This window comes from Spinacia oleracea, chromosome 5 (assembly GCF_020520425.1).
Source record: "Spinacia oleracea cultivar Varoflay chromosome 5, BTI_SOV_V1, whole genome shotgun sequence".
NCBI classification, from domain to species: Eukaryota; Viridiplantae; Streptophyta; class Magnoliopsida; order Caryophyllales; family Amaranthaceae; genus Spinacia; species Spinacia oleracea.
Window position 1 is genome coordinate 70,298,242 of NC_079491.1, and position 72,089 is coordinate 70,370,330.

At 35.4% G+C, this 72,089-nt stretch overlaps 1 protein-coding gene and 1 long non-coding RNA gene across 5 annotated transcripts; both read left to right on the forward strand.

The window, feature by feature from the left end:
* The first annotated feature begins 6,957 nt into the window (after nucleotides 1-6,957).
* On the forward strand, nucleotides 6,958-29,289 carry LOC110789379 (sister chromatid cohesion protein SCC4). 3 transcript variants are annotated; one of them, XM_021994037.2, is made up of 13 exons: nucleotides 6,958-7,292; nucleotides 7,390-7,541; nucleotides 8,124-8,265; nucleotides 13,613-13,729; nucleotides 16,094-16,595; nucleotides 17,002-17,040; nucleotides 17,689-17,810; nucleotides 23,649-23,795; nucleotides 24,157-24,246; nucleotides 24,370-24,494; nucleotides 27,761-27,966; nucleotides 28,664-28,788; nucleotides 28,867-29,289. In XM_021994037.2, the coding sequence occupies exons 1-13, from the start codon at nucleotides 7,080-7,082 to the stop codon at nucleotides 29,053-29,055; spliced, it is 2,169 nt and encodes a 722-aa protein (XP_021849729.2). In that variant the 5' UTR covers nucleotides 6,958-7,079; the 3' UTR covers nucleotides 29,056-29,289. The 3 variants fall into 3 exon arrangements, with proteins under 3 accessions (XP_021849729.2, XP_021849730.2, XP_021849731.2); XM_021994038.2 differs by lacking the exon at nucleotides 6,958-7,292 and having other exon boundaries at nucleotides 7,401-7,541; nucleotides 8,132-8,265; XM_021994039.2 differs by lacking the exons at nucleotides 6,958-7,292; nucleotides 7,390-7,541 and adding an exon at nucleotides 9,024-9,168 and having other exon boundaries at nucleotides 8,137-8,265.
* A 1,001-nt stretch (nucleotides 29,290-30,290) lies between these two features.
* LOC130460608 (uncharacterized) lies at nucleotides 30,291-37,694 on the forward strand. Of its 2 annotated transcripts, XR_008920465.1 has the most exons (5): nucleotides 30,291-30,621; nucleotides 31,117-31,230; nucleotides 33,477-33,579; nucleotides 34,791-36,146; nucleotides 37,406-37,694. It is a non-coding gene; the product is annotated as an uncharacterized lncRNA (long non-coding RNA). The 2 variants fall into 2 exon arrangements; XR_008920464.1 differs by having other exon boundaries at nucleotides 33,477-36,146.
* The last annotated feature ends 34,395 nt before the right edge of the window (nucleotides 37,695-72,089 follow it).

Genomic DNA, 72,089 nt, shown 5'->3' on the forward strand with positions numbered 1-72,089 from the left:
TCCTTCAAGAAGCCGCAGGCGAAGGGGTCACTCAGGCAGCCCTCAATTGGATTGATGCCAACAAGGATGTGAAATGTCTAATGCTTGCAACCATGAGTGCAGATCTACAGAAAACGTTCATCAACTCAGATGCTTTCACGATCATCATTGAGTTAAAGAACATGTTCCAAGATCTGGCTCGAGTCGAAAGATTCGAGACTCATAGGCAAATTCTTGAGACCAAGCTTAAGAAAGGCGTGCTCGTAAGTCCACATGTTCTCAAAATGATTGGACTCATTGAGAATATGAGTCGGCTGGATCAGCAATTCTCTTAGGAAATGGCTGTAGACACCATCCTCCATTCTCTTCATAGCGGGTATGATCAGTTCAAGCTGAATTACAGTATGAATAGTCTGGACAAAACGCTCACTAAGCTTCACGGTATGCTGAAGACCGCTGAAAAGACGCTCAAAAGTGATAAGAAAGATGTTCTTATGGTGCGTGGGGGCAAGTTCAAGAAATCTGGTAAGAAGAGGAATGCTAAGAAAGGTGGCAACAAGGCCAGCCAGACTAAGCAACCAGGCGGCACCAAATCTGAAAAGAAGAAGGTGAGCCAACCCACTTCTGAATCTGAATGCTTCTACTGCAAGAAGAAGGGGCATTGGAAGAGAGATTGCTTGAAGCTTAAGGAAGATCAGAAGAACGGAACAGTCGTTCCATCTTCAGGTATTTTCGTTATAGACTGTATACTTGCTAATTCGACTTCTTGGGTATTAGATACAGGTTGTGGCTCACACTTATGTTCCAATTCACAGGGACTAAGAAGAAGTAGAAGGTTAAGCAAGGGTGAAGTCGACCTACGAGTGGGAAATGGAGCACGGATTGCTGCATTAGCTGTAGGAACTTATTATTTGTCGTTGCCCTCTGGGCTAGTTTTGGAACTGGAAGACTGTTTCCATGTTCCAATTCTTACTAAAAACATCATTTCTGTTTCTTGCTTAGATGCTAATGGATTTTCCTTTTTAATAAAAGACAATAGTTGTTCGTTTTATTTTAAAGAGATGTTTTATGGATCTGCTAGATTAGTCAATGGACTTTATTTATTAGATCACGACAAACAAGTTTATAACATAAATACCAAAAAGGCCAAAAAGGATGATTCAGATCTCACCTATCTGTGGCATTGTCGATTAGGCCATATTAACTTGAAACGCATAGAAAGACTTCAAAAGGAAGGAATTCTAGAACCATTTGACTTAGAGGATTATGGTAAGTGCGAATCATGTTTACTTGGCAAAATGACAAAGCAACCTTTCTCTAAAATTGGAGAAAGAGCAACTGAACTATTGGGTTTAATCCATATCGATGTATGTGGACCAATGAGTACAAATGCTAGGGGTGGTTTCAGCTACTTTATCACTTTCACTGATTACTTCAGTAGATATGGTTATGTCTACCTAATGAAGCATAAGTCAGAATCATTTGACAAATTCAAGGAATTTCAGAGTGAAGTAGAGAATCAATTAGGTAAGAAGATTAAGGCACTGTGGTCTGACAGAGGCGGCGAATATCTGTGTTATAAATTTGATGACCATCTGAAAGAATGTGGAATTCTATCAGAATTGACTGCTCTTGGAACACCACAATGGAACGGTGTGTCGGAACGGAGGAATAGAACCTTGCTAGACATGGTTAGATCAATGATGGGTCAGGCCGAACTTCCAATAGAATTTTGGGGACATGCACTGAATACACCTGCACTCACTATAAATAGAGCTCCGTCTAAAGCTGTTGAAAAGACTCCATATGAGTTATGGTTTGGAAAGCCTCCAAAAGTGTCTTTTCTTAAGATTTGGGGATGTGAAGTATACGTCAAACGATTAATTTCAGATAAACTTCATCCAAAATCTGACAAATGTATCCTTGTGGGCTATCCAAAGGAAACAAAGGGGTATTACTTCTACAATGCATCTTAGAACAAGGTGTTTGTTGCTCGAGATGGTATCTTTTTGGAAAGAGATCACATTTCCAAAATGACAAGTGGGAGAAAAGTAGACCTCGAAGAAATTCGAGTCGAACCACAAACTCTATAGAATGCTCAAGTTGACATTCAGGATGAAACTCAGAGATCTTTAGAAGTATCTGGTGAGAATCAAGGACCATCTAGAAATGTAACCTCGCGTAGATCGCAGAGATATAGATCTCAACCGGAAAGGTACTTAGGTATTTTGACGAACGAGAGCTATGAAGTTCTATTACTTGAAAGTGATGAACCTGCGACTTACAAACAAGTTATGACGAGCCCTAGCTCCAAGCAATGGCAAGAAGCCATGCAATCTGAATTAGACTACATGTCTGAAAACCAAGTTTGGGATTTGGTCGATTTGCCAGATGGCTACCAAGCCATAGGAAGCAAATGGGTTTTCAAACTGAAAAAGGACAAGGATGGGAAACTTGAAGTTTTCAAAGCTAGATTGGTTGCAAAAGGTTACAGGCAAGTCCACGGTGTGGATTACGATGAAACCTTTTCACCAGTTGCAATGCTAAAGTCTATTCGGATAATGTTAGCAATCGCTGCATATTACGATTATGAAATATGGCAGATGGATATCAAAACCGCTTTCTTAAACGGCGTTTTAACAGAAATTGTGTTTATGACACAGCCTGAGGGGTTTGAGGATCTAAAGAATGCTAAAAAGGTATGCAAGCTTAAGAAATCAATCTACGGATTGAAGCAAGCATCAAGGAGCTGGAATATACGTTTTGACGAATCTTGTGTATACAAGAAGGCCAGTGGGAGCAAAATTTCTTTTCTAGTATTATATGTCGACGACATATTACTTATCGGAAATGACATTCCTATGTTGAACTCTGTCAAGATTTGGCTTGGGAAATGTTTTTCGATGAAGGATCTAGGAGAAGCACAGTACATACTGAGCATCAAGATTTACAGAGATAGATCTAAGAAGATGATTGGACTCAGTCAAATCACTTATATCAATAAGGTGCTTGAAAGGTTCAATATGGCAGACTCCAAGCGAGGCTACCTACCCATGTCTCATGGAATGACTCTAAGCAAGACTCAGTGCCCAAAAACACTTGATGAGCGTAGACAAATGAGTGGGATTCCATATGCATCATTGATTGGTTTAATAATGTATGCTATGATATGTACACGCCCGGATATTGCGTACGCACTCAGTACTACGAGCAGATACCAGTCAGACTCAGGAGAGGCACATTGGACTGCTGCCAAGAACATTCTGAAGTACCTGAAAAGGCACAAAGATGATTTCCTGGTCTATGGTGGAAATGATGAATTAATTGTTAAAGGCTATACGGACGCAAGTTTCCAAACCGACAAAGATGATTTTAGATCACAGTCTGGGTTTGTTTTCTGCCTCAGCGGAGGTGCAGTAAGCTGGAAAAGTGCTAAGCAAAGCACCATTGCGGATTCTACAACTGAAGCGGAGTACATTGCTGCACATGAAGCAGCAAAGGAAGCTATATGGCTAAGGAAGTTCATAGGTGAACTTGGTGTAGTCCCCTCCATTAAAGGACCAATAACTCTGTATTGTGATAATAATGGAGCTATTGCACAGGCAAATGAGCCTAGACACCACCAAAGAGTCAAGCATGTACTTCGTAGATTTCACCTTCTACGAGAGTTCGTTGAAAGAAAAGAAGTCGAGATAAGCAAGATTGGAACTGATGACAACATCACAGATCCATTAACTAAACCTCTGCCGCAGGCGAAGCACAACTCGCACACTGCAGCTATGGGAATCAAGAATGTTGGAGAATGGCTTTGATGTCCTTATTTAATGTTTTAAAGTTTTAGAGTTTAATACTTTGTAAAACATTATTGGTTAATCATTCACATTAACGAATAGAATTCATTTTTCCATTTAATTTGTGGTTTATTAAATGATGAGTCCCTTCAATTTGACGATATATTCAAGATAGACTGTCAGGACCAGTCCTGTGACTAAGAAATTTCTATCAAGTGAACTTGAATGTCAAAAGTTGAAAATGGTCCCTGGTCGGAGTTTTCTATAAAGATGGACGCATAGAAAACGTTGGACGACTAGAATGCAAGATTACTAGTAGTTCTGTTTCTTGAACTATGTGGACATGGCAATGTCACAATCATTTGCATAGATACTTACTTTGGGAAGACTAGTATCGGACGGACCTATGAAACTTTATTGTAAGAGATGAAAATCTGTCATAAGTAAATTTCATCAAAATTATTAGACACTAATCCTCAATACCTGAGTGATTTGAGATTACTTGTTTGAAAACTGCTTACTTTGACGTTGTCGACCGTCGCACCGTAAAAGGAAGCTATAAAGGCAACGCTCGGGTAATCACCTATCAAACAAAGTCTAATCTCAAGATCGCAAGATTGGGATTGTCCTCCCATAAATCGGGATGAGATGCTGAAAGTTGTACAAAGGCCACTCGGAGAGCTAGAAACTGTAAAATGCATGGCCGTGCTCAGATGAATCATAGGCTATGATTATCTGTTTATTTGATCAGTTGAACTCTGAAACCGAGAAACACCCCTGGACATAATAAGGATGACAACTCTTACCTTATGTTCAAGAGCAAGCATCAAGCGACAAAGGAATTAGGAAATGCACACTTGTCCCTAAGGACAAGTGGGAGACTGAAAGGAAATAATTCCCTTGGTCCAAGTATGCATTTAATGGTAAGTCTAATAAATGCGGTTCAATATTAATTATACAAGTTAATAATTCAGTGAGATCAAGTGAACTGTATGCCTAGCTAGAGGCTGCTTCAGTTCAAGTGGATTAATGATATTAATCCACAACTTACTCTTGACTGAACCCGTAGGGTCACACAAATAGTACGTAAACGGATCAAGTATTTAATGGCATTAAATACTCTATCTATGTATATTCGGAATCGACGGATCTTGGTTTCAGTGGAAGCTAAGATCGTCAAAGGCAAATAAATGAATACTCCGGAAACGATGATATTGCCGGAAACGGAAATATGGATCGTATCGGAAATATAAATATTATCCAAGTCGTAGATGTTGCCGGAAACGGAAACATGGTACGTATCGGAAAATATTATTGGAAATGGAAATATTGCCGGAAACGGAAATATTGTCAGAATCGGAAATATTATCGGAATCGGAAAATAATTCCGGATACGGAAATATTAAATATTTGTTCGAGACGGAAATTAATTCCGGAATCGGAAATGTTAAATATTGTTCGTATCGGAAATGAATTCTGGAATCGGGAAATTAATCGGAAGCGCGTCGTACGAATTAGCATCGGACGAGTTTGCTAGACGAAGGCCCAGCACGAAGCCAGGCCCGCGTCCAACAAGCAATGGCACGCCACACAAAAACAGCCCAAGGCTGCGCCAGGCCCACCGCAAGGCAGGCCCAGCGCGCGCCCAAGGCTGCAGGCAACCTCGTGGCCGCGTGGGCTGCGTAGCTGCTCGGGCTCTGCGCGCGCGCGCATGGCACCCCTCGTGGGCTGCTGTGCGTGCGTGTGTGTTTGTGTTCACATACGAAACCTAAAGCGTATAGGATTTGTTTGATGATTAAATTCCTAATCCTAAAAGATAAATTAATTAAAATAAGAGTTCTGCTAGGATTCTAATTTAATTAATTCGTATCCTAGTAGGATTCGATTGCTTATTCCATAGCCTATAAATATGAGATCAAGGCTCATAATTTATAACGAGTTTTGAAGTATTCAAAGGTAAGAATTTTGAGCAAAAATTCAGTCATAGACTTTGCCCATAATAGCCGAAAATATTAGAACCTTAAGGGAGATTCTAGTTAGTTAATCTTAAGGCGGATCCGGACGTGCTGTGGACTTTCTACGGAGGGACGACACTTGGAGTCCTAAGTCTTGTTCTTGTTCGGTTCGGGCGCAGCAAGGGAGGGCACGCTACAAAGAGTATGCATCCTAATTATGCTAATTGTTATGTGGCAATTAATTTGGAATCCTGGCTTTTATGGTTTTTCCGCATGATTTATATTCGTTTATATGTATCATAACCTAACATACTAATGGTTTCGGCCAATGAAAAATAAGATTTCTAATTTATTTTTGAATTAAAAAAATCGATTGCCATGTAGATAATTAATTAGGTGCCACATAGATATTTTAATTAATTAATTACTAATATATACAACTCCATCTAAAATCAAACACTATAATAATTAAAAAAAAAAATCTAAAATAAAATCCATTCAAAATCAAACACTAATCTAAAATAAAATAAATAAAATTCATTATCCAATATTAGAGCGCCATGTAGGGAATCTAATGGTTTCGACCAATGAAAAATAAGATTTCAAAATTAATTTTGAGTTAAAAAAGCCGAGTGCCACGTAGATAAAGATTAAACGCCACGTAGATATTTTAATTAATTAATTAATAATATTACGCATATACAATTTCATCCAAAAACAAACACTCTCGTAATTTTTTTTAATCTAAAATGAAATTTAATGCAAAATCAAAAACTAATTTAATCTAATACGAAGTATTTAAAATTGGTATATACATAACAATTTAATATAATCCGTACATCGCACGGGCTAAAATCTAGTCTTTAATAAAATTCATCCAACATCAAACACTAATCTAAAATAATACAAAATCAAACACTAATCCAATATAGAGCGCCACGTAGGAAATCTAATGGTTTCGGCCAATGAAAAATAAGATTTCGAAATTATTTTTGAATTAAAAAAATCGAGTGCCACGTAGATAAATAATTAGGTGCCACATAACTATTTTGGTTAATTAATCATTAATATTACACATATACAATTTCATCCAAAATCAAACATAATTGTTAAAACAAAAAATCTAAAATGAAATTAAATGCAAAATCAATTAGAATTTTGGTTGATAATTATTTGGAATACTACATGGTTTGATTGTTTGCGTATGAGTGGCTAGTCTCACCAGTCACTGCCGGTCTGCAAGCGTCAAAAGATTTAACAGTCATAAACTCAGGAGTGAGGACTACAAGTGTACAACAACTACAAATAGTCAAAACTCAAGCGTTGCGGTTGCTGCAGTAGAAGAAAAACTTCCATGGATACATTAGCAGAAGGATTATGGGGATTATCAGATTTCCATGAGCAAAAAGGCGAATTTGCAAAGGCAATCAAATGTTTAGAAGCAATTTGCCAAAGCCCAGTTTCATTCCTCCCAATAATCGAGGTCAAAACACGCCTTCGAATCGCCACCCTTTTGTTGCGCCATTCTCATAATGTCAATCATGCCAAATCTCACCTTGAACGTTCTGTATGTATCCCTTGTTCTCTCTCCTCTGGGAATGGGTTGTCCATTTGTTGGCTTCGTTTTGTAATTTTTGTTTTGTGGTTTTGTTTTTTTGATGCAGCAATTGTTATTGAAGTCGATTCCTTCGTGTTTCGAATTGAAATGTAGAGCGTATAGTTTACTTAGTCAGTGTTACCATCTTGTTGGGGCGATACCGACCCAGAAGCAGATTTTGAACAAGGGTTTGGAGCTTACGAAGTCGCTCGGCAATGGGTATGCTTATTTTGTTGTTGTTGGTGATTGGAGTTGGTTTCTTGGGTTGTTTTGATGTTTATGTTGTTTTTGTTGAAATTCTAGGGTTTAATTGAATTTCCTTTGTTGCTAATAATTACTAATGGTTGTATGATATAGTGTTTTACGGGATGGGTGTGCTCATTTTGTTGTTTTTTGGTGGTTGGAGTTAAATGTTTAGGTTATATTGAATCCTCTTGTTGCTAAAAATCACTAGTTATTTTAGGATTATGAGGTCTCTGCGGATGGGTAATGCACATTTTGTTGTTTAATTGGAGATTAGAATCAAATTTGTTGGTTGTTATGATGTCGAAATGATGGGTTGAATTGAACTCCCTTCTTACTAAAAATCACTAGTTATTGTTAGTTATTGTATGCTTATGAGTTCATTCGTGAATTCGCGATTGATATGCTCATTTTGTTGTTCTTTTGCTGTTTAAAATGAAAATATATTTTGATGTCATAATCATGGGTTAAATTGAACTGTTTTGCTGCTAACGAGCAAACAACATTGATTTGTGTGATTTTGAGGGGTTTGAATTGATATATGTTGTTTGGTTTAAGTTTTGCAGCGAAGTTATGGTACTGCAATTTCAGTTCACAGCTTTCTACGGCTTTAATAATCGAAGGGGACTATCAGAATTCCCTTGCTACGCTTGAACAAGGCTACAAGTGTGCTGCTGAAATGTGTTATCCAGAATTGCAGGTCAGTGCTCAACTGGGTGATGGCTACACGACTTTCTCTGGTTTAATTCAAAAGTGCAGCGTCAATATTGTGATCCTTTAGCTGCTACAAAAGTGCATTTTGTCTAATCTATTTTTGTATATAGTGTCTTGGAACCTTGTTTTAGCCTTTAGGTATGCCGTCCTATATCGATAATTGTTTCTATATGTACTTGTTTTCCTAGTCCTATTTTGGCGCTGCTGCAAGTATGTATCTTCGTAATTCTTTTCCGAGTGCCACTGAAAGCCTAAAATACGAGTCCTTTAGTCATGGTGCTGGGAGCAATAAATGTTACAACAAGTCAACAAGTTGTTTGCAGTGATGTTGATGATATCAAGGGAAGTGATTGTGGATCTCTAAGTTGGAATGTAATCTTGCAAAGGACTTTGTAGTTCAAAGTTTTGGTATGTGCTAAAAATTTCTAGGATAAGAGTCGAAGGCACATCTTATCTTGACTTAACGAGATATGCAAACAACCTTGTCATTTTGTAGAAATAAATTAGGATCTCCCAAAGGCAGAGATATTCAAGACTAAATAGGATATCCAGAGGGTGGATAGAATTAGATACTTGACACTAATTAGGATATTTTATGCATGCCTATTCCTGGAACAATGAGTAATTAGTGATCCATTCATCATGTCTCGTGGTTATTTTTCATGTCTTTTATCTTGCATATGCTGTGCGAACTTCTGGAAAAGCCTTATTTTAATTCATGGTTAGCTGGATGTGTCTTATCAGGATCAAAACCTGTGGAGATACTGATTGGGCGTAATCATCACTATCTATAATGCAACTGTGCAAGGGAGTGAACTTTAATTGGGCATGTCATTATCAACCTATGTGCAATTATGGGTATCTGTCAAAACATTTACAATCTACGAGGGTAATAAATGTGCTGTGAACATTAAGACTATTTAAAATTGTTTTTTATTTTATACTTTCATTTGTGTAGTTTTGGATACCATTCTTTACAACATGGTGGTAGATTATGCTAGGTGAAGTTTGGTAAGGTTGACCTTGTTTTCCTTTCGGGGGATGATGGTACTCTAACATTTCTTTATATTCGTTTCTGTTTAACATATCAGAGGGTGGTGTTAGAAGCTTGGGGAGGTTTGTAAAGAAACTTGTTGTTTGTTCTTGGGCTAGCAAGAGTGTAGAAACCATCCAGTATTCCAGTGTGTTGTCATCTAGCACCCCAATCTAAAGGGAGGCTGGAGTTCTGGTGAATTTGAAGTTTAACAACATATTTAGTAAGGAAGTGGTTCTCTTGAACTAGGTTCACGGCGTCGATTGAATAAGACAGGGTTGGAGCTGAAAGTTATGGTTCGTATTATGGTTTCCAGCGTCCTATTCTAGTTTTTGGAAGTTCATATTCGAGGTATCATTTTTATTCGTTTCGGTGATCTTATATTAGGTCAAAAGGAACTTGGGAAATAGAGCACCCTCTGCCTTTGTAAGTTAATTTTTACAGGATTTTCTCTTGGAGAGTTGGACTGTACACATTAGGAATCTTGAAGAGTGGTGCAGGGGAGTATACACATTAGTTAGTTGGATATGTTTAAGAATTGGCCATTATCCTATTATTTGGAGCAGAGGATCTGGCCTTTTTTCTTGTAACTCTTTCTGTAATCAATTGTGAAAATCTTCATAAGTATCTCACTATCTCTATCTCCTATTTTGGCTACATATGTATATTGGAAATCTGAGGTCCCAGGGATGTAAAGGACTTTGCAGGGGACAATTTTTGCACTTTTTGTGGAGTTTTTACTGGATTTAGTAAAGGAGAGGTTATGGCCCTTGTGGGTTTTCACAAGGATAGTTACTGAAGTCATTGTACTGGCATAATGTAGATCTGGCTTGTGTACGACTATGATGTTCACAATATTATTGCTAGGGATGTAAAAAAGTTATTTGATGAGGTTATGAACTGTGTTTTTTCTATAAAAGAGTGCGGCCTTCTAGAAATAGATAGTAACAAATGAATTTAACATACCAATTCATTTCATAGATACAGATAGCATATTGAGTTTTTAAAATGAACCTTATTCTTTTAAAAAATTGATATTTTCATCTGACTTTGTAGTTTAGACACATACTTCTTCCGTTCCATATATTGCAACATGTAGGTGGTGCGTGGAGTTTAAGAATCCCATGCGATGAGGACAGAGTTACAAAATGAGAGGTCTATGTGACGAGGAGAGAGATAGAGAGAAACCATTTGCAAATAAGGAAACATTGCAATAGTTATGAAACTTCCATAAAAGCTAAACGCTGCAATATTTATGGAATGAGGAAATATATGTATTCTAGCGATATTGCTTTATTTGACCAAGACTTGAAAAAGATTGAAATATGTAGTTGAGAACTTGAGATGATTTTTTTCCCCTTTGAAAAAAGACTTCTTTGAAAGCAGATTTTTCTGGAGATCTTTTGATAGTGGTCCTTACTATTGTTTATGCAGAATTATCAGTTATGATGCTGATAGTTATAAAAAAAGTACACCTACCTAAAACTTTAAAGGAAAGATAGCAGCACATCGATAGGGACTAAGATCATGATGAGTTGTTTAGAACTAAATTTGGTAGCTGCTAGTCTGCCTGATGTCCTATTCGTAGTGGGTTTCTGAGTGAAGAATGATCTGCTTTCAAGTCCTTCATTTTAATTGTCCCTCCTAGGAACTCATTTGAATAGGAGAGGAGAAACAGGTTCGCATAGGGTCTCAGCTGTGTTGTTAATTCTTCTCTGTGTGGTAATTGCAAGTCTCACTAAGCTTTCCTTTGCCTTGTCTATGTGCTTCTGCTGTTGCCAACTATCTTCTAAGATGATGATGAAACAACACAGGTATCAATGGCTATTGGATAAATGAGCAATTGTTAGTATCTGCTAAACATTCACTTTGTGAGGTTAATAAAGTTTCTATGAACACTAAGACTGTCTTCACTTTTTATTTTTACTTTCATCGCTAACAATATAGGGTCAATGAAGTTAACATTTTATAGCCTAAGCTATCTCTCTATTGTGAATAAGATTTTGGCGGTGCTCCTGTTATATGGGATTGTGATTGTTCTTTTTCGACAATTTATAGGCTTAAGGTGCCTTTGTTGAGGATAAATGAGGTTTAGACACCATTGTGGACGAGGATGTGGTGGATGACACTAGTTGAAGAATTGTTAAGGTCGGCCTTATTTTTCTTCAGGGTTATAACGGTACTCTAATTCAATTCCGCCGTACAAAAGTTCCTTGTATTTACTCCTGTGTTAGATATCTAAGGTTAGTACTAGAACCTTAAAAGACTTATTTGGTCATGGTAAACGAAAGAGAGGAGCGACCATTTATTGTTTTGTTATCTAGTAACCCAACCCTATAGAGGAGGGTGGATTTCTGATGAATTTGGTGTCCAAAAACATATCTACTGAGGCAGTGGTTATGGTATTTTCTCTTAGATTCATGGCATAAATTGTAAGAATGGAACTGAAAATAATCGTTGGTTAGAACTTGAAGGGTTCCAGCTTTCCAACCGTCCTTTTCTAATTCATGGAAGTTGATATACCAGGTATGTTCTTAACTCTTTCCATTGATCTTATACGAAGTGAGGATTAGGTTAGAACAGACTTGGGCAACGGATAATCCTCTCTCTATATCTTTCCTTGCCCTTCACCGTTTCTCTACTATGCATGATGCCCTATTCCATTAGCTTTTTATTTGTTGGAGCCTTGGAGGTCACTTTTTTTTCTTGGAATGTCCACATTAGAAATCCTGAAGAGTGGAGTAGAGGACCATACTAATTTTTTGGATATGATCAAACTTCGTGCCTTCTCCAATTATTTGGCCTGTAGGATGTGGTTAGCAGATTCACCTGGCTGTTTACTTGTAACACACTAACACTTACTATAATCAAGTATCTCCTTTTCTAGTTACATGTATATTGGAAATCAGATGTTTCAGGAATGCAAAGGACTTCGTGTGGGCATCTTGTGTTTGAAAGGCTCAATAGTTTTGTAACTTCAGTGGAGTTTTGACTGGAATTAGCATTTTTTTGAGGGAATTAGCATAAGAGAGGTTATGATTAATTGTATTAGTGACTATAAGGACTTGATAAAAATTGGCGTGCCTATGACTATGGTTGTTCATAAGTTTGTTTGTTTGACGTAAATTATTTATTTATTTTGATCAAATAATGGATCCTGTTCTACGCTTAGAAAAGAACATGGCCTTCTTGATAACATAAAGAACTTTAATGAGCATTTCATTTCGTAGGCATAGTTAGCAACTTAGCATAATGAACTTTAATATACATTTCAATTCATAGGTATACCTAGCATTGTGAATATCAAAAGTGAATATCATTCTTTCAGAAATGGATATATTTTTTCATCTCACTGTAGTTTAAACATATCTATGTATTTTTGAACAGGACTAGTTCCCCCTTATTTGACCAAAACTTGAGGAGGATTGAATTGTGTAGCTGAGATGGGAGGTTCCTCTTCCCCTCTTCCTTAAAAGTAGATTTTCTGATGCAGTGATCCTTGCTACTTTGTGCAGAACTAACAGTGTATATTGCATTCATATGCTGTAGATAAGTTTATTAAAAGTACACCTACCTTGGGCATACTAAGACCATGATGAATTGTTTTGAAGCTAAATTGGTTGCTGTTAGTTGTCCCATTCCTAATGGTTTTTTGACTGTTTCTGTCAAGTTTTATCTTTCTATTTTGTCTCCCAGGGGGAACTTTATTGAATAGTTGAGAAACATTTTTTCACAGGGTCAGATAATTTGTAAGCTATTTAAGCATATCTCACTAAATTGTCCTGTTGAGTTTAGGCTCAAGAAAATATTGATTACGTATTCGGAGGTTGGAGTTAAGGCTTTTGATATTTTCTTAGTCATTGTGCTTCTTTGCACCTATTGTTAAATATGATCGCTCAAAAAAAAAAAAACTACTATTGAATATGGTTTTGGGTTGGTGTTAACTAGGGTGTGTTACTAATTTTAGTATTAAGGTGTGAAATCAGTCAACTAAAGATAGATAGCTATTTAAAAGAGCACTCATGGTTTAACAATCTCAAAGCCTCTTTTAAACAGATAACTCCTCTATGGTTTACCATCTACATGAATCTTTTCAGGGAGAAAATCATTATAATGTTCCTGTCAAGTGTCTTGTACCATGTTAATGGGCTTCATGCTCGTTCACAGCTAAAAAAAGATGTTCTGAGTCTTTTTTTTTCTTGACCTACATGGTAGGATCCTTTATGAAGATAGCTTATGTGTACCATATTCTTTATCCACTAACATGTTTAGTGTTTTTGCTTCTTGTTGTGGTGCTCAGATGTTTTTCGCGACTTCGAAACTCCATGTCCACCTTATGCAGTGGGATGATGTGGACATGGTGGAACGGGCTCTTGCGAGATGTGATGAGGTGTGGAACTCCTTCGAGTTGAATAAGGTAACTTAAAATTTCTTTGTCTTCAAAGTGCAGGGTGCTGGATGAATAACTACTGTTGCTTGTTTATTGTGATTCCGTAGAATTTCCTGGTACCTTTTACATCATCATAGTTACACTGTTTTATATTAATGTACTGTACCATTCCAATTAATGCTAAAGCTTTGATTACTTTCTCCATCAGCTAGAAAGGGGCTTAAAGGCTCATGATAAACATTGCTGCACAGTGTTAAGATAACCTGAATGTCTGTGTTTGTTGCCTCCTTCAATTTGTTATGGAAGTACATTCTCTCTTTACTGGTTCACTATATTAGTTTGCGCAGAATCACCTTCATAGCTCTATGTGGCATGCTACTCTCTGAATTCCAAAAGTGTGGCCTTTTTTCTCTTTCGAGTAATAGATGAAGGGAAAAAAATTACCAATAGATGCATGTTAATGGAGCTCCTCCCTCTTAATGACAAAAATACATTTAGGAAAGGACAAGAGGTAAGGCATGAGTAAAATAATAGACGTACAACAGCGTTTTTGGCTGAGACAAATTCTCTAAGGAAGCAGCTATTATTTGGAGAGGGGGGGGGGGGGGGGGGGGATTTCGGGTCCACTATTTCTCCCCCTCTCCTTTCCATCCAGTACCCAGTTCTCCCTTCCCAGGTATCATATTCCCGTTGTGGTTTGCTACTCCATATAATACAGTGCAAAAGGAAGTACTTCTGTGATTTCCCACTATTCATAAACACTGGTATCAGGCAACATTCTTGGTCTTGGATTAGTTGATCTGTCGATTGTCTTTCATTTATTGGTACCCACAAGCTGCAGTCTAATATGTAAACAAAAGCAGCTCTTATGTGAGATTCCAAGTTCCTAAGATGCAAACATTGGGGAATTGTTTGATTTGAATTTGATTTCCCCTTGTAAAAGGATTTAAATTTGGCTGTATTTGTTAACAAGACTAAAATTTTGAGTACTTTCCCAACATGTAAATGTTAACTTTGTTAATAACATTTCAAGATATGTCACTACCAGGGAATCAAATCTCTGTCATATCGCATCTGTATAGAAAATATTTTTGAGCTTACCACGATCACCATATTAGGGTTTGATAGCTGTAAACATACTGAATGCCCTCGAAAGTGGTCTACAAATGTTGTTACAGTCGTGAGCACATCCAAATATAAAATCTTGCTCACTAAGTTTCATGTATTCCCTCCCCAATTTTATCTTCCACTTGACCAATTAGTCCCATCTCAATTTAATCTTTCAGTTTACCTATATTGGGACAAACCACACCCGACTTGTGAAGTTGGGCCTCAGTTTCTCTTATTAGTTAGTAGTTACTACCGTTTTTCTCTCCATCATATCAATCTTTTCCCGCTCAAAGTTCCTACACTTTCCCAATAGAAAGAAATTTAAGGCAGAGAGTACGTGATAGTGCCACTGCCAACTGGCAGCTCCACCAAGTCCCATGAGTCTTATGATCTATATTGCTACAGAGAAATTGCTGCCCATGGAAGAAGGGGCTGTTGAACCTACTAATGTTTCCCTAAGTCACAACATGTCCCATGTTTCAATCTTAGTATTATTAGGTTATATAAACCTAATAGGAAATTTTGTATTTCAGTTAAATGGTGTTTTACACATCTGAAATACACTCTTTGAGATTTTGTGATTTGTGTCAATATCAAACTTCTGTGTGCACAAATAGGGAGTGGGAGAAAAGCCCTAAGCTTCAAATATGGGTCTTGGGGTCTCTTTGATCTAAACTGTAGATCTTAAATTAATTAGTGAGTATCAAATTCTCTTATAAATTATGATGGAGTTCTTGCAGCTTTTGCTACATCTAAAGACATGGTTAAATACTCCTGGTTGCTTCTAAGGCTCTGGAAATGTTGTAATGTTGTATGACAGTATGAGGTACACTACGAGGTGGGAGAATAGGTAATGAAGAACCTGGAATGGGTTTGAGAACTGGCAGGACTTTATAGATTTGTTGTGGTGTCTTCGTCCTGTAGTTGTGCTTAGCCCAAGTCCAATTAAGCTTTTTTCTGATTTACTTGGTCATCGAATTCTTGAATAATTTCCAAATAGGTTTGGCAAGGAAGCGAAAAAGAGGAGTAGGAGTGCAATGAATGATAAATTGCTTGTGTTTTGTTAGAATCAAGACGTGATTGTTGTTTTTATATCCTTAGGACCTATTGGCCACATCCTATTGTTCGGTCTCTCTTTGTTGGTCTCTATTCTTTGTGAAGTAAAAATATGATGAAGAAATTTTGTATAGAAGCCCAAATTGCATTTTGTCAAAGAAAATACTGCGAAACGGATGACTTCTGCATTTGTGTGCCTATCTTGTTCTTGCCGCTTTTTTGCAGACACAGCAATGTCTTGGCTTGCTTTTTTATAATGAGCTGCTGCACATTTTCTATCGGTTTCGTATATGTGACTACAAAAATATTGCTCAACACATCGACAAGCTTGATGCTGCTATGAAAGCCGACTTGCAGAAGACAGAGCATGTTCAGAAACTAACTAGTGAACTCAACACTATAAACCAGACTCTCTCTGATCCTGCTATGAAGCAAAGAGATTGCTCAATGCTGATTGAGAAACGTGCTCTTCTTAAGCAGCAGCTCGTGACTATAACCACATCTAATTCCGTTGCGCAAGGATATACTGATTCTACAAGTGTTGAATATGAGAGGAGGCTATCTGCTGACAAGCTTGAGCTGGCACCTTATCCCATTGATGGGGAATGGCTGCCCAAGAATGCAGTTTATGCTTTGGTGGATCTTACGGTTGTAATGTTTGGGCGCCCAAAAGGACATTTTAAGGAGTGTACAAAGCGGATTCAATCTGGAACTCAGGTTATCAAAGGTTGGTTTTCGTCCAAGTATACATTGAAACTCTGTGACTTTAGTGTTCTTATCATCATGCTAATTTCTAGTTCCTAATTTAAGTGGAACATTAGTCTTGTACTGTTGTCTCTCTGTTAACTGCATGAATTGAATTTTGTACCTATACTGCATCCCATTCCTCTGGTGCCAAAAATATTGAGGTCAGTTCTTTTTGTACAAGTCTAAGATGTCTCATGATACTTTCTCCAAGTATCTTTGCATATTAGACGTGAGACACTTAATTTCTTACAGGTGTTTCACTTTATTGTCCTTTTATCTACAGTTTTGACTTGTAATTATGAGCTGAAAGCATATTGTTTAATGAGAATGACTGTGTAGAAATAAATAGAGTATACTCTGATTGTTTCACATGTATTGTACTGCAGTGGAATTATCAAAGCTGGGAATCACTGATGGTGTCAGAGGTAATGTGGATTTTTTCATGGGAAAAATTGCTTAAATAACCTGAACAATTGGCCAAAAACAATCGATAACAGAGTTGGATGTTGTATAAAAGTAATCTAAATGATAAAGCTAAAATAATACGCATTTCACTTGTCAGAAGAGATTTCAATTGAAAATAATAATTTACATCTGACCTTGCAAACATTGAAAAAAGAAGGTAAATTGAAAGGAAAATTAAAAGGACTGTATATAAACGCACCCCTCGGCGCTGAGGCATAAGGCAACAGGGATCAAGCCCCTTTTTTGGCCTTGGCAAGGCTAAAGAGGCGTAAACCTTTTTTTCTCACCATTTTTTATTTTTTTCTATTAATAGTGGGTATTTCAATGAAATTTCTATTTCTTAGTTGAATGCTGATTTATTTTGGTTTAATCTCTATTCATATTCGGATTATCTTATTGTTTAGTTTATTAATATTATTTGGGTCAATAGTTCAGGTTACTTTGAGCAATTTCCCTTTGTTGCTTCAGGGACAACCCTCCTTCAAATACCTTAATATTATGTTTTGTTTCTGTACAAGCCAGTTCTTTCTATTACCTTTAGCATGAAAAAGAATATGAAATTATCAAAAATAAACATTAACATATTAAAGTAACTGTCCTTTCCACAGAAGTAGATCTCCAGCACTCGGCCATCTGGATGGCTGGTGTCTATTTGATGCTGTTGATGCAGTTCCTCGAAAATAAGGTGGCAGTGGATCTCACACGAGCTGATTTTATTGAAGCTCAAGAGGTGGGTTGCCAGCTTCATATTTGCATGAAAAGGAGTTTCCCTTTTATGCTTATTTGCTTATTGCTCCAGATTTCTTTTACATTGTCCATCTTTCTGTTATATTCTATGTGTTGGACTTATTCTGTCACACGATTGAATCTGATCGTGTAAGACTCTCTTTTGCATATGCAGCTCTTTCGAATGTAAACTTATTCAGATAACATATAGGTGCATTCCCAAATTTAAAAGAATTGCTGCTGATAACTTGGATTCAACTGTCAGTATTTTCTTCTACAGTACCCCTCAACGTAACACAAACTTTCTTATTTGTTGATTTCAAACCTTTCCATTCCAAAGTTAGGTAGCTGAGTGTAGACTGCAGATATGAGCATATTAGTTCTTCAAAATTCAAGGAGTCTGTTTAACATCATATGGTACTGATTTCTTAATCAAATCTATCAACTACCATCAGGATTTTACACAGGGAAGAGCGCTTATGTGGCATAGGAATATCATCTTCGTGGAAATGTAGTATGAGAAAGCAATCACTGAAAAATGAAACCTTGTCGTTGATACCACTCATTAAGAGGATACTGTCCTATGATTTATGGTTTTGAACTGGCCACTATTTCAGTATTTCTATTATCTTATGTTGGTAGGGGTTGGATAAAGATGGTTTTTTATACTGATGAACTCTTGAAGGTTCTGTTAATCTGTTCAATATGGAGGCCAATGAGTTCCATATGGTCTCATTATTTCCAGCTTTTGTGGGATGTTAAAAATATATGTTTTGTGGGGTAGAGCTCGGATTGTTTTTTTATTGCTTGGCACTGAAGAATGATGGATCAGTTAAAGTGAGGGATCAAAGGCTAGTTAGTTTGATCATTAGGGTTGGGTTTTTTAGAATTTGGATGTATTCATTTTTAATGGGTTCGAAGTAGTTCTTGCAAGCTCGTGAATACCAAAGTGTCTTTGTGGAGCATAGGTAAGTTTAGGAAGTTGCTTTAGTGGGAAACGAATGATTTTAGGAGTGTAATATTGGAATTTTTGAAGCTTATGCGAGGGGATGTTTTTTCTTTTTTTTCCTGGAACTTTCTTGGATGAGGTGATAAAGAGGAAGAATTCTGGTCTTATCTGGAGAAAGTAGAGTATGGGTTGTCTTTCCACTTTGTGCCATTTAAGGATAATTGTCACGGAAGGAGATGGTTATTGGTTTCTTATTGCTTGAGGCAAGGAGGTATTCTCCTTCTATCTATTATCAAGTCGGTGGATGTTTTGTGCAGGATTTTATTGGGGGGATAAACATGGGGTTAATCAGTAGCATCAGTTATCGATTTGAAGAAGTTCATGAATGATTTAACTTATCTCTATATTTTGTGTCGATCTTGGGATTCAAAATCGATTAAGCTATGTCTAGTGTGATTCGCATAATGTAGCCCCATTGCTCTGATGGGTTTTTTGTTTTAGTTTGTGGATCTAGACCCTTTACTTAAATAAGGCTTCTGTTTGGCGACGTTGGAGAAACCCAGTTATTGGCACAGTTGTTATGAGGTTGGATGTGTGGAAAATGGGCCATATGGATTATTCCGTTTTATCACTCCAGTGACTGCCTCTCCTTTGTTCACATTTAAGCTTCTTGTTAGGGGTTACTAAGCAGCCAAAGCAATGAAAGGCCTCCTTTGGTCAAGGTCGAGGGAATGAGAGGTAACCTGAATAACAAGCTGAGTGACATGAAGATTATCTGCTAACCTGAAGAGATTGGAAAGGGAAGCTTGGTTTTTCACCTTTTTGCCCAAAAATTAAGAACCCCTTCTTAAAGGGAACATTAATTTGGGATTTGGGAGTTCCCTAGAAAAACATGTTCCTTTTACTGTTTTAGGTAAAATTTTGTAGAAGCAGGTATAGTCTGTAAGATGTGTGGTTCACCCAAAATAGGATAAAGAATCTGATGAGTTTAGAACCAACAAAAACCTTATTAGCTGTCTGGTAACTAAAAATGTCATCCCGAAATACATACCTTAAACCCCTTCCAATTTCGATACCCATACCTAACATTCGAGGGGTTAGATGGGGTTGGGAAGAACCCCAGTTAAAGGAAAGAAAGAAAGAAAGAAGTCCATACCACAAATATTATTTATAGTATAAGTGAGTAGAAGAAAAATCAGTGATATTCCAAAATACTGTAGGGGAAGTTGCAATTTTGGCAGAGGGAGTAGCAACTCTATGAAGATGTGTCAACAACAACAACAACAATAAAGCCTTAGTCCCAAAATGATTTGGGGTCGGCTAACATGAATCGTCGTAGGAGATCGTCATTGACACCAATCAAACCAGAAAGGAGCAGGAAGTAAAAAGCAAGGAAGAGAAGGTGGAATTAATGGAAGTAAGATAGAGAAAAATGTATATATATTATAGAAGAAATATTGTAAGAGATAATAAACAATAAGTAAAGTTTAAAATAAATGAATAAGTAAAATAAGTACACTTCAAAATAGCATGTAAAAATATAAAAAAATTCAAAAGAATTTTAAAATAAAATAAAAAATAAAAATAAGAATAAGAAATAAATTAAAAATAAAAAGAAACAGAAACATGAAAGCTGTATAAGTCAAATGAAGTCATCAATATATATTCTCTCCCTCCGGTCCTCCACTCTGTCCTATCCAACGCCGTATTTTCCTCAATCCCAAGAAATGTCATATCGTGCTCAATCACCTTCCTCCAAGTTTTCTTAGGTATTCCCCTACCCCTTGCAATTCTATCATTTTGCCACCCTTCTATCCTCCTAAACGGGGCATCACTTGATCTTCTGCTTACATGTCCAAACCATCTTAAACGATTTTCCATCATCTTAAACTCAATCGGTGCAACCCCTACTTTCTTCCTAATAATCTCATTCCTCAAACGATCCTTTCTTGTATACCCACACATCCAACGTAACATGCGCATCTCCACCACATTCATCTTGTGCACGTGACAATGTTTCACTACCCAGCATTCCGTGCCGTATAACAAAGTCGGTCGAATTGTCGTGCGGTAAAATTTTCCCTTCAATCTTTGGGGCATGCCTGAATCACATAGGAACCCTGTGGCACCTTTCCACTTCAACCAACCTGCTTTGATTCTATGGGCCACATCGCCATCCAATTCTCCATCCTTTTGGATAATAGATCCTAAATAACGGAACATTTCAAAGCCTTGGACAATTTTCCCATCTAAGGTAATCCCCCCTTTCTCTCTATCTTGGACTCCACTAAACTTACACTCCATATATTCCGTCTTGTTTCTACTCAGCCTAAAACCCCGAGATACCAAAGTTTGTCTCAATAACTCCAACTTACTTTCCACTCCTTCTCTTGTTTCATCAATCAACACAATATCATCTGCAAACATCATGCACCAGGGTATACCATCTTTTAATTGGTGAAATGTGTCAAAGTGGACAAATATTTTAATTGGTGAAATTTCCCTATTTTTGAAGTACCTGTAAGAAGAAGAGGACGTTTTAGCTGATCCAAAACTAATGTATGTTATGTACAAAATGCTCTGAGATGGAGGCTTGGCGAGCTTCCCCAGTCTATTTGCTAAAAAAAGGTGACATTATCAATAGCGCCCATATACATGGCCTTTATTTCATCATATCAGGCATTCTTCTGGCAAATACATCTGGAATAATTTATTTTGTTGGCTTGCAACGCAACCTCTCACTAGTTATTAAGAAGTTAATCCTCCTAAAAATCCTTTAAGTTCGAAAGATATGAGATACAGAAGTTATTTGGATGTAGAGTCTTTAGAAGTGTTCTACAAAGAGTAATGACAAGAGGCACCAAACGTGTCATCCACCATAGTTGTTAAACAACTCGTTTCTTAACACACTCAATGGCCTTGCTAGACTCTCAGGCTTCCACAGTTGGACTTTTCCTATGAAATTCTAAGAAGCAGACTATCCATCTTTGAGTTATCACTTATCAGTTGAGACTGAAATATGATACAATCAGGGAGAAGAGATTATAAGGATTTTTTCCCTCTTTTAGATCCTCCCAAAACAGTCACCAATTTTATACTTCGACTCAAGACCAAGACACGATATGTTATGTGTGAAATAAATTTGCTAATTTAAGCTGCATAGTTACAGATGGAGTTAGGCTCAAGGGACTTGCTAAAGCTTCGTATTATCTAACGGGATGTTTTTACTTTTTTGACATTCGCAGCGCCCAACTCCAAACATGATTTCTTCTTTCCACCCCTTCTCAAAGTTCAAAATCTTCTGTTTGATTTTATCCCTTCCTATAGGATCTAGAATACTGAAAAGTAATTCACAGGAACACCAAAAGATCAAGATTTATTTCCCATAAGTTCTCAGACGTTAATATGCCCGTTTTCCAGCCTTAACAAACTTTTTAACCGACTTCTCAACAACAGATCTCAAAAGCAAAAACTTTAAAATAAGCATCTAAAGGAATTTTGTGCAAATGAAGTAGAGTTTAAGACCGTGAGCATGACAAGGAGTTTAAGGAGGGAGGAAACCCTATTTGGATGAGTTTACTACAGAGAGTGCTGTGTAGTGGAGAAGCAGTTCACTGACTCCTTGTGTCACCTCTGAATATGTGGGACTCACCTTAATTGAGAGTAGAAGATCTACGTTGTCATTGACCTTCTTGTTACTACGTTGGCAGCCTATGTAAAGCAGAGTCTTTCTCATATTGTTGGTATTTGGGTTGCTCCGCTTTCTGTTTCATGTCATGTTATAATGTCTATTGTATGAGCTTTGCGAGAAAGGGCGCAAAAAGTTTTGGCGAGCTGCAATTTTACTGTGAAGTGGGTTTTTTTGGCTTACAGTAGAATAATTGGTCTTCTGATTGAATGACTTTTCTGTGTTCTTATGGGATCGGTGGTGTGTTTGGCTTCTGCCCTGGGTCATGCTTGTAGAGTTGTAGGTCCCTTGGCCTGTCTCATTCCCCAAGAACTTGAGATTATAGTTCATATTTTTGTTTTCCATATTTCTTGATGATGTGAAACATCTAGTCTCCTTCTTGCAACTCATGTTTTGTTTTAGTAATTTTTTTATTAAAAGGTTTAACTTGTACTTCCTCCGATTTTTTATACTCGCAACGTTTGTGATTTCTACACTATTCACATATTATACTTTGATAATTGTTGGTGATTTATACGTAAGGTAAAACATAGTCATGTGGGATCTTATTAGATTCGTCTTAATGTGTGTTGTCAAAATATTAACTTTTTATAATTTTTGCTTAAAGATAATTAAAGATATTAATGATCAAAGTTGTGCATTGGCATGCGTGAAAGTGACAAACGTTGCGAGTAAAAATGAATGAACAGAGGAAGTATATTTTTGTCAACTCTAAACTAAAAGATGGTGTTAAGCTGAATTTGTTTTGTTTCCTTGATCCCTGAAGCTAACTCGAGTATTTTTCCAAATATGAAACTTTTGTGCGAATAGACATCTGCAAGTACTCGTATAGGAATAGATTGGCTTGGTTACCCTTGAAGCCTTCATTTGAGCTCAATGAGATACTGGCCTTCTTTGCAACCTCCAATATAATCTTAGCATGGTTCTAAGGCTATTTAGTTTAGCCTGACCAAGCTTTGCTTGTCAAGTAGTTTTTTCATATTTACACTGCAATGTATTTTATTGACATCTAAATAAGTAATTAGCCATGTAAACTTCTATTTGCTGACTGCTTTCTGTGGAGAGGTTAGCCATTTATTGGAGTTTCTTATTTGAACATGACTGTCCTACATGACAAGTCTAATTTAAGTCTGGATATGGGCTATTGAATGTTGCTTTTTTTAAAGACTTTAACTTTGTTTTTGTTATTTGTATGCCCCATACAGGCTTTGGTGCAGATGAGAGGTTGGTATATCCGTTTTCCAACAATCTTACATGCTTGTGAGAGCATTATTGAAATGCTAAGAGGACAATATTCTCACTCAGTTGGCTGCTTTGATGAGGCAGCTTTCCATTTTGTCGAAGCGGCAAAGGTATGTACTCTGCTTATATGATTATTTTAGCTTTGCTTGTTCTGTATCTAATTTTTCTCTCGAATAGGCATTTTGGAGGTAAAGCAATCTTGAAATTTGGGGAAGATAGCTTTTCCTGTTTAACAATTACTCCGTAGTAGACTACCCTGTGACCTTACAGATGTGATCTTAGTTCTATTCGAAAATGATGTAATCTTGTACTCTTCTCCTTAATTGTCGAATATCAACAACATGAAGGGGTCTTTAAGTTTTTGTCATGCACTGAAGTCATGATATGCATCCTCTTATTCTTGTCCTTTCTGGAACAGCATAAGTGTAATTAATTTTTTGTTAGTGCTCCTGACTCTGAAATCATGTGCAGCTAACAGAGAGCAAGTCAATCCAAGCTACGTGTCAGGTGTATGCTGCTGTCTCTTACATATGTATTGGTGATGCAGAATCTTCATCACAGGTAATATTTTCTGTCCTGGCATTAATGAATTTCTCCATATCTGATAGATGGAATATATTTCGTTGACTTATATGCATTATGCATATACCCAACTCCACCTTTATTAATTGTGTTTCTTGGCAGGCTCTTGATTTAATAGGGCCTGTGTACAGGGTGATGGATTCTTTCATTGGAGCGCGAGAGAAAACAAGTGTTCTTTTTGGGTACGGTCTTCTGTTGATGAAGCAGCAAAACCTTCAGGAAGCACGGTATGAGTTTAGAATCTTAATACACCCCTTGCTTGAATTGGATCAATATAGCCACGTCAAAATATTGTGGGTTCCATGCTAAATATCTTATGAATAACTGTACTTGTCAGTAGAATGCTCTCTTCACATTATCTAGTCTTGTTTGTTCGCCTCTCCCCTTATGCTTTATGGTGCACTCCATGGCTTTACAAAAAAGTTTACTGACCTCTAGGAATCATGGAAAAGATAATTGAGAAGAGATTACCACTGGTTCATGATGAGGCGTCGTCATTTGGACAGAGATTTTTGATAACTTTGTTTTGTAACTTCAATTACTATGGTAATTGAACCTTGGATGTAACCACTTTGTTAGAAGCAAGGTAGGCACTCACTATTATTACACAAAATACACACACGAAAAATGGAAGAGGAAAATAATGCACTTCGATAATATTATTACTCTCTGAGTTTGTGTATTTCAGAATAAATAACAAGCTATGCATTTATATAATGCTGCTTAACAAATAGATAGACATCATTTTTTTTCCCTTAATATTCTCTCATACTCACATACATGGAGTAAAAACTCGGCCGAGTTAACTCACTAAGAACATCCCTTATTTTTTTTTGTCACATATCAATAATAACATCCCTTATTTTTCTCTTCATCATGAAAGATGTTTTACTATTTAGATATATTAAGTTTATCTATTTTTAATGCTCCCCTTGAACTTGACTTTCTCTCTATACTGATAAACTTTGGCATTTTGAAAACTCTTCAAACTTCAGTGGTTTCATATGGAGATCAACAGCTTCATCCAATGACTTTACAAATTTCAATTCAACTTCTCTGCTTTCGATGAGTTTCCTTATACCCTCTCCGTATTTTTATGCACCCAAGTAGACTCTTGTTTCTAGGTGAAGTGAGTGGGTGTAAGAAAAAAAGGTGGAAAAAGTAAGAGAGAGGTACTAAGCTGGTGATGGGTGTAAGAATATGCGGAAAAAGTAGGATAGAGGTAGTAAAGTGTTGGATGGGTGTAATCAAAAGGTGGATAAGTTAGGAGAGAGATAGTGGAAAGGTGAAGAAAAGTGTATTATGGTAGGCACTCACTATTTATTATCTATTTATTTTAGTAATATTTAGTTCAGGTAAGTTAAGTTTAGTTTAGTTAAGTTAAGTTAAGTTTAGTTCAGTTCCATTCAGGAGCATTCAGTTAAGTTAAGTTAATTTCAGTTCAGTAACTCAGCTCTAAAGAACAGGGCTATCGGTGGTGAAAAAGCTTACAGTAGCAAGAGCTGATTTTTTTTGCCAATGCCACAAACTGAACCCACTAAGAACAAATCAGCTCTTGCTTTGGCGAAAAATCCGATTTTTCAGAATTGGAGCAAACACATTGACTCCATGTTCCATTGTATTGAAACTGAATTCAAAAGCAGAGAAATGGAATTGAAATTTGTAAAGTAATTGGATCGAATTGCTGATGTCCTTATGGAACAACTGAAGTTTGAATATTTTCTGAAAATGCAAAAGTTAATCGGTATAGTACTGTAGTGAGAAAGTCAAGCTTAAGGGGAGTGTTAAAAGCAGATAAACTTGATATCTCTAAATAGTAAAGCATCTCTAATGATTAGGAGAGAATGAAGGATGTTATTATTAATAATGAGAATTATAGAATATTGAGTAGAAAATAAATGCTGCCCAATTTGTTAAGTTTGTCATATTATATAAATCTATTGGTTGTTATTTGTTTTGATGTACTGAAATTCAGAAAGTAATAATATTATTGAAGTGTGTTATTTCCTCTTCGTTTGTGTAATAATAGTGAGTGCCTACCTTGCTTCTAACAAGAAGCTGTGTGAGGATATGAGGTGTGGATGTAAGTGTCTAACCTTGCGATAGCCAAATTCATGATTTTAGTGTTAATTAAATCAAACCATGGAGAGAAGCCAGGAAAGGAGGGGGGTGGGTGTTAATGATCTAGGTTCTATCTTTTCTCTCAATTTTATTGTGAATGACTAACTGACTAGGGTTTAGGTTTGAAGGACATTACTGGTGATTTGAATGGTAATCTGGCAAATCATACGTAAATGCCACCTCAGTATTTTTTGAGGGGATGGAGGATTATTATTTCAAATGCGATCCACATATATGTGATTTGGACCATATATTTAAGTATATTGGGTAAAGATAGGAGGCAAAGTGAGTATGAGACTATAATATTAATTGTGGGCTGAAATCGACAATTATGAAATCAGGGTTCATTGGTAATGATGCAACAGCTGATGTGTAACAGTAGAGGAGATCGGAGTAGAATGTGAAGATTTAAATGATAGATATCACTGAAATAGTAAGATGGAGACATGTCTGAGCTGTTAATACTTGTTAGCACTTAGGAACGTGGACCACGTGCAAACTGTCTTTATACAAGATGCTGGTCACGGTAGAAAAGCTAAACAGTTGACAAGGTTGTTATATTAGCTAAAAGTTACTCACTTGTACATTTCTGTTGTGCTTTTCATGCTTTTAGTTTTTCTTTTTTAATATTTTAAACCATATTTATTAATCTGTTTGTACGGTTTTCTTTTGGAAATCTTCCTTTAAGTTCTGATACATCTTTTTAATAGAGTATTTCTCACCATTCTGAATATTATTCTAGCCATCAACATCCTCCACATACTGTATGCTTTCATACATTTTCCTCAGCATCCATGACATAGGTTTCACGTTAACCCATGCCCCAACCTCTCGGTTCTCCAAGTAATAGCTGTTAACTCACCTAACCCAGAGTGTTATTTTTGTTGTTTATAGCCCATTACAGTTTCGTGACAGCCGCTCTGTTCCAAGCAATCATATCCGTAACATTCAACCCTCCTGCCGATTTTGGCATACACACCAAGCTCCAAACTACTAGGGCCTTCCTTAATGAATTTGTCCCTGTCTAAAGATAAAGCCTACATTTGTTTTCCACTTCTTTTATCAGTTTTTAGGCAAGGACAAAAAACCGACTTCAGAATGTTATATAAGCTGAATAAAATGGTTTTGACAAGTTGCAACCTCCCAGCATAAGTCAATTTTCTAGCATCCCATAATCTAATTCTTTCAAGAACTTTATCAACCAGAGTCTTACATTGATTATACCTCAGTTTCTTAGTGGAGAGAGGAACCTCCAAGTACCCAAAAGGAAAATCTGTTATCGGCATTTGCAAAATTTGCAGCATCCTCTGTTTCACCTCCTCACTTCATTTGTGTAAGGTTTTGATTTCACTACTTTGCTTCTATGTTGCAGGATACGTTTGGCTACTGGATTGCAATTAACACACAGTAATCTGGGCAATCTTCAACTGGTTTCTCAATATCTAACAGTTCTTGGGAGTTTGGCCCTTGCTCTTCATGACACTGTACAAGCTAGAGAAATTTTGAGGTCTGCTTTGACATTGGCGAAGAAACTTAATGATGTCCCAACACAGATCTGGGTACTATCAGTTCTGTCAGGTATATCTAGTGTTTAGTCTCTCACTTTATTAAACACGATATTTCTCTCACTTCATCACATTTAAATATTAGGATTGAGGTAAGGCTTACACGAATAAACCACACCTAAATATCAACTTACACAAAATAAAAACCTCCAGAACACCTTAAGACCTAAAAAAACCAAGCTATAAAATATTACAATTGATCAAGCTATTCTGTCATTTGCTGAAGTTTCGGGTAGATTCCATTTGTCCCCCCACTCTTGCAATAGCTTCTTGCTTCGTATTTCAAAGTCTTAAGATCACAAGGATAGCTGGAACTTGAGCATGCCACACAGCTTGGTTCCTGCACCACCATATCCAGTAAACAGAAGCTGCAAGCCCACAAAAATAGGACTGTTTCGTACTTGCATTGAGGTTTATGATGTGTTTTTAAGGAACTCATAGAGCAGAAAGGTAGCAAATTCATAGAGCAGAAAGGTAGGGAATTCTTATTATTTTATGGACCATACCACAAACATGTGCTGCCAATGAATTGTCAACCTCTTCTTATGTGTTGTCAACTTCTTTTTATGTGTCGATTGTGGGAAGGCTATCCGTGGACTTTCTGGATGGTAAATAAGTAATAGATAGTTAGAGAACTTTTGTTGGTCATTGAATGTGGCACTGGTTAACTCCAAATGTGGTTCTTAGTTTCTTAATTTGTGCAACTGCAGCACTGTATCAGGAGTTGGGAGAGAGGGGAAATGAAATGGAGAATGCCGAGTACCAAAGAAAGAAGATAGATGATCTGCATAAAAGATTTGCAGATGCTTATGCATCAATTCACCATACTGCGCTAGTAAGCTTTCCTTATGTTTGATTATTTTGGTCTCCACTAACAAGACAATAGTTAATTACTTGTTTAATTACTATGCAGATTAACAAAGATAAAATTGAAGTTCACCAGCTGCAAGAATCAGATAGTAAACGTGCTATGGCGAGTCAGTCTATGAAGGTTGATCTTGATATCCCGGAGTCTATTGGTTTGGCCTCATCAACGCCTGTAAAATCATCCTCGCGGCTTGTTGATTTAGATTCTGGAAGACGCGGGAAGAGGAAAATATAGCCCGAGAATGTAATATTTGTAAAAATATAATTATCTGTATATATTTATATAGCATGCATCCGTGCTTGCCTAGATTAGGTACAATTACCAGCAGAATAGGATGAATTATGCCTTTAAAGTAGTGCAGGAAATATATCCTTATGCTTTTATTGCCAAAACTCTCAAATAAATGTCTGAAAATATTTGAAAAAGAAGTGGGTAACAGCCACGAAGGGCTGTTTCACTGTGTGCAAACTTTGTATGCATCCACTACGAGGCTGTCATTATGGTACATGGATTGCTCAAAATAACATCAACTTAGTGAGACTGTTCATAGTGTTGTGCAATAGAAAGACATGCACATGCACTGTACATCTGATTCACTGTGGCTGCTGCAATGTCAATGGTGGCAGTTGTAGCCGGTGCGACATGCTTGCAGTCATTAATAAAAAAGAAGGAAACACATATATCGTTGCTTTCACAATATCTTGACATGTAACCCTTGCAGTTTTGAACTCATTTAGGTTCCCCAAAGGTTTATTATGAGTGCTCATATGTCCGCCAACATGATCAAATGTATCAACTCTGTTCCGATTTTTGAATCCCTCATTAACAAAAACAGTAACGCAGAGTAATTGCAACAATGGACGTCTGAGCGGTTGAAGTTGGCCGAAACTGTGCATTTTTCTAAGGTAACTAATAACTAGGTAAGTGTCTGTGTCCTTCTATGCAAGTTCAAGATTTTTTGTTAGAAATTTGTAATGAAATGAAATGCATTCATTACAAAAGTATAATTTATAAACAGATGAAGTGTATAATGATAGAAAAGGCTTATAATGTCGAATTTACTGTCCTGAAAAATGTAGGTGTCGGAACAGAATCTATGACCTATTTTTAGTCCCAACTTGTATGAAGCGTTCCGAGGATAAGTTGATTTAGGAATGTATTATTTAATAATTAATGTTTATATTTTGACAAATCGTAAATTAATTTTTCGAAACATCTTACCTTCCTTGCAATTGGAAACAACCTTTATGCAATTGCAGGGGTAAGGTTGCGTACACACGACCCCCCTTACCCCGCTTTTTGCAGGAGCCTCTTTGATGCAATGGGGTAATGATAATGATGATGATCTTACCTTCCATGCATTGCACATTTAAACAAGTTAAAATGCTAGATTCTTGTGACTTATATGTTCCAACCACTTCAGTAATCAAAAGCTACAAATTTGTGCAAACTTTGGTTGTTAGCAGGAATATTGATGCGCCACGCAAGCTGCCCCTGCAAAACTATCATTCCTAGAAGCAACATTTATCAGGCTGACGAACTCTTCTTAAGATGATATATCAGAGAGAGACGCCTGTCAAAAGAAAGATGTAACATTGTTAGAAATGTCAAAAGAATGATTGTGCTTCCTTTTGGCATTGACAGAGGACTTGAATTAATCATGCTGATGAATAGCAGGGCAATTCTCCTTTGGCATATCAGATGATATGCGTGTGCATTGTCCGTATGCCCAAGGAGAATCGCACTGTTATTCACCAAACACAAACTTTTTTCTTCAAGGAATCCATGTTATTGTTCAAGGTAACCCTGAAAATCTTTATATATGCAGAGAACTTAAATTAATCATGCTGATGAATAGCAGGGCAATTCTCCTTTGGCACATCAGATGATATGCATGTGCATTGTCCGTATGCCCAAGGAGAATCGCACTGTTATTCACCAAGCACCAATTTTTTTCTTCAAGGATTTCATGTTATTGGTAAAGGTAACCCTGAAAATCTTTATATATGCTAATCAATTAGACCCTTAAATTGGATATGCCCTAAAGGGGTGGCATATGCTTTGTAAATATCAGAAGTAGTTTTACTTTTACTTTTACTACTGGAATATTGGTCCTCAAACTGGCTTGGGAATCACCAAGGAACCATTTGAACTTCATAATTTTCTTGTTCTGTTAAGATTTAAGCACTTCAATTTATTTCTGCATGAAATTATGTTAACACAGTTCGATGAATTTACTGATGGGATGCTAAAACATGTCTAATGTTATTTCATTGTTGATCTTGTCTTCCACAGAAATTAATTTGTCTTTAGATGTATACTGAGGCAAGAGTTGCAAGACTGATAAAACAAGCTTCAGTTAAATGAAAGTGCTTCAGAATTGTTACCCTAATCCTACTGTTTTATAAGGTACGTACGTCTTTGTACTGATCAGTATCTGGTAAAAAAGGAAAAAATCACTGCTAAACGATAAGTACCCTAATGAAATCTGATGTTGGCTAATTAGAATTTTATTCGATGTGGCATGATACTCTTCTTACTTAACTCAGTTGGATAATTCTAGTTTCTTAAACTGGTGTTTTACTATAATAACTGCAGAGGTAAATTCCATGTTGTCCTAAAGGTCAACCGTCAACCTTGCCAAAAGCATATAATCAGGAACTGAGAGGAGATAAAAAGACTGCTTAAGTTTTTCTTCTACATTATAAAGCATGGCTAGGATAATTTTAGGCAGCAGAGAACATGCCATTGGATCATCACATATGCTTAAATCAAAAGTTTCTTTCAAATGGATGTGTAGGGCTGGGGTGGATGCCTCTTCAACTGGTCCTAGACAAAGTACTTATTGTGGCCTTTGAACTTTGAAGGGTAAGGGGGTGCATATGAAAGGGTCGTAAAATCAGATGGTTACTATCATTTTTTAAGATGAAGCCACTATATGGGAATTTGTATGAAATTTGTGTAATGCCACTCTTATTTTTTGTTTAACAAAGTACTTTGATAAAGCTGTGTTGATCATGTTGCATTAACACTTTGGGCGTGGTAATAAAAGTCACCAACTTGGTTCATTGATGTTAGGAACTTACTAAATTGGGTAATTATCAGAACATAAATGATAAAAGAATATTCAGAAAAGCATGACATGCCTTCCTGACTAGCGTAGACTTTTCAGTTACAAGTTCTAGTGGCCCTTGTTAGTAGTTATGATTTCTTTAGTCACCTGCCAAAAGGATCAATGACATTAAGGGAATATGAAACTGATGATGGATGTAATGAAAATACATTAGAGTTGACTTAGAATAGGTAAATTAATACTAAATTTTTTTGCCCCCGTACTAGGCATTCGAGCTCGAGTTGTCACAGACATTTGAAAATATGTTTACAGATTTGGACCTTTTTTTGGATATGCCAATATGCTTGGGACAATTTAGGTTGAGTAGCCCTTTTGATGCTGAAGTGGGTCTAAATTTCCCCCTTTTACGATTGGATATTCTTTTTGCAAAAATATATTAATTGATTTTTCTGTTAGTCTCTTCTTTCAGCTACTTGCAGCATTATTTCACGGCTTAAGTTTGTCTATACCGGGTATCAAATTTGAGGATCAACCAGTGAAATGTTTAGCCATTTTACAGCTTTTGGCGTTTCTCAATATTCATTTTAACCAGGAATACTTATTCTTTGATTTTTCAAGTGACGCTGATTTCATTACTGACTTGTAGTTTCTTGCATGACAATAAACCTACATGAGATTAGTTACTTGACTTCTACTGGGTGATGCTGCGAGATTTTCATAAACCACAATACTTCTATGAGTTCTACCTCTTGATAGGAAAGAGTCAGCTACCATTATTTTTCCAATGGACCCGAAAAAGAGAAAAGGGGAAAGAGAAAACTATTAAGAATAATATGGCATAATTACAATCAGTTTGGAACAAATGAACACCTACAGTTATTTATTACACTATTTCCCCGATTTGTCTTTCTGAAATAGTCTCTCTCGTACTCTGAAGTCTCAAGTCCGGATAAGTTTACGCATCTTGATCTCCCAGGACCATTGCAGCAGCAATTAGATGAAACTTATACTGTGTTGTAACTTTTTTTTGTTGTGATGAATACAATCAACTAAATAGTAGTGGTGAATGGCAGGGCAAGTCTCCTTTGGCATGGCGGAAACTATGCATATGCATTGTCCGCATGCCAAAGGAGAATCACACTGTAATTCACCAAGCCCACATTTTCCAACTTTCCTCTTGCTTGTTACAGGGGATTAAGTGAGAGTGCTATTTAAACTACTCAACCTAAACCCTTTAATGGGAATGTGCAAAATAAAGAGCATATGCTGAAAAAATACAAAGGATGTTCCTTTCTAAACTCCATTTGCTCCTTTTGTGCATCTAGGCATTATGGTGAGACCTAATGTTCTTTAACTTAGTAGTGGTGTGATGGTCCCTAGCTCCCTACCCTTTGACTCAGCGATAGATATCAGTATCCCAAAGTTGCCCTTGTACAGGTCTGAATTCCCTTTGTGTACCTGAAGCCGTAAATATAGATTATTGTTGCATCTTTTATGTTGATCTTGTGATGAAAAAGCTTAATTAGCCTGATACATTTTATTACCACATTGATTTTGTACATCAAGCCATATAATCATGCAGATAGCTGGCAGCTGGACAACTGGAGTTGTAAAACTGCTTATTGTGTAAGACTTCTCAAACAAGATAAGGAATTGTTCTACAAAATAGCATGCAGAAAAATGAGGTTTATTCCTTAACCCCACATCTGCTGTTTTATTCTGTTTTTACATGCTCGACTTGCCACAAAATTAAGAAGCTGGTTTATGCTGTATAATATGCCGCTTTGTTCTAATATATATACTAGGTATTGTGGGAAAAGGCATAGCATATGCTTGGAGACTATTCCATTTGAGGATCTCTTTTTACATTCCCTGGTCTTTACAATCTGAAACTGTTGTTGACGGGTTGATGTTTCCCTTTTCCTGTTGAACTTATCAGATTTGGATGTCTCTTTATGCTTAAAATTACTGTTATTAAAGATTGTGTTTGAAGATCAAACGAGTCAACCAAATATTATTTATATATACCATCTCTTTATCCCTTATACTAGACAATCAAGCTCGAGTTGTCACAAACATTGGAGAATATAATAACTGATTTAGATCTTTATTTGGATATGCCAAAGAAAGTACAATATATGCTTGGGACAATCTAGGCCAATATGTAGTTTATGTACCTGGCTACACAATGCTTACTGTGCACCACGTTTTTAAACAAACATATCGTTCAAATCCAAATAACATATATTTCAAACCCAAATAACATAGTTCAAACCCAAAAAATCATGAAATAAAAGAACATATAGTAAAATGTTCCACTTATGTACGTGTACATTAAAGTCCTTCTCCATGATAAGTGGGGAGAACAATGTATGATCAAAATTGCGCTTAAAGCTGGTTGTTATCTATTTTTAGGTTCATTATATTTTGTACTTTGTTTGTCAAAATTCTGCAAAGTTCTGAATACTATTGCACATTTCAGCCCCCAACTCTCTTCTTTTCTGTTTTATGAGTTGTGATTAGTTATACAAGTGTGCAACTAAAGCAGGTTATTAAAACACACTGAACAAGGAAAAAAATCTAAATAGGTAATTATGTTTTTGATGGTCTGAATAGGTATATAAGTAATTGGCAAAAACTGAGAGCAAATAATTGGCAAACCATCCATTTGACGGCGGAATACTGAGGAACGCTTCAATGGAAACTGATATAGCTAATTGATTCTATGATGTAATTGCATATTCTTGTCCAGAGAACATTTTAATGCAGTTGGCAATGTGCCTCAATGTGTTCAAAGACTCTAATTGGACTTCAGGTCGCCGAGTTTTGGATGTGCTTGGAATATTTCTTTTTCGAATAATCACCAAAATGTTCATGATGTTTTTTTTATTTGCAGAAAAATGCCCAGCCTTACAGTACTCTTTGCAGGAATATGCTTTTTCCATGACAAATGGTCACAACTGATCCTCTTATATATACTGTGTAATTTCAACCCTCAAAGTTAGTTTATTGAGTGGAGTAAGAAAATGCATGGACGTATTACTGGGCAAATTCGTTTTGGCAGATGGTTTCTGATCTGGTAATTTACATACAGTTCACATCATCAGCTCACTGCCAAAGGAGATTTGCCCGGCAATTCGGCCATGCAAATCATAGCTTGCAATGCTTTCTTCTCATTGCATGATACAAGGAAACACATACTTGTAAATTTTAGACTGTCAGAACAACAGGTCATTTAAAATCAGTATTTATTTGATCTGGTTTACTTCACTAACCTGGTTTAATTTACTGTATGGAGTAGACGCGTAATTTAATGTAATATTCGGAACCCTGTTGTATGTAGGTCAGTTGTGTAGTCCTTTTTCCCCCCCTCTTATTTCTGGTTGAGTTTAATAGCAGCATCTATATACTGTATTAGTTTCTGTTTGTTCATGTAGTTGTCAGCATTTTAATCATCGCTTTGAAATTTACCTTACCACATAAACTTATTATCTAGCCATTCATTTTCAGTCTTTACCACATAGATAATAATAGTATGTGATCCTGTCTTATTTTTATGTAGCATGCTTGGGTATTGAATTTTTTGATAAAGTATAATTAGAAAACAATCTCTCTGCTGTCACAGGGTTAAGGTTACAACCTGTTTAACTAAGTTTTGGGTTACGGAGAAATTTGGATGTTGGTGCTATCTTTTGTATACTTGTCAAACAGGTTGGTATAATGAGTAGTATACAGTTCCCTCCCTCAAGATTGTCCTCTCCTCCTAACACAAGTATCTTAAGTTCCCGATAAGAAAGAAAATCGTCTCCAGCTTCTGTTTAACAAAGTTTCTGTACTTGGGAGATTTTTGTTTACTTGGTTTACTTAAGGCATTTGTCGTAAGTTTCTTCCCTCTCTTTTTTCCTTATTAAGAAATGAAAATGGGTTTTCATAGTCATTTCATTATATTACAGTCCTAGATTTCAAGTAGTTGGTTTAATTAGTCATTGCTGCATAGTCAAAATGAGGATGGAAATGTCTCACAAGCTATAATTTCTGTCATAGAGTGGGCATTAGGTATTAATTATGTTAAGAATACATGAATGGAAAAAGTACTGTTTCAACTATAGCTCTTATTTCTTATTCAATAAGAAGTATATGTTTTTCAGATGACACATTGTAAAGTTCCCAAGCCCAAGGGTTGTGTTTGCTGAAGATGCCTGAAGCGAATCAGAGGAGAACCTTAGCAATAACGTCATATTATCAAAGACATGTATGTGTTTTTCTTGCTTCACTGTTTTGGATTTGAGCTTGTGTCTGTTGTTTTTGAAGCTTAATCATGCTAGAGCTTCACAATGTGTAACTAAAACTAAATGGATGTATTTCAAATGATCTTTTACTTTGGTGGCAAGGTAGATAAAATATGAATTTGAGATCCATGTAGAATTTAATACAGAATGTTTTTCAGGATGAACGTCTCAAGAATGATTACAATAGACTATCTGGATTAATAATTCACTGATTCGTATTTGATTAGAGTTACACCCAATGTCTTAATCTTAAGTTTCAGGGTTTAAACTGAAGTTGAATGACCCAATCGTTTGAGAAAACACAACCATTTACCTGCAAAGAACAGAGAAGTGGAGATCACTATGGCATGCAGGAAACACTTGACAGTTGAAACTAGGATAAGATTAATTGCAAGGGATAGACAAGTACAGATTAAATACACAATACCTCATAGTTTTACTATATAGTTATGAAATACTTGTACTGGTGAATTGCAGGGCGATTCTTCCTTGGCATGACTGGAACTATGCTTGTGTGTGCATGATTTGCAGATGACATGTCAAGGAAGAACTGCACTGTTATTCACCGTCACCACATCTTTTTCTAAGCTAAATCATCTGCTCGTCCCTTTAATTACATATGTTAATCATCAATATGATGAAACTTGGAGAATTTCTCTTTGCCTGAACAGAGAATTTGCACCACTTCTACGTACCTTTTTTCTATGGCCTCAACTGGGGTCTCATACCATATCATATTTGTTGTGGCCAAAGTTACCATGCCACTTGGGCCAATCAGAATGTGACACATGGCCTTTGCTTTGCCCAGTAAGCCATCCTACATGGAAAACGGTTGCCTCCGTGTTACCTTTTATCAACCTGACAAACAAGACACGTGGCATTGAATCACGACCATAACGTGGTCCTGCGTTCTGCTGAATTAGGTCAGCTTGATTGAGGGCATTCTACCAAACCTGTCATTATGCATAATGGCCCAAAAAGCCAATTTAGTCATCTATCAATATGGCGGCTCAAGGCAGAGGACACATGTCCTGTCCTCAAAGCACAACCAATCACATTGTAGGAATTCTAGGTCACTCCTTGATAACCTAGTATTATATAAAACTCCAAATCCCAAGGGACAGGGACCATTCAATTACTCATAATAACCACCTAAAATATTGTGCTCTGGCTTCTCTTTACTTTCTCTCTCTAAATACCCTTACTTATTCATCTTTTGCAGGTCGGACCGGAGATTGCTGTGCTAGACCAGTTACCTCCTTGTAATCAGCTCAATGGAGAAACCCCACAACAATATTTATACCACATTAGCACCTGACTTTTAACTTTGACATTGGATATGCATAAGGAAGGGCATATGCTAGAAAAGTTTCCATTTAATAACCTTATGCCATGCATGTACTACATAATTCTCCTAGGAATGATTTCCCTAGAAAACCGTATTCAGTCCAATGATCCACGTTGTTGAACTATAGAATTCTCCTAAGATTTGGATATGCCTATTATAATACTACAAGAATTTTTTATATATTAATATTAGTACCCTATTGCTGTCATGAAGCTGTTAACTTGCTACATATTTTTCTTATGTGACTGTTTCTAAAATGGCTATTATTTAAACTTGCTTAATTTAAACTTTATCCATAACCCATAAACATAAGGGGATTAAAAGATGTTTCTGCATAATGTCCAATATTAGCTTGGTATTTGCACTGACAGATGCTACTTAAACTCATTTAAGCTCGTTTCATATTTGTTTGTGAAGAAGATATCTTAAGCTAATTAGAGATTCGAACCTGTTACACGGCTTTGTAAACCAAGGTCTATACACTCATGCTCACTTAGAGCTTATCACAATAATGTTTGTTTATGTCTGATTAACTTTCTCCATGCACACAAGAACTGATCCTTTTACAACCAGTGTTTGTATATTAGAGCCTAAAGGTTTGCCAAAAACAGGACCACATAGGATGTGCCTGGAATATCCTGTTTGAATAGAAAGTGTTGTGCTTCCATCTAGATTTTCCATTTTTCCAGGATGGGCAGGATCAAACATCATTTCTTAGGTTTGCTTGCTTATGTAGTTGGAAGATTGAGTAAACCATGCTTGTCCTAGGAATATGCTGTTTACTGCAATGATATTGATTTTATGCACTCTTTATAAATACGGATTTTACCTCACATTTTCATATCGAGCTACCAAGTGCATGGATGTATTGCTGGGCAACTCTTCGTTGGCAGTTGTTTGCTAAATGCTTCAGAGTAATTCCACAACACCAACATCAGCTCACTGCCAAAGAAGATTTGCCCGGTAATTTGTCCATGCAATAATTTACAAGACATAGGTCCGGTGTTATAACATCTATATTTCCTGATACAAACTCTATGTTTCTTCATACAGATACACCTAATCTCACTTTCTATTTTACTGTATGCATAATATGTTCCATATCTAATCTTTTGCACGAGTACTATCCATCCACCTCGTGTTGCTTTGACTTGATATTCTTGATTCCTTATTAGTTATTCGTGCATGGAAAATGTTTTACTATCATGTGAATCAAAGTCTTCGTTTGCTATAAATTATTACATTGTAATCGTGCCATAAATACTGATAGGAAAATCTATAACAATATTTCTATAAATATAAATTCTATAGCAGTAGGAATTGATTTCTATGATAGCCCTCAATATCAGTTAGTATGTACGGAGTAGTATATTAAATTCTGTATATCCAAACTTGTGTAAATTCCCTAATTTTTTATTACCATGCATTATCACTTGTTGTGTAAATCAAAGAGTTTTAGGAAAAGGCATATTTGGAAAGAAATACCTCAGCTCAGTCGATCAGTTTGAACATCCACACGAGCCATTCTATACAATACTCTTTACAGTTTACACACAAATTCATTCCTTTACCTCAAGAATTGACCATATACCAAGCGGGACACAAGTACATTATACATTGGGTGAGACAGATTAAAACACTATGCGGCTGAGGTATATTATTTCCTTGAATCTGTAATCTGACGAGTTATCTGAATCAATCAGTGTCATGTCTATTACTCTTGATACTAAACTTGTGGACTAACCAGTAAAATGTCTAGCCATTTTTACAACCTTTGGTGTTTCCCAATATTAACTTAAACCAACAATACTTATTCTTTGTTTTTTCAAGTGAAGCTGATTTCATTAGTCACTTGTAGTTTCTTGTATGGCCTTAATTAGACCTACATGAGATGAGATTATATTTTTACATCTTTCTTTTTTTTCCAAGTACCGAAACCTGTTATGTGAAACAGAACTGTAGATGTAATATAGAAATTATGGGTGGAAGAGTTCTGCCTCTGCTGCAACCCCTTCCCCTCTGGCAGGAAATAGAATACGAATTTAAATTAGTTACGAGAGTTTAGATTAAGGTTCTTAACTATAGAGATCTATTTCCTCTAAAGGTCTATTAGACTGTTAACCTCCAAAGGTCAGGTACTTTGCTTCCGCCTCCTTTTCTGCAAATTTCTATTGCTATCTTTTTGGAAGTAAATATTGTTGGAAGAAATGCGATAGAATCTGCGTACATGTGATTGGTTTAGAATAAGCTAGTACTTAAGAAGATTGTCATGTTATTACCCTTACACCAACTGTAAAAACACTAAAACCATACTTTTCTAGAGTTCTTTCAGAAAATGAGGAGTACATCTTTTTTCTTTCATATTATTTCTGGAAGTTTTGAAGTAAATATTTTGATCCAAATACAAAATCTTAATTCTTGTATATAATGATCATAGCTAAATCTATTTTCCTAACTTATTCCCAGTAACAATTTATTGAGATACAAAGTTGTATTTCACCTAAATGCAGAGAAATCTTGGAATCAAACACATGCCTTGGTCAAGTTTTCATCCACTTGTACATTCAGCTTCTACAAGAATGTATGAGAAATCAGAGTCATTGCTGAAAACTAGACGAAGGTTTAAGGTTATAATTCATAATTATCCTGCTTTTGCTTGACAACGTTTACACTGTAGTGGTCTGCAACCTGTTGTTGAATGTTAAGTTTCAGACTTCAAAGAGAATCTGAACAAGAATGCTGAGTGAAAATTAGTCCAAATTGACCTGTTCAATGGAAAAGGGAAATCAGCAAAACAATGAAAGTAAATGATTTTCATGGAAACACAATTCCAAAATTAGTTTTTCGTTGTTTGGTTCCATGTAAGAAAAATGATGAAAATAAAGCAAATGAAAGGGAAATTAAGCAGTTAGTTAGAGGAGTGCACAAGAGAGATAAGGAAAAGGAAGGAAAACAATTTTCCTTTCAAGTGAAAATGGTTTTACATCATTGGTAGAGCAATTTTACTTCTAGGAACAATAGTTTTACACTCCTTTGCAAACCAAATAATGTAAAATTGAAAATAGAGGAAAATTGTTTTCTAGGAAAATATTTTACGCCTTACCAAACAGAGTCTTGTTGTTGGTTAACAAACAAATAATTGTAGTGATGAATGGCAGGGCAAGTCTCCTTTGGCATGGCAGAAATCATGCATGTGCATTCTCCGCATGCCAAAGGAGAATCGCACTGTAATTCAGCAAGCCCACATTTTTTAACTTTGAAGTTGGTTAAGGTATGAGATGGAAAAACAGAGCTATTTAAGCTACACAACTTGTTTCTGTACTGGGAATGTACTGAAAATGAAAAGCATATGCTGGAACAATGCCATGGATGTTCCTTTTTCCTCAACTCCATTTTTTCGTTCTTTTTCATTTTGTGCATCTAGGCTTTATGCTCAGACTTAATGTGCTTTAATTTAGTAGTGCTGTGGTGGTCCTGAAGCTTCCCCTAGATTCTGAGCTAGATTTCAGAATCCAAATATTTCACTTCAAACTTTTCTGAACACCCATTTATGGCAATTGAAGGCATGGTTAAAAAAGTTTGGTGTTGCATCCTTAATGTTTACCTTATGATCGATGAAACAAAGTGAGATATACTTTTTACCACAAGGACTGTGTATTCTTAAATGTCTGTAAGGTTGTTAAATAGATTTTAAACTTCTAAAATTCACTCATATTACATTTTCACATCACCAAAGATCATCAAACACCAAAGCATGTTTCTGCGATAATTGATTACTTAGAGAAGATCATGTTTTCTTCCTGCTTGATTACCAGCTTTAGTCTCCTCAGTAAAAGAGTTTGTGAAGAAAAGCAAGTTTGCAGATGGCAAACTATGGTCAGTGAAGTCATAAGACATAGAGATTTAGTCGTACATGAGCCATAAGTGAAGTATTTGAGCAGGAAGGAATTTGTTAGAGCAACCTGTGTCTAAGATTTCTCATTAAGTACAGTAGGATCATAGGATGTCAACATATTTTTGTTTATATAAGGTGAATTTTGTTCTCCCTTTGTTTTCGCGCTAGTAATCTATAAGCGTTAATTCTGCTTCTTGCCAAATGAAGAGTCTGCCAACTCAGTTCTTGTGTATCATAAAAATAAGTAATTCAGCATGACCCAACAAGAACACTTCTGTTTATCTGATTTTCATTTCTCTGTTCAACGCTTCACCTGATTTGAAAGTTGTAAAATTAATTTGTGCTGCACTTCTGCTTGTATTTATGTGAACATAAAGTCTAAGAGACGAGCCACGAAAAATATCCCCAGGGATCAGTACAAATTTCCGTTATATTCTGTGATACTCCGTATATAAGTAAACATAAAGGCTAATAGTAAATTAGTAATAGATATAGGCAGGTTTCAATGGTAAAATCTCCTCGAAATTTACTAAATTACTAGTGGAAGCTTGGTGACTTCCAAAAATTTTCTTCAATAAAAAAGAGAACAAGAAGTTTATATTTTGGTTTATAATATACTAATGTCAGCTTATCATTTGGTTTTTCTTTTCCAGTAAAAGCATGCAGGGTGCTGGGAAAGTATATCTAGTACAGAAGCTAATTTGGGTGCTGGGAAAGTATCTCTAGTACAGAAGCTAATTCGGTTTAGACAGTAATTTCTTAAGTCCACATCTGCTATCTAATTATCTCTTTACATGGTAAATTTGCGAATTTCTACATTGTTCAGAACTAAGTTTGTATCTTTTGGTAAATCACAAGAATTTTATATCATATAAAATTTAAAACCATGTACAACCTATCTATACCTTAGTGATTAACCTGCTATGCAGCACCCTAGGAGCTTCAGAGGCTAAGTTTACGAAGAATAATATGCCGCCTGGTTTAAATTTAATATATGCCGGAGAAGGGTATAGTACATGCTAATAGATAGTACCAATTGAGAGGCTTTTATCTCATTTCCTGGTCTGTAAAAGATGGAACTGTTGTTAACAGGTCAATTTTCTTTTCCCCTTTTCACTTTATCAGAGTTAGATTCCTCTTTATGATAGAAATGTACCTCTAATTATGTATATTAATCAAGTCAAACCTATGATTTAATCACCATATTCATCAATAGCTTAACTGAAGAATAAACATATGCTGAGTGTATAATTAGTTATTCTCAAGAACTAGCACAATTCTCTTTAATTTAGTGTCTGTTAAGAATTTAAGATGACTTGTACATTGTCAAGTCTTTCACGGTTCTGTTTTTTTTTCTGGTTTCTCAGCCATACAAGATCACTAAGTCATTAAGTTTTTGTCTTATTTTCTTTAAGATTGCCAAGTTCTAACTGGTCAATGTACTTTATAGTCATTGAATAAGTTCACACTTTGAGGAGGCGAATGACAGAAAGCTTTAGGTGACGAAAAATAATTGCAAATGATTTTTGCAGTAATCTTAAACATACAAAAGTTTCTCAAAGAAAAAGTTGAATATGTTGTAAATAGATCTGACCTTCATTTCACTGCCTGATGACTGACAAGGTTCATTAATTAGAATGAATATTTTCTAATGAAAATGATATGTTTCTAAGTTGTTCATCCCCGAAGTGTTTAATTTGGCATACACTTGGATCAATAGTGTTGTTTAATCATTTGAAGAGGAAGAATGATACGAGTAAAATGATGAATTGTGTATTAGATAACAATGATTAGGGAATATCATGAAATTTACAACAAATTAATCTACTATCACTTTCCCTGAAGTTGAAGTTTAAGGAGAGTGATTGTTGTCAAATAAGGTTAAAGTCCATCTCAACTGATTTAATGAGCTGATCTGTTATTACATTGTACAAGGTCGCAAGAGAAGCATATACGAAACTAAATTGCCTAACAGACAATGGTGGCTTCGCAAATCCCACAGTGCAAAGCTACCAATAGTATTACCACATCACAGTCTTCTGTTCTACCACTTGAATAGGAAAGTCATGCATCTGTAAGAGAAAAGGAAAAGAGCAAATTAGGAAGAATAATTAGCATAATTAGAATCACTATGGAACACTTGATACCTACATTTACTTGTTAAACTATTTCGCCTTCTGAAAAATCTCACATTGATGTCTTATTGAAATAGTCTCTCTAATCATCTAAATAGTAGTGGTGAATGGCAGGGCAAGTCTCCTTTGGCATGGAAGAAATTATGCATATGCATTGTCTCATTGTCTGCATGCCAAAGGAGAATCGCACTGTAATTCACCAAGCCCTTATTTCCTGTTTTTGCTCTTGCTAGGTAATTGGTATAGGAGATTAAATGGGAGTGCTATTTAAACTACTCATCTTAATCCCTTCAATGGGAATGTGCCAGAATGAAGAGCATATGCTGAAACAATACCAAGGATCTTCCTTCTTCAAGTCCCTTTGCTCCTTTTGTGCATCTAGGCTTTACGTGATACCTAATGTTCTAAAACTTAATTAGTAGTGGTGTGAATTGTGATGGTTCCTACCCTTTGACCTTGTGATGGAACACTTGGTGAGATGCACATTTTACTACCGCGTTGATCGTGTACTCATAAAATTCTTAAAGGAACTTCTGATAGACCTTAAAATGTGGAAAATGAATCATTATTGTTTCATAACTTAATTTACATCACTTATGATCTGCACTTCTCCACTGTTTCTGCAACAATTTTACATTTTAGCAAAGAAAAATTCTATTGTTAGAAGATATTTATTGGGAACAGCTATATTCTTTTATTTACATACAGAGATATCTCACTCGGACAATGGTTCACCCAAACTTGTTCTGAACAAACGGCACTAATTTAGCTAGGTGATGGGCAACAAAGTTCCCATTCCTCCTAAGATGAGAGTATGAGACCAGAAATGAAATCAAAAGCATTACAGTAAATATCTCTTTTCACATTCCCTGGTCTTTGAAAGCTGAAACTGTTGTTGACATGTTAATGTCTGCTATTTCCTATTCTTAACAGATTTAGATGCCTCTCTATGATAAAAATGTACTTTTATTAAAGATTCTAACAAAAGACATTGATGAATCATATGTGTTTATGGTATTTTATGCGCATTTAGGTTGCATTTTCAGGAACTAGTATTCTATGAACGCAATGCGTGCATATATTTTTAAAAATTTGATTTGATACGTATATTCTAACGTTTTATAATTTTTTTAACACTTTTTATAAGTGTATTATCGATATCTTATGTGGACACCTAAGTGCTACGTTATTAAACTAAAGTTTGATCATAATGAACTAAAATAATACTTCAGTGACTTTCTTCTCTAATTTGTTAATTAAACATAGTCTTATATACACGCTACTCATTCTTAAAAGTATATACATTTTCTTAAACATGTAAGAAAATTTATTTAAAACTAAAGAAAAAAATATACATATTAATATGTAATATAATCTATTTATGAATTAATGTAATGACAAATTAACTAAAATAAACGTAAAATATTGTGTTTTTTACTTGTTCATTTATTTTGCGTTTTTTGCCGCAAAGTGCTTGTATAACCATAAAATTAGGGTATGATTAAGTGTAAGATTAAGTTTGTAATAAAAAAAATGTAAGATTGAAGGGGTGAATTCCAATTTTTTTAACTGCCTTAATAATTGATTTTATGTTAGCTATCTATATAATTAAAGCAAAGTGATGGTTAATGAGAGGTGAGCAAACCTCCAATGCTCCATTCTCATCTATGCCACATCAATTGCCACATCACACCCACTCAAAAGGCAAATAATCAACTCACAACTTCAATCAAGCAAGAGAAAAAAAAGAATTCAAACTAGCAATAAAAGGAAATATAATAATTCACACAAAAGGAAATACCAAATTTTGTATTAAATGAATGGGGAATATAAATACAAATAAATAAGGAAAACTAAAAAAAAGTAGGTTGAATATCTTCAGAGTGGAAATTTAAATAACATAAATATAACGACTGACTATTTCGAGACAAATCTTCAAAATTTATGAAACAGATTGAAAAATAATTCGAATCAATCTAATAAATATAGAAAATGTCATTTTTAATTCCGTGTTTGATGTATATTTAATCAATTTAATAAAAAAAGTCAAATGGTTAAACCATACAATATATAACTTACGCTACATAATTAGAATATGACATTTTATCTTAGGCACTACCAACCTTTCAATTGTCTAACATCATTAAAAAAAAAATCTCATATAGATATATCCTTGATTTATTAACTTCATAACTACTCTCTATTTGTGTTATTACCATTATAATGTACAAAGTAAAAGTTTTTTTTTTTGGCAAGCAAGAGAAGGAATATATTAATCACTTGAGCAACAATTAAAAGCTACTGGAACTCTCTAAGTGCCAAGGCAACAACAAAGAGAGACCAAACAACTAGAAGGCTAGAAACAACTAGCCTAGCAGACCCCAACCACAACATTACAAGGAATGAATCCAATCCTTATCACTACTACAGACTTTAGTACTCAATAGTTGCTGAACTCTATGCCTGACTTCAAACTGAATCTGATGGATGACAGCACTAATTGTGGGCACTTTCAGTGACCAGACAGTCTCATTCCTAGCTTTCCACACATTGTAAACTAAGCTAGCAATGGCAGTAAAACAAACAGTCTTCTTGAATTTTCCTTTAGTGTATCTCTGAACCCAGTTTAGTAGTGGATACACAAAATTCCTGCTAGAGTGAAAACTCAACCAAGTCATGATTAGCTTACTGCACTCTGAACTGAAGGGGCTATCAAAAAAGAGGTGAGGAACAGTTTCAGGAGAAGAACCACGGACAGCACAAAGGTTATCTTCACCAATGCCAAGTTAATGAAGTCTGGTTTTTGTTTTTAGTCTGTCCATCATTGCAAGCCATAGAGTAATCCTATGCTTAGGAAATGTAAATTTGTTCCAAACAAACTGCTACCATGGAACCTTACCCCTTGTTCTCTAAGTAGGTTATACATCTCTTTGATGGAGTATTTTGGAGCATTGAGCCATTGATCTGATTGGATATGCTCAGAACAAATTTGTTTTTCTTTACACACAAACTTCACTATCCAACCGGCAGCTGTTGGTGCAGCAAAGAGAGTCCAGTTCTTATCCTTCACATAAACTGAGTGGACCCACTTAACCCACAAATTGTCCTGTTTCTTTGCTACAACCCATGCTTGTTTAGCTACAGCTGCTTGGTTCCATAATAGGAGATTTCTAAACCCTAAGCCACCCTGAGATTTAGGCAGATAGAGTTTCCCCATGCCATATCACCTGGTCTACTATCATCACATGTGCCAAACAAGAAGAAAGACCTACAATGGCATTAACCTTTTTCAGCACAACACTAGGAAAGATAAAGAGTTGAGACCAATAGACACCGATGCTCATGAGAACTGAATTAATCAGTTGAGCTCTGCCAGCAAATGAATGATGTTTGGAGCTCCAAGTTTTAATTCTGAGAGTTAACTTATCAATCATGATGTCACAATCCCTACCTTTCAATTTTCTAGAGCTTACAGGAACCCCTAGATACTTGAAAGGGAGGGAGCCAAGAGAGAAGCCTGGAAGTTGAGTGAACTCATGGACTTTAATTAGCATCAGTGAGACCACAACAGTACATAGAAGATTTAGAGGGGTTAACAGATAGGATTTAGAGGGGTTAACAGATAGGCCAGTTGTGTCAGAAAAGGTTTTCAACACATCAAGAATGAGCTGAACAGACTTGCTATCTCCTTTGCAAAAAATGAGAAGATCATTGTTAGGTTATGAATAATATAAACAATATAATTCATGCGAAAAAACCATAAAGCCAGGAATCCAAATTAATTGCCACATAGTCAATTAACATAATTTAGTATACATACAATGTGATGCGTGCCTTCCCTAGCTGCTCCCGAACCGAACAGGAACAAGTACAGGACTCCAAATGTCGCCCCTCCGTAGATAGTCCACAACACGTTCGGATCCGCCTTACGTTCAACCAACTAGAATATTCTCTAAGGTTTTATGTACACTTGGGAAACTCACAATGGTGATAGGCAAGTATTAAATTCTCCCTTGAATTTAATGTGTTGGAATAGGTTAATAAATTGTGATCATGAATCACATATTTATACGGTGGAAATAAGGAATTACAATCCTACTAGGAATCAATTAACTAAATCTATTAGGACTCTAGTTAATTAAAAATATTAGAATTCCAGGAACAATCAAATACAAGTATTTCAAATCTACCCTTAATGTCTAATTTTAGTAGAATTAGGAAAACTTTAACTTGTGGCCCAAACTACTTGCCGCGCAAGTAGCTTGGCGCACAAGCTTGCTTAGCGTGCAAGCAACCGGCCGACCAAGGCCCTTGTAGCGTGTGGCCTAAGCCCACGTTGCTCCGCTATGCTTCGCGTTAAGCCACAGCACGCAGCCCAAGAGCTGGGCGCTGCTGCACTTGCTCAGCCCAAGCGTGCTTGCTCTATGCGGGCTTGCTTGGCGTTGGGCCTGGCGCTTGCGTCTCGCAAGCTCGTTCGTCGAGCATTCGCATGTCGCACTTCCGATTCGTTTTTTCCGATTCTGAAATTTATTTCCGATTCGAACAATATTTACGTTTCCGTAAATATTTTCGGATCCGAAAATATTTTCCGATTCCGGTACTATTTCCGTTTCCGGCAATATTTCCAATTCCGATAATATTTCTAATTCCGGTAATATTCCGTTCCCGGCAATATTTCCGATTTCGGCAATATTTCCATTTTCGATAATATTTTCCGATACGAGCCATATTTCCGTTTCCAGCAACATCTACGACTTGGATAATATTTATATTTCCGTCATGAACCATATTTCCGTTTCCGGCAATATCATCATTTCCGGAGTATTCTTTATTCTTCCTTTTGACGATTTCAGCTCCCACTGGAACCGAGATCCGTCGTTTCCGAAAGTTCATAAATGGCGTACTTAATGAATAATATATTCACTTAAATACTTGATCCGTTCACGTACTATTTGTGTGACCCTACGGGTTCAGTCAAGAGTAAGTTGTGGATTAATATTATTAATTCCACTTGAACTGAAGCGGCCTCTAGCTAGGCATTCAGTTCACTTGATCTCACTGAATTTATTAACTTGTTAATTAATACTGAACCGCATTTATTAGACTTAGCATTGAATGCATACTTGGACCAAGGGCATTATTTCCTTCAGTCTCCCACTTGTGTTCAGGGACAAGTGTGCATTTCCTAATTCCTTTGTCGCTTGATGCCTGCTCATGAACATAAGGTAAGAGTAGTCATCCTTATTATGTCCAGAGGTATTTCTCGATTTTAGAGTTCAACTGATCCAATAAACAGATAATCATAGCATATGATTCATCTAAGCACGGCCATGCATTTTTCAGTTTCTAGCTCTCCGAGTGGCCTTGTACAACTTTCAGCATCTCATCCCGATTTATGGGAGGACAATCCCAATCTTGTGATCTTGAGGCCAGACTTTGTTTGTTAGGCAATTACCTGAGCGTTGCCGTTATAGTCTCCTTTTACGGTGCGACGCTTGACAACGTCAAAGTCACCAGTTCTTAAACAAGTAATCTCAAATCACTCAGGTATTGAGGATTAGTGTCTAATAATGTAATGAAATTTACTTGTGACAGACTTTCATCTCTTACAGTAAAGTTTCATAGGTCTGTTCGATACTAATATTTTCAAGTAAGTATCTATGAAAATGATTGCGACATTTCCATGTCCATATAGTTCAAGAAACAGAACTACTAGTCATCTTGCATTCTAGTCGTCTAGCGTTTTCTATGCGTCCATCTTTATAGAAAACTTCCGACTAGGGACCATTTTCAACTTTTGACATTCAAGTTCACTTGATAGACATTTCATAGTCACAGGACTGGTCCTGACAGTCTATCTTGAATATATTGTCAAATTGAAAGGACTAATCATTTAATAAACCACAAAATTAAATGGAAAAATAAATTCTATTCATTTATATTCATTTATATGAATGGTTAACCAAAATGTTTTACAAAGTATTAATCTCTAAAACTTTAAAACATTTATTAAGGACATCAAAGCCATTCTCCAACATGCTTGATTCCCATAGCTGCAGTGTGCGAGTTGTGCTTCGCTTGCTGCAGAGGTTTAGTTAATGGCTATGAGATATTGTCGTCAGTTCCAATCTTGCTTATCTCGACTTCTTTTCTTTCAACGAACTCTCGAAGAAGGTGAAATCTATGAAGTACATGCTTGACTCTCTGGTGGTGTCTAGGCTCCTTTGCCTGTGCAATAGCTCCGTTATTATCACAATATAGAACTATTGGTCTTATAAGGGAGGGGACTACACCAAGTTCACCTATGAACTTCCTTAGCCAAATAGCTTCCTTTGCTGCTTCATGTGCATCAATGTACTCCGCTTCAGTTGTAGAATCTGCAATGGTGCTCTGATTAGCACTTTTCCAGCTTACTGCACCTCCGTTGAGGCAGAAGACAAACCCATAATGTGATCTGAAATCATCTTTGTCGGTTTGGAAACTTCCGTCTGTATAGCCTTTAACAATTAATTCATCATCTACACCATAGACTTGGAAATCATGTTTGTGCCTTTTCAGGCACTTCAGAATGTTCTTGGCAGCAATCCAATGTGCCTCTCCTGGGTCTGACCGGTATCTGCTTGTAGCACTGAGTGCGTACGCAACATCCGGGTGTGTACATATCATATCATACATTATTGAACCAATCAATGATGCATATGGAATCCCACTCATTCGTCTACGCTCATCTAGTGTTTTTGGGCACTGAGTCTTGCTTAGAGTCATTCCATGAGACATGGGTAGGTAGCCTAGCTTGGAGTCTTCCATCTTGAACCTTTCAAGCACCTTATTGATATAAGTGCTTTGAATAAGTCCAATCATCCTTTTAGATCTATCTCTGTAGATCTTGATGCCCAGTATGTACTGTGCTTCTCCTAGATCTTTCATCGAAAAACATTTCCCAAGCCAAATCTTGACAGAGTTCAACATAGGAATGTCATTTCCGATAAGTAATATGTTGTCGACATATAATACTAGAAAAGCAGTTTTGATCCCACTGAACTTCATGTATACACAAGATTCGTCTGCGTTCTTGACGAAGCCAAAGTCACTGACTGCTTCATCAAAACGTATATTCTAGCTTCTTGATGCTTGCTTCAATCCATAAATGGATTTCTTAAGCTTGCATACCTTTTTAGCATTCTTTGGATCCTCAAAACCGTCAGGTTGTGTCATAAACACAGTTTCTGTTAAAACCTCGTTTAAGAAAGCGGTTTTGACATCTATCTGCCGTATTTCGTAATCGTAATATGCAGCGATTGCTAACATTATCCGAATAGACTTTAGAATTGCAACTGGTAAAAAGGTTTCATCATAATCCACACCGTGGACTTGCCTGTATCCTTTTGCAACCAATCTAGCTTTGAAAACTTCTAGTTGCCCATCCTTGTCCTTTTTCAGTTTGAAAACCCATTTTCTTCCTATGGCTTGGTAGCCATCTGGAAAATCACACCAAATCTCAAACTTGGTTTTCAGACATGTATTCTAATTCAGATTGCATGGCTTCTTGCCATTGCTTGGAGTTAGGGCTTGTCATAGCTTGTTTGTAAGTCGCAGATCGCTTTCCAGCAATATGATTTCATGGCTCTCGTTCGTCAAAATACCTATGTATCTTTCCGATTGAGACCTATATCTCTACGATCTACCCTGGGTTACATTTCTAGTCAGTTCTTGATTCTCACCAGATACTTCTAAAGATCTCTGAGTTCAACCTAAATGTGATCTTGAGCATTCTCTAGAGTTTGTTGTTTGACTCGAATTTTTTCGAGGTCTACTTTTCTCCCGCTTGTCATTTTTGGAAATGTGATCTCTTTCCAAAAAGATACCATCTCGAGCAACAAACACCTTGTTCTCAGATGTATTGTAGAAGTAATACCCCTTTGTTTCCTTTGGGTAGCCCACAAGGATACATTTGTCAGATTTTGGTTGAAGTTTGTCTGAAATTAATCGTTTGACGTATACTTCACAACCCCAAATCTTAAGAAAAGACACATTTGGAGGCTTTCCAAACCATAACTCATATGGATTCTTTTCGACAGCTTTAGACGGAGCTCTATTTAGTGTGAGTGCAGCTGTGTTTAGTGCATGTCCCCAAAATTTTATTGGAAGTTCGGCCTGACCCATCATTGATCGAACCATGTCTAGCAAGGTCCTGTTCCTCCGTTCTGACACACCGATCCATTGAGGTGTTCCGGGAAGAGTCAATTTTGACAAGATTCCACATTCTTTCAGATGGTCATCAAATTCATAGCTCAGATATTCACCGCCTCTATCAGACCGCAGTGCTTTAATCTTCTTGCCTAATTGATTCTCTACTTCACTCTGAAATTCCTTGAATTTGTCAAAGGATTCAGACTTATGCTTTATTAGGTAGACATAACCATATCTAGTGAAGTCATCAGTGAAAGTGATAAAATAGCTGAAACCACCTCTAGCATTTGAACTCATTGGTCCACATCTGTATGGATTAAACCCAATAGATCAATTGCTCTTTCTCCGACTTTAGAGAAAGGTTGCTTTTTCATTTTGCCAAGTAAGCATGATTCGCATAATCCTATAAGTCAAATGGTTCTATAATTCCTTCCTTTTGAAGTCTTTCTATGCGCTTCATGTTAATATGGCCTAATCGACAATGCCACAGATAGGTGAGATCAGAATCATCCTTTTTGGCCTTTTCGGTATTTATGTTATAAACTTGTTTGTCGTGATCTAATAAATGAAGTCCATTAACTAATCTAGCAGATCCATAAAACATCTCTTTAAAATAAAACGAACAACTATTGTCTTTTATTAAAAAGGAAAATCCCTTAGCATCTAAACAAGAAACATAAATGATGTTTTTAGTAAGACTTGGAACATGGAAACGCTTTTCCAGTCACAAATAATAAGTTCCTACAGCTAATGCAATCCTTTCTCCATTTCCCAATCGTAGGTCGACTTCACCCTTGCTTAACCTTCGATCTACTTCTTCTTAGTCCCTGTGAATTGGAACATAAGTGTGAGCCACAACCAGTATCTAATACCCAATAAGTTGAATTTACAAGTATGCAGTCTATAACAAAAATACCTGAAGATGGAACGACAGTTCCGTTCTTCTGATCTTCCTTAAGCTTCAAGCAATCTCTCTTCCACTGCCCCTTCTTCTTACAGTAGAAGCATTCAGATTTAGAAGTGGGTTGGCTCACCTTCTTCTTTTTAGACTTGGTGCCGCCATTTTCTTAGTTGGGCTAGCTTTCTTGCCACCTTTCTTAGCATTTATCTTCTTGCCAGAATAATATAAACAATAGAATTCATGCGGAAAAACCATAAAGCCAGGAATCCAAATTAATTGCCACATAGACAATTAGCATAATTTAGTATACATACAATGTGATGCGTGCCTTCCCTAGCTGCTCTCGAACCGAACAGGAACACGTACAAGACTCTAAATGTCGCCCCTCCGTAGGTAGTCCACAGCACGTTCGGATCCGCCTTAGATTCAACCAACTAGAATATTCTCTAAGGTTTTATGTGCACTCGGGAAACTCACAATGGTGATAGGCAAGTATTAAATTCTCCCTTGAATTTAATGTGTTGGAATAGGTTAATAAATTGTGATCATGAATCACATATTTATAGGGTGGAAATAAGGAATTACAATCCTACTAGGAATCAATTAATTAAATCTATTAAGACTCTAGTTAATTAATAATATTAGAATTCTAGGGACAATCAAATACTAAGTATTTCAAATCTACCCTTAATGTCTAATTTTAGTATAATTAGGAAAACTATAACTTGTGGCCCAAACTACTTGCTGCGCAAGTAGCTTGGCGCATAAGCTTGATTAGCGTGCAAGCAACTGGCCGGCCAAGGCCCTTATAGCGTGTGGCCTAAGCCCACGTTGCTGCGCTATGCTTCGCGTCAAGCCACAACACGCGGCCCAAGAGTTGGGGGCTGCTTCACTTGCTCGTCCCAAGCGTGCTTGCTCTACGCGGGCTTGCTTGGCGCTGGGCCTGGCGCTGGCGCTGGGCCTTGCGTCTCGCAAGCTCGTTCGTCGAGCATTCGCACGTCGCGCTTCCGATTCGTTTTCCGATTCCGGAATTTATATCCGATTCGAACAATATTTACGTTTCCTTTAATATTTCCGATTCCGAAAATATTTTCCGATTCCGGTAATATTTCCGTTTCCGGCAATATTTCCAATTCCGATAATATTTCCAATTAAAGTAATATTTCCTTTTCCGGCAATATTTCTGAATTCGTCAATATTTCCATTTCCGTTAATATTTTCCGATACGAGCCATGTTTCCGTTTCCGGCAACATCTACGACTTGGGTAATATTTATATTTCCGTCATGAACCATTTTTGCGTTTCCGGCAATATCATCATTTCCGGAGTATTCTTTATTCTGCCTTTTGACGATTTCAGCTCCCACTGGAACCGAGATCCGTCATTTCCGAATGTTCATAAATGGAGTACTTAATGAATAATATATTCACTTAAATACTTGATCCGTTCATGTACTATTTGTGTGACCCTACGGGTTCAGTCAAGAGTAAGTTGTAGACTAATATTATTAACTCCACTTAAACTGAAGCGACCTCTAGCTAGGCATTTAGTTTACTAGATCTCACTGAATTTATTAACTTGTTAATTAACTGAACCGCATTTATTAGACTTAGCATTGAATACATACTTGGACCAAGGGCATTATTTCCTTCAATCATCAGCACAACAGAGATGGTTGAGCTTCACCCCTCTAAATCTAGAGTGAAACAAGAAGTCAGGGATCTCACCGACTGTAGCCATTGCTCTGGAGAAATACTCCATGCATAGAGTGAACAACAAGGGTGAGAGGGGATCACCCTGTCTAAGTCCCCTTTTTGGGTGAATCAGTTGGGTAGGAAATCCATTCAGCAGGAGAGAGTATTTTGTAGTGGATAAACATGTCATGATTAACCTAATAAAGTGCTTAGGGAAGCCAAGGTCAGTCATGATTTCAGCAATAAAACCCCACTCCATAGTATCATATCCTTTCTTGAGATCCAATTTCATGAAGCAGTTTGGTTGTTTTTGACTACTTCTGTACATCTTAATAATATCCTGACACACCATCACATTGTGTAAAATGGATCTTCTAGAGACAAAGGTTCCCTGACTGGATATGCTTAGAGTAAATATTTTAATCAAATACACTATTTTATTTACTGCCTAATTTACAGAAATTCCGTGCATTAGCACGGGCCCATGCTAGTAGGAATTAAATTAAATTGTTGTTGAGTTTTGGTTGTCAGGTGCATTGAAATTTCATTTTATACAATATGACATTAATCCTCAGTTTTTAGAATTATTATAATTACATTAAGTTAAAAATTATTAAGGGTACTATAGTCTATTCCATAGGAAAACACTAAAAGGCCATTTATTAAAATGACCTCATGAATTTCTTATAAAATAGAGATATATCTCTATTATATAAGTGAAGAGGGGAGGGGTATTTTGGTAACACCACTTTTGGTGTCCCTCTAGGATAAGACTAAATTACCCTCTTAAATATGACAATTAAATTCAATTAAAAAGTTATTAATTTATTGAATTAAAAATCAGATTATTTATTGATTTTAAAAACTGAAAATTAATAAAAAATCAGGAAAGTTTTTTTGGTGCTAGGATTATGGGCTAATCCCCTTACGTGTAAAATTTAATGGTCTAATATTTGGAGATCTTTGACTTTCTATAAAATTAGGAAACTATTATGCCATTTATTTTCCATAAAAATGGTAAGATATGATTATGTAGAAAAGACTATAAGAGTATAATTGCACGTAGTATGTACAAGATCTTTTCTTACGCCCATACATCAATATTAAGTAAAAATACAATTTTAAGTTTCTAATAATTTCGCATAAGTTTGAATAAGGTCCTATAAGTTCCAATAAGTTCCTATAAGTTCCAATAAGGTTCTATAAGTTCCAATAAGGTCCAACAGGGTCCTATAAGTTCCAATAAGGTCATATAAGTTCCAATAAGGTCGTATAAGTTTATATAAGTTCTTAAATAAAATGTGTAATATTATGATTATTTGCGTGTTATATTAAATAAATCATATTTATGTTGTTATATTATAATTCTTTGTGATCACTAATTGAAGTTAATGATTATCGATTAATTACAAGTGTTAATTAATATATTATTATTAATTATTATCAATATATTTTTAAGGGAAAAAACGTACTTTTAAATATTACGTGTACATCACAAATCAATTGACAATGTTTTTGGTGAGACATACAACAAATAACATGTACATTGTAGTAATCACAACGTTGTGCAACACCGCTTGGAAATATTTAGAGGTAACATATTTTGTTTCTTAATAATAATGATACTTATATATCTTATCAATTGATTGCTTCAATCATCAGAGTATGAATTTTGGATAATTATTTTCAATATTCTAATGGTTAAAAGTTTAGTAATAATCTAATAAACTTTAAATAAAGTCTAATTAGGTTTAATAAGATCTTATAAGGTCCAATAAGGTCCTATAAGTTCCTATAAGAGCCAATAAGGTTATATATATAAGGTCGAATAAGGTCGTATAATTTACTATAAGGTCCTATAAGTTCCAATAAGGTCGTATAAGTTACAATAAGGTCGTATAAGTTTCTATAAGTTCTTAATAATATGTGTAATATTATGATTATTTGCGTTTTTATATTAAATATTCATGTATATTAAATATAAGTTACAATAAGGTCGTATAAGTTTCTATAAATTTCTATAAGGTCATATTTATGTTATTATATTAAAATTCTTTCTGATCACTAATTGAAGTTAGTAATTATCAATTATTTGTAAGTTTTAATTAATATGTTATTATTAATTTATTATCAATATAATTTTAAGGGAAAAACTTACTTCTAAATATTACGTGTACATCACAAATCAATTGGAGGTCTTTTTGTTGAGACATACAACAAATAACATGTACGTACTAGTAATCACAATGTTTTAAAACACTGACTGTAAATATTTTGAGGTAACATATTTATATATCTTATCAATTGATTGCTTCAATCATTAGAGTATAAATTTCGGATAATTATTTTCAATAGTCTAATGATTAAAAGTTTAGTAATAATCTAATAAATTTTAAATAAAGTCTAATAAGGTTTAATAAGATCTTATAAGGTCCTATGAGGTCTTATAAGGTCATATAAGGTCCAATAAGGTCGTATAGTTCCTATAAGTTTCAATAAGGTCCTATAAGTTTCAATAAGCTCCTATAAGTTAAATAAGGTCCTATAAGTTCCTATAAGTTCAGATAAGTTCCTATAAGTTCAGATAAGCTCAGATAACTTCCTATAAGTTCAGATAAGTTCAGATAAGTTCAGTAAGATAAGTTCAGGTCCTATAAGTCGAAGAGAACACACCTTTATTTTCCCTTATGCTTTAATTCCTAGAACTCTTTTCTACGTTCTTTTTTCTCCTTTCATGAACCCTATTTTTTATTCATACTCCAGTAATGTAACTCTTTGAGATATTACTGGTTTCTCTCTTAATTTTTCTATTGCCTTTAATTATGTTTTCATTATTAGATATAATTTTCATAATTTATTTCATGATTAAGTAGTTTACTTTCTAGGGTTTGGGAATCCGTGTTTGTACTATGAATCTTTATTATTATTGTTGACGGTTTGATTATTCATTGATATATCTAGTTGATTTGGTTTATTTTGTTAATCTTTGCTATTTGATCAATTTTTTGATTCAATCATGCTAATAGGGTTTAGAATTGAATGATCGACTTTTAGAGGCTTACATACAACTAGCAATTCTGGTTATGTTAGCGATCGTACTGCATATGTTAAATTAATAGTGTTAAGACCCAATCATAAGATTAAATTGTGCTCTATGACTAGTTGATTTGTTGATGATAATTTGATTGATTTTGAACTATAAACATGGTGAACCATTACCCTAGATATTTTAATTTGTTTTCCTATTTATTTTAGTTTACCGCTTAAATCCTAAATTTCGTGACATTGTTAATTTCTCCGTACTTTGAAAGCTAGATTTACATAGCCATCTGTTTGGGGATTAGACCCTTCTTATTCTACTACATTGTTAGGAGGATTTGTTAGGATTTAATTTTTGCTTGGTGTATGATAACCTATCAAATTTTGGCGTCGTTGCCGGGGAGACGATTTTATTTTTCTTTTTATCTTTTATTTTTGGTGAGTTTACATAGTATATATTTTTTGTTCGTGTATAAAATTTGAAGGAAATAATGCCCTTGGTCCAAGTATGCATTTAATGATAAGTCTAATAAATGCGGTTCAGTATTAATTATGCAAATTAATAATTCAGTGAGATCAAGTGAACTGTATGCCTAGCTAGAGGCCGCTTCAGTTCAAGTGGATTAATGATATTAATCCACAGCTTACTCTTGACTGAACTCGTAGGGTCACACAAATAGTACGTAAACGGATCAAGTATTTAATGGCATTAAATACTCTATCTAATCAATATTCGGAATCGACGGATCTTGGTTTCAGTGGGAGCTGAAATCGTCAAAGGCAAGTAAATGAATACTCCGGAAACGATGATATTGCCGGAAACGGAAATATGGATCGTATCGGAAATATAAATATTATCCAAGTCGTAGATGTTGCCGGAAACGGAAACATGGTACGTATCGGAAAATATTATCGGAAATGGAAATATTGCCGGAATCGGAAATATTGCCGTAAACGGAAATATTGTCAGAAACGGAAATATTATCGGAATCGGAAAATAATTCCGGAAACGAAATATTAAATATTTGTTCGAGACGGAAATTAATTCCGGAATCGGAAATGTTTAATATTGTTCGTATCGGAAATGAATTCCGAATCCGGAAATTAATCGGAAGCGCGTCGTACGAATTAGCATCGGACGAGCTTGCTCGACGAAGGCCCAGCACAAAACCAGGCCCGCGTCCAGCAAGCCAGCGCGCCACACGAACAGCCAAGGCCACGCCAGGCCAAGCGCAAGGCCAGGCCCAGCAGGTCGTGGCTGCGCGCGCAGCTGCGTGCAATGGGTTGCGAGCAATGCTGCTGCTCGCGTGGGCTTGTAGCTCACGTGGGCCGAGCGGCCGTGTGGGCTGTGCGCGGGCATGGCCTGCACGCTTGCGGGTCATGCTTGTGTAGAGTTTGTGTTCACATACGAAACCTAAAGCGTATAGGATTCGTTTGATGATTAAATTTCCTAATCCTAAAAAGATAAATTAATTAATTTAGAGTTCTGCTAGGATTCTAATTTAATTAATTCGTATCCTAGTAGGATTCTAGTTGGTCAATCTTAAGGCGCATCCAGACGTGCTGTGGACTTTCTACGGAGGGACGACACTTGGAGTCCTAAAGACTTGTTCTTGTTCGTTTTGGGCGCAGCAAGGGAGGGCACGCTACAAAGAGTATGCATCCTAATAATGCTAATTGTTATGTGGCAATTAATTTGGAATCCTGGCATTTATGGTTTTTCCGCATGATTTATATTCGTTTATATGTATCATAACCTAACAGTGGTATCACGAGCCTCTAATTAATTCAATAATAATTCCTTAACATGGTTAAATTTTACAAATTTGCAAAGAATTAAAAGGGGTGATTAATTTTCGTAATTGTTAATTAATTGCAAAATGCGTTTATTTAATTATATGTACGCAGTTTTTCGGCAGTTTCTTCGTTACTCAACGAAATCGAGTGATTTTTGTGTCAATTCCGCATGTAAAAGGCATTCTAAAATTTTGACAAAAATACTAGTTTTCGGCCGAACCCAGAATTCCCAAATTCGAAGCCTAACTATGACTTTGCGGAGGTTTTAGTCTTTCGAACGCAAAAGTTCCTAATTTTAAGATGTTAAATTGAATATTTGCGATTCTTGTTGTTAGATCTTGAATTTTTGATTGACCTACTGTATATGTTTAACAAATTTGAATGCCTAAGCTTGTTAATTATACAACCTAATTTGTAATTGTAATTAATTTGTTGGAATTCGTATAATTTAGAATTTGATTTGATTTTCATAATTAATTAACGATTTAATTTGGTATCCATGATTAAAAACCACCATAAAGAATGTTAATTTATGATAAATTTTAAATTTTTATGACCTAGATTTGAATCCGTGATAATCGGAAATTCATTGATTAATAAATTTTCGATTTTTCGCCCTAATATTATGAAATTAATATGATTTATTAATTTGTCATTAATTTTGAAATAAAAGTTTTAATTTTTATGAAATTCGCTCATAAAACTTGCACGCACAAAGCAAAGGAGGCTACGTGTTACCCTTAAGGGGTGTTGTATAGTGCGGGCATGCAACGACGAGCAAGGGAGCTCATCGCCCATGCGGTACAATGCAGCGAGCAAGGGCCATAGCACACGAGCATAAGGCAACACGCTGCCCTTGTGTCGAGTGTTGTGTGCAGCGTGAGCGATGGGCGATAGGCGATGGGCATTGGCGCAAGCCAGGCGAACAGTCGCGTGTGGGCAGCGAGCGTGCTGCGCCACAGCGCCCGCTGCCGTGCCCAGCGAAGCAACCAGACGCGTCGAGTGAGGCAGGCTGCGCGCAGCGTGGCCTGGGCTTGCTGCGTTGCGTGTGGCCTGCTCGTGTGATGCCGTACGATCAGTCGAGGGGCGCTGCTGCCTCGTGCACTCGACGGGGCTTGGGCGCAAGCCCAAGTGCCTCGTCTTGTTACGATTGATGCGTTTTGATTTTAATTTTGAATTTTCAGTTCGGAAACGATTTTAATTAATTTTAAAATTCGTAATTTAAATTGTTTTCTCGGAATTTAATTTTGAATAATCTAATTATTATAAATTTTATTTATACTAATTATTTTACTAAAATTAAAACCTTGAATTAATTTAAATTCATTTAATTCAACTGAAAATAAATTAAATGGATTTAATTATAAATTTATACGAGCTTTAAATTTTAATTAAATTTGTATGTTTCCGGTTAGACTAGGAAATTTATTTTTATGTTTAAAATTAGTAAAGCATGTGAATTTATTGGTTTAAGTGGGAGCATTTTAGTCATAAACTCTTGATTAGGTCTACATTTCTTTAAGAACTTGATTAGAATTAATAAGGACTGAATAATTGGTAGATTATTGGTGCCCTTGATTAATTGCTGCAAATATTTATGTGATGCATAACATGTTCTACTAACCAGCTATGTGGGCCATTCATGATAATGAATGGGTGAATGGTATATATTGTATATGTAATGTTTTGCAGGTTATTGAAAAGTGCCTAGTATGGCCCAAATAGGATAGAAAATATGGTCTGCGTACCATTAATTTGAATGTAATATTGGTCTAATGCACCAAAGTTTTTTCAATTTAAATATGGTCGGCGTACCATCAAATAGTTGTAATTAGTTTAAATTATAGCCGATCCTATTTGAAGAAAATGGCGCCTCCCATGGAGAATTCAAGACGAAGTTTCCAATCCATTTTCAAGACGGACTTTGAAGTTGAAGCTTCAAGATGAAGTCGGGACATACTAGATCACATTTATATCTTATGCATGTTTTAAGTTATTTATTGCTTTAAATATGTCTTAATTATGCATGAGATTATGGATTGATTATGTTGCATGATTAAGGATTTTAGTTCACTTAAAATCTAACCAACATAGTAAGAGCCTTAAGTTCCAAACTTTAAAATTGAGTTAAAAGGTGCCATGCCAAAATAACACTTGCTTGGATAACCTTTACATCAATCTTAGTAATAGTTTTCCGCCATAGCGAGGTGTTACTTATTAATTCTAAATGATTGTGAGTACATGTTAGTTTTGGTGAAACTCAACGATATAAGTAAGGACTCCTTTTATATCGTGGCAAACGGGATAGGTTTACCTAATAAGTTCTTAGACGTGCCTATCAACCAAGAGTAGTTTCTAGACTATTAGCAAAGGCTTTGCTTACCTAAAATATTTTAGAATTGAGTCTAAATACATAATGTGCTTAATTCTTCAATGATTTAAGGATCTTGGATTCATTTTATTCACACCTGCCGGAACAATAAATTCGAATAAAATGCCAATGACTTGCTTAAATTGCATGATTGCTTTAATTTTCAAGTTATTACTCATGATAAATGTTTAGACTTTGCATGCTTCAATGTATGTTTTAATTATTGTTTATAATTAAATATCTTGCACTGTAGTAAATCCTTTTAGAAAGGTAATAGTAAATTTCCTCGATTGGTAGTGAATCCAAGAACGATTCACGGAAATGAGCGAAAATGAGCAATTTAAAATATACGTTTCTTTTAGTGACTTTTATGGTTGTTTTCAAGTATCAAAGTCGAATGGCAAACCGATTGGTGCTTGTGAATTCAAAATACAATGTAGTTTTGAGATCATAAAGCATTGAGTTTAAACGCCCAGCTTTATCAATGGTTAACAACCTAATATCTTTTTCCATTTAATTATCGAATGAGTCTAGTCCCTAGACATTCGAATAGATCGATGCTTAGAGAACTTTAGAAGCTTCGGGTAAGATCATCAAGTTGAAACAGAATATTCAACATAAAATAAAATGGTAAGAACCTTGTTGGAGTGACATTGGAAATGTCTAAAAAAAGTATAAAAAGTCAACACTAGAGAATTCAATTCTTAAGGCTATAAGAAAGGGTACAAGAAATAGGAAAACAAGGAACAAACAAAAGGAATTTACGATTCCGTTTCTACCAATAAGTTAATGTTTAAAGATAAGTGACCTAGCAATCAAACTTCCTTGGTATCATATACCGCTTGAGGTTCTTACTTCAGTAATAACTCAAACAATGGATGCTAGGCTACACTAATGACCTACAAGTGGGAAATGAAGCATGGCAATGCTACATTAGTTGTAGGGTCATCTAGTTTGTTTTTAAGTCCTTTCAAGGTTGGAACTTAATGGCTATTTTGTTCCATAATCAGCATACCTAAATTTATGTTTTCAAACACATAAAGACTGACATTCAAGAAAAACAAAAACAATGTTTGTTTGTTTATTTGGATGAAATGGTCATTTACGGGTTGAGTCAATATGCTTGATTAAAACAAACAACTCTTTAACAATAAGAACTTTACTAGGTTCAAATCAATCTTTTGATTTGAGTTCAACAAACCTTTAACATTGTTGCTTAGACCATATCAACAAGTTAACATTCAAAAGCTCTATTTTAATGGACTTTTGAAAGTTGATTGATTTCTAGATCATTCAAGACAAGCTAGTCTTACTTGTTGAAAGTAACAAAAGATATGAACTATTATTAGAATGCCTAGACAATAGAGTTCAAAGCTAAAGAAAGAGATTTTATGACTTTATTATTTCACCTAGATTTGAGTGAATATTGGTTTATTACTCAAAGTGATATAAGTTTGAATCCGTTTGGCTAGTTCAAAGATTCAGAAGTATAAAATCCACTTGGCAAGAAATCATAAAGATCTAGGACAGATCATGTTGTTGATTACTTATACCAAGAATGATCATCAATGATTGTGTATTGAAATTTTACGATCTAGCTCCATAAGATATGGCATATCTAAGTTGGAATGATCGAAGTCAATTAGTACTTGATTCGATCAATGATGAATCATAAAGACTTTTCCTATAAAACAAAATGCTTAACTACCACCAAACTAAACCAAATTCGTCAAAGCTATTGAAAAGTAATTTCAGAATATCTTTTCAATAATTATATATCTAAAGAGTTGCTAAACTCAGTGGGAGCTTAGTGTTTGTTATTCACTACAAGAAATTTACCTTTTCGTGGCGATTATTTAGTACCGAATGTATAATCGCTACTATAAATCAATAGTTTGTGTTAAATGATGTAGACAATTATGGCACTTTTTAATCGTTATATTTGCCTTTAACTAATCAATACGAATAACGAATTAGATATTATTCCCACACATACCGCCTAAACTTTCAGAAATTGCGCCCAACTTTTCTATTCCTTCAAAAAAATTTCGCTTCCCAATTCCTTCAAAAAATTTCGCCAAAATCTTTTCCGCTGAAAACTTCCACTTCCCTCCACTGCCTTCCATCTTCTCAACTTAGGGTTATCAGTTTTCTCTCATCCTCCCTAGGTGACACCGAAAGCTTGAACTCAGAAGCGCGGGATTCTGGTGCAGGGTTGATTAATTCGCGCAAACGGTGATCGAGTTTTCATCCTGGATTCTTGATTTCACGAAACTCCATTGCAGCTGTTTCATCTCAAATTCAAGGTAATTTCCTAAATTTTTATTTTTATTCGTTTCAAAATTTGATAACGTTTTCCTAATTAGTTTCGAAATTGGGTTGAATTTCCCAATCCTTTTCAAATTCTGGTTGATTTTTTCTAATTCCTTTTTGATATTTGGATGATAACTATATATTAATTGTTTCTTGTTGTTTTCTTGTCATCACTTCTCTCCCTACCCAAATTGAGTTATTCAGAAAACACAAATTCGGCACCCTCTGTTGATTTCATGAATCAGGTAATTTCTTTTTTCCTAATTCTTTTTTGATATTTGGATGATAATTATATATTAATTCGTTTCTTGTTGTTTTCTGATCTCACTCCTCTCCCTACCCAAATTGTTTTATTCAGAAAACACAAATTCGGCACCCTCTATTGATTTCACGAAGCAGGTAATTTTACTCTTTTATATTCTAATTCTTTTCAAATTTTTGTTGAATTTTGCTGATTCTATTCGACATCTAGATGATAAGTACATACTAATTCTGTTTTGGTTGTTCCTTTGTCATCCCTTCTCTCCTTCCCCAAATTGAGGTATTCAGAGCAAACGAATTCGCCATTTTCGGTTGATTTCACGAAGTAGTTCTAGGTAAATTTTCGAATTTTATATTTTAATTCTTTTCGAATTTTGGTTGAATTTTCCTAATTCTTTTCTATATTTGGATGAATTTACCTTTTTCTATTCGAATTTTGGTTCATTTTGATTTTTTGTAAATACTATTATATTTCATCCTCTATTTCAGTTTAAATTTTGGTTAGAAATACTGATATTTTAACTATCATGTTATTAGTAAGGATTACTTACTCTTTGATATTGATGTCTAAGGTTGTAAGAAACAGAATGGTAACCTTTTGTGTTATGATACCATTTTACTAATTAACCAAATTATTATACTGTGTTGGTGTTTTTGCTGATATGCTATTTGTTTTTTGTTTTTTTAACTTTTTGATATTTTCTGGTCTGTTGTTGTCGTTGTTGCTGCCTTCTTGTGTTCTGCCATGACCGAGCAGTTGAGCTTCTAGTCTGTTGTTGCTGTTGTTTAGATTTCTGGTCTGTTTTTTGCTGTTGTTGAGTGTCCAGGTCTGTTGTTTCTATTTTTCGTTCGAGTCTGCATATGTTAAGCTGCTGGCTGGTTGTGAAAGTCAGCTCGCTTGACAGTCATGATTTCAGCAATAAAACCCCACTCCACAGTATCATATGCTTTCTTGAGATCCAATTTCAAGAAGCAGTTTGGTTGTTTTTGACTACTTCTGTACATCTTAATAATATCCTGACACACCATCACATTATGTAAAATGGATCTTCTAGAGACAAAGGTTACCTGACTGGATATGCCCAGAGTAAATATTTTATCAAATACACTATTTTATTTACTTCCTAATTTACAGAAATTCCGTGCATTAGCACGGGCCCATGCTAGTAGGAATTAAATTAAATTGTTGTTGAGTTTTGGTTGTCAGGTGCATTGAAATTTCATTTTATACAATATGACATTAATCCTCAGTTTTTAGAATTATTATAATTACATTAAGTTAAAACTTATTAAGGGTAGTATAGTCTATTCCATAGGAAAACACTAAAAGGCCATTTATTAAAATGACCTCATGAATTTCTTATAAAATAGAGATATATCTCTATTATATAAGTGAAGAGGGGAGGGGTATTTTGGTAACACCACTTTTGGTGTCCCTCTAGGATAAGACTAAATTATCCTCTAAAATGTCACAATTAAATTCAATTAAAAAGTTATTAATTTATTGAATTAAAAATCTGATTATTTATTGGTTTTAAAAACTGAAAATTAATAACAAATCAGGAAAGTTTTTTTGGTGCCAGGATTATGGGCTAATCCCCTTACGCGTAAAATTTAATGGTCTAATATTTGGAGATCTTTGACTTTCTATAAAATTAGGAATATGCCATTTATTTTCCATAAGAATAGTAAGATATGATTATGTAGAAAAGACTATAAGAGTATAATTGCACGTAGTATGTACAAGATCTTTTCTTACGCCCATACATCAATATTAAGTAAAAATACAATTTTAAGTTTTTAATAATTTCGCATAAGTTTGAATAAGGTCCTTTAAGTTCCAATAAGTTCCTATAAGTTCCAATAAGGTCCTATAAGTTCCAATAAGGTCCAACAGGGTCCTATAAGTTCCAATAAGGTCATATAAGTTCCAATAAGGTCGTATAAGTTTATATAAGTTCTTAAATAAAATGTGTAATATGATGATTATTTGCGTGTTATATTAACTAAATCATATTTATGTTGTTATATTATAATTCTTTGTGATCACTAATTGAAGTTAATAATTATCGATTAATTACAAGTGTTAATTAATATATTATTATTAATTATTATCAATATATTTTTAAGGTAAAAAACGTACTTTTAAATATTACGTGTACATCACAAATCAATTGACAATGTTTTTGGTGAGACATACAACAAATAACATGTACATTGTAGTAATCACAACGTTTTGCAACACCGCTTGGAAATATTTAGAGGTAACATATTTTGTTTCTTAATAATAATGATACTTATATATCTTATCAATTGATTGCTTCAATCATCAGAGTATGAATTTTGGATAATTATTTTCAATATTCTAATGGTTAAAAGCTTAGTAATAATCAAATAAACTTTAAATAAAGTCTAATTAGGTTTAATAAGATCTTATAAGGTCCAATAAGGTCCTATAAGTTCCTATAAGAGCCAATAAGGTCATATATATAAGGTCCAATAAGGTCGTATAATTTACTATAAGGTCCTATAAGTTCCAATAAGGTCATATAGTTCTACTAAGTTCCTATAAGGTCCAATAAGTTCCAATAAGGTCATATAGTTCTAATAAGTTATTATAAGGTCCTCTAAGTTAAATAAGGTCCTATAAGTTCAGATAAGTCCAGATAAGTTCAGATAAGTTCCTATAAGTTCAGATAAGTTCAAGTCTTATAAGGCTTTGTTCTCTTCAACTTATAGGAACTTATTTTGAGGTTCTATGAGTTCAGATAAGTTCCAATCAGTTCAGATAAGTTTAGATAAGTTTCAATAAGTTTCAATAAGGTCCTATAAGTTCTAATAAGATCCTATAAGTTCTAATAAGGTCCTATAAGTTCCAATAAGGTCGTATAAGTTACAATAAGATCGTATAAGTTTCTATAAGTTCTTAAATAATATGTGTAATATTATGATTATTTGCGTTTTTATATTAAATATTTATGTATATTAAATATAAGTTACAATAAGGTCGTATAAGTTTCTATAAATTTCTATAAGGTCATATTTATGTTATTATATTAAAATTCTTTCTGATCACTAATTGAAGTTAGTAATTATCAATTATTTGTAAGTATTAATTAATATGTTATTATTAATTTATTATCAATATAATTTTAAGGGAAAAACTTACTTCTAAATATTACGTGTACATCACAAATCAATTGGAGGTCTTTTTGGTGAGACATACAACAAATAACATGTACGTAGTAGTAATCACAACGTTTTAAAACACTGACTGTAAATATTTTGAGGTAACATATTTATATATCTTATCAATTGATTGTTTCAATCATTAGAGTATAAATTTCGGATAATTATTTTCAATAGTCTAATGATTAAAAGTTTAGTAATAATCTAATAAACTTTAAATAAAGTCTAATAAGGTTTAATTAGATCTTATAAGGTCCTATGAGGTCTTATAAGGTCATATAAGGTCCAATAAGGTCGTATAGTTCCTATAAGTTTCAATAAGGTCCTATAAGTTTCAATAAGGTCCTATAAGTTAAATAAGGTCCTATAAGTTCCTATAAGTTCAGATAAGTTCCTATAAGTTCAGATAAGCTCAGATAACTTCCTATAAGTTCAGATAAGTTCAGTAAGATAAGTTCAGATAAGTTCAGGTCCTATAAGTCGAAGAGAACACACCCTTATTTTCCCTTATGCTTTAATTCCTAGAACTCTTTTCTACGTTCTTTTTTCTCCTTTCATGAACCCTATTTTTTTATTCATACTCCATTAATGTAACTCTTTGATATATTACTGGTTTCTCTCTTAATTTTTTTATTGCCTTTAATTATGTTTTTATTATTAGATATAATTTTCATAATTTATTTCATGATTAAGTACTTTACTTTCTAGGGTTTGGGAATCCGTGTTTGTACTATGAATCTTTATTATTATTGTTGACGGTTTGATTATTCATTGATATATCTAGTTGATTAGGTTTATTTTGTTAATCTTTGCTATTTGATCAATTTTTTGATTCAATCATGCTAATAGGGTTTAGAATTGAATGATCGACTTTTAGAGGCTTACATACAACTAGCAATTCTGGTTATGTTAGCGATCGTACTGCATATGTTAAATTAATAGTGTTAAGACCCAATCATAAGATTAAATTGTGCTCTATGACTAGTTGATTTGTTGATGATAATTTGATTGATTTTGAACTATAAACATGGTGAACCATTACCCTAGATATTTTAATTTGTTTTCCTATTTATTTTAGTTTACCGCTTAAATCCTAAATTTCGTGACATTGTTAATTTCTCCGTACTTTGAAAGCTAGATTTACATAGCCATCTGTTTGGGGATTAGACCCTTCTTATTCTACTACGTTGTTAGGAGGATTTGTTAGGATTTAATTTTTGCTTGGTGTATGATAACCTATCAAATTTTGGCGTCGTTGCCGGGGAGACGATTTTGTTTTTCTTTTTAACTTTTATTTTTGGTGAGTTTACATTGTATATATTTTTTGTTTGTGTATAAAATTTGAAGGAAATAATGCCCTTGGTCCAAGTATGCATTTAATGATAAGTCTAATAAATGCGGTTCAGTATTAATTATGCAAGTTAATAATTCAGTGAGATCAAGTGAACTGTATGCCTAGCTAGAGGCCGCTTCAGTTCAAGTGAATTAATGATATTAATCCACAGCTTACTCTTGACTGAACTCGTAGGGTCACACAAATAGTACGTAAACGGATCAAGTATTTAATGGAATTAAATACTCTATCTAATCAATATTCGGAATCGACGGATCTTGGTTTCAGTGGGAGCTGAGATCGTCAAAGGCAAGTTAATGAATACTCCGGAAACGATGATATTGTCGGAAACGGAAATATGGATCGTATCGGAAATATAAATATTATCCAAGTCGTAGATGTTTCCGGAAACGGAAACATGGTATGTATCGGAAAATATTATCGGAAATGGAAATATTGCCAGAATCGGAAATATTCCCGGAAACGGAAATATTGTCAGAATCGGAAGTATTATCGGAATCGGAAAATAATTCCGGAAACGAAATATTAAATATTTGTTCGAGACGGAAATTAATTCCGGAATCGGAAATGTTTAATATTGTTCGTATCGGAAATGAATTCCGGAATCGGGAAATTAATCGGAAGCGCGTTGTACGAATTAGCATCGGACAAGCTTGCTAGACGAAGGCCCAGCACAAAGCCAGGCCCGCGTCCAGCAAGCCAGCGCGCCACACTAACAGCCAAGGCCACGCCAGGCCCAGCAGGCCGTGGCTGCGCGCGCAGCTGCGTGCAATGGGTTGCGAGCAATGCTGCTGCTCGCGTGGGCTTGTAGCTCACGTGGGCCGAGCGGCCGTGTGGGCTGTGCGCGGGCATGGCCTGCACGCTTGCGGGTCATGCTTGTGTAGAGTTTGTGTTCACATACGAAACCTTAAGCGTATAGGATTCGTTTGATGATTAAATTTCCTAATCCTAAAAAGATAAATTAATTAATTTAGAGTTCTGCTAGGATTCTAATTTAATTAATTCGTATCCTAGTAGGATTCGATTGCTTATTCCATGGCCTATAAATATGAGATCAAGGCTCATAATTTATAACGAGTTTGAAGTATTCAAAGGTAAGAATTTGAGCAAAAATTCAGTCATACACTTGCCATAATAGCAGAATAAATTAGTACCTTAAGGGTGATTCTAGTTGGTCAATCTTAAGGCGGATCCAGACGTGCTGTGGACTTTCTACGGAGGGACGACACTTGGAGTCCTAAAGACTTATTCTTGTTCGGTTCGGGCGCAGCAAGGGAGGGCACGCTACAAAGAGTATGCATCCTAATAATGCTAATTGTTATGTGGAAATTAGTTTGGAATCCTGGCATTTATGGTTTTTCCGCATGATTTATATTCGTTTATATGTATCATAACCTAACAGTGGTATCACGAGCCTCTAATTAATTCCATAATAATTGCTTAACATGGTTAAATTTTACAAATTTTCAAAGAATTAAAAGGGGTGATTAATTTTCGTAATTGTTAATTAATTGCAAATTGCGTTTATTTAATTATATGTACGCAGTTTTTCGGCAGTTTCTTCGTTACTCAACGAAATCGAGTGATTTTTGTGTCAATTCCGCATGTAAAAGGAATTCTAAAATTTTGACAAAAATACTAGTTTTCGGCCGAACCCAGAATTCCCAAATTCGAAGCCTAACTATGACTTTGCGGAGGTTTTAGTCTTTCGAACGCAAAAGTTTGTAATTTTAAGATGTTAAATTGAATATTTGCGATTCTTGTTGTTAAATCTTGAATTTTTGATTGACCTACTGTATATGTTTAACAAATTTGAATGCCTAAGCTTGTTAATTATACAACCTAATTTGTAATTGTAATTAATTTGTTGGAATTCGAATAATTTAGAATTTGATTTGATTTTCATAATTAATTAACGATTTAATTAGGTATCCATGATTAAAAACCACCATAAAGATTGTTAATTTATGATAAATTTTAAATTTTTATGACCTAGATTTGAATCCGTGATAATCGGAAATTCATTGATTAATAAATTTTCGATTTTTCGCCCTAATATTATGAAATTAATATGATTTATTAATTTGTCATTAATTTTGAAATAAAAGTTTTAATTTTTATGAAATTCGCTCATAAAACTTGCACGCACAAAGCAAAGGAGGCTACGTGTTACCCTTAAGGGGTGTTGTATAGTGCGGGCATGCGACGACGAGCAAGGGAGCTCATCGCCCATGCGGTACAATGCAGCGAGCAAGGGCCATAGCACACGAGCACAAGGCAGCACGCTGCCCTTGTGTCGAGTGTTGTGTGCAGCGTGATGGCGATGGGCGATGGGCATTGGCGCAAGCCAGGCGAGCATTCACGTGTGGGCAGCGAGCGTGCTGCGCCTGCTGCCGTGCCCAGCGAAGCAACCAGAGGCGTCGAGTGAGGCAGGCTGCGCGCAGCGTGGCCTGGGCTTGTTACGTTGCGTGTGGCCTGCTCGTGTGATGTCGTACGATCAGTCGAGGGGCGCTGCTGCCTCGTGCACTCGACGGGGCTTGGGCGCAAGCCCAAGTGCCTCGTCTTGTTACGATTGATGCGTTTTGATTTTAATTTTGAATTTTCAGTTCGGAAACGATTTTAATTAATTTTAAAATTCGTAATTTAAATTGTTTTCTCGGAATTTAATTTTGAATAATCTAATAATTATAAATTTTATTTATACTAATTATTTTACTAAAATTAAAACCTTGAATTAATTTAAATTCATTTAATTCAACTGAAAATAAATTAAATGGATTCAATTATAAATTTATATGAGCTTTAAATTTTAATTAAATTTGTATGTTTTCGGTTAGACTAGGAAATACATTTTTATGTTTAAAATTAGTAAAGCATGTGAAATTTATTGGTTTAAGTGGGAGCATTTTAGTCATAAACTCTTGATTAGGTCTACATTCCTTTAAGGTTAAACAACTTGATTAGAATTAATAAGGACTGAATAATTGGTAGATTATTGGTGCCCTTGATTAATTGCTGCAAATATTTATGTGATGCATAACATGTTCTACTAACCAGCTATGTGGGCCATTCATGATAATGAATGGGTGAATGGTATATATTGTATATGTACTGTTTTGCAGGTTATTGAAAAGTGCCTAGTATGGCCCAAATAGGATAGAAAATATGGTCTGCGTACCATTAATTTGAATGTAATATTGGTCTAATGCACCAAAGTTTTTTCAATTTAAATATGGTCTGCGTACCATCAAATAGTTGTAATTAGTTTAAATTATAGCCGATCCTATTTGAAGAAAATGGCGCCTCCCATGGAGAATTCAAGACGAAGTTTCCAATCCATTTTCAAGACGGACTTTGAAGTTGAAGCTTCAAGATGAAGTCGGGACATACTAGATCACATTTATATCTTATGCATGTTT

Bases quoted from the DNA above. Each gene is read 5' to 3' on its own strand.
- LOC110789379 (XM_021994037.2), top strand. From the start codon at position 7,080: ATGGATACATTAGCAGAAGGATTATGGGGATTATCAGATTTCCATGAG. The intron at 17,041-17,688 runs GTAATGTGGATT...TCCTTTCCACAG, and splicing joins AATCACTGATGGTGTCAGAG to AAGTAGATCTCCAGCACTCG. The intron at 28,789-28,866 runs GTAAGCTTTCCT...ATTACTATGCAG, and splicing joins CAATTCACCATACTGCGCTA to ATTAACAAAGATAAAATTGA.